This window comes from Eublepharis macularius, chromosome 8 (genome assembly GCF_028583425.1).
Source record: "Eublepharis macularius isolate TG4126 chromosome 8, MPM_Emac_v1.0, whole genome shotgun sequence".
Taxonomy (NCBI): Eukaryota; Metazoa; Chordata; class Lepidosauria; order Squamata; family Eublepharidae; genus Eublepharis; species Eublepharis macularius.
The window spans coordinates 108,792,847-108,864,935 of NC_072797.1; the positions used below are offsets into that span (position 1 = coordinate 108,792,847).

The following is a 72,089-nucleotide window of genomic DNA, read 5'->3' on the forward strand; positions in this document are numbered from 1 at the left end:
TCCAAGCGTAGTCTGTCCACAACTTGTCACCCATCCTTGATGTAAGAGTTTGACTAATTAATTTAGGAGATAAGAATATGTCATTTAAATATGTAATTTAGAAGATAAGAATATGTAATCAATCCTTGTGTATATATTGTGGATAGAAGAGAAGTATGTATAGTCTGTTACCAGTGGGTTTTGAAGATGTCACTAGATCAATAAATAAAGCCTAAGAGCCATTAATTGATCTTAGCAGCTTAGTAACTGTATTGTTAATTTTAATAGCTTTGACACGATAGACAGTAAAATTTAAAAGGTCATTCAGAGAGGAGTGATACAAATGTTTACTGCTGACACATCGATTTACCCATGTTGAACGAAAGCAGAATTGAAAGCCAAGAGAATGAAGCACACTCTGCATGAAGACAGCTCGTCAGGTTGTTTTGATCTACAAGCAGCTCTCCACACTGAAAGCAGTGAAAGCAGCTTTCTCAGTAATCATGCTTTGCGGTTTTATCCAATACAATTTTTAAAGTTTGTATATGTACACTCACACATTATGCAATGCATTTATATTTGGTATCACTTTCATATGTATCAAAATACTTAATTTCACAGGTCAAGGGATGGTGTCATGGAAATATAAATAATAATAATAACCGTGCTTATATACCGCTCTTCTACACATATTAGTGCCTCACCCAGAGCAGTGAACAAGTTAGTGTTATTCTTATCCCCACAATGGAGCTGGGGCTGAGAGGAGTGGCTGACCCAAGGCCACCTACTGAACTCATGTCAGTAGTGGGATTCAAACCAGTAGACTGCTGATTATGGTTTAGAACACATACTTAGTGAAACATATGCATTCTAAATAACACTGTATGAACATCACTGTAGTTCTTTTTCTAGTATGGTGTATAACTGGTGCTTCTTTATCTTTGACAGCCAATTAAAAATAGTGAACAGTATCAGATACATGTTCTGTAATTGTTAGCAGAGACCAAGGATGATCTGGTCATGTAACTTTTCTTGTCACTTTTACTATCCATATCTCTTATCTTACAGCTGGGCATAGTGGTACTTTTGGCTAGGTAAAATGTCACATGATTGGAAATAGTAAAAAAGAATTAAATTATGATTGGTTTGATATTTATCTTTGTTATCATATGAAAAGATCTTAGATTTCTGCATAAGATAATATATAAAAATGGTAATCCAAATAGCAGATCAGGGTTTTGGCCAAAAGAAATCTCATGAAGGAAAACAAAGGCAGGAAACTTACCCTTGTAATATGTGCTACGGTAACTTGAATGCATTTCATCGTTAATCTGACTGAGTTAGATTTCATTAAGAAATGTTAGGAAACTTAATTCTTGTTGCGTTCATCTGTTCTATTTTTCTATGTTTTATTTAAATAAACATTTATATTTTGATACCTCACGTAATGAAAACGACTAGCGTTTGTTAATGAAAGAAGCCATTAAACTCTTAGGAGGAGTCTGTCTCCTGGTTGGGAGAGTGCAACAAAAACATACATCCCGTTTATTTTGTACTGAAAAGCAGTTTCTCTAAAACAGAGAAACATGTTTTCAGTTCTCACTTGAAGGTTTCAAGCTGCTCAGGATTTAAGATAAAACCTTCAACCCATCTCTACCGAGTGTTTAATACTTTTTACTTAATGTTTACAAGTTATGTTTAATATTTATGCCTAATGTGATTATAAAAGCAATACTGTTTGAATTGTCTATAAACTTATTTGAGTTGGATTGTTAGTAGAATTACAATTTTATGAAATTTTTACCATTTTATAACATTACAACTTTGTACCAAAAAAGTTTTGCATGTAGAAGAGGTTGCCAAAAATAAAACACCCCACCCCACCCCACCCCACCCCACCCCACCCCACCCCACCCCACCCCACCCCACCCCACCCCACCCCACCCCACCCCACCCCACCCCACCCCACCCCACCCCACCCCACCCCACCCCACCCCACCCCACCCCACCCCACCCCACCCCACCCCACCCCACCCCACCCCACCCCACCCCACCCCACGACGAAGACGAAGACGAAGACGAAGACGAAGACGAAGACGAAGACGAAGACGAAGACGAAGACGAAGACGAAGACGAAGACGAAGACGAAGACGAAGACGAAGACGAAGACGAAGACGAAGACGAAGACGAAGACGAAGACGAAGACGAAGACGAAGACGAAGACGAAGACGAAGACGAAGACGAAGACGAAGACGAAGACGAAGACGAAGACGAAGACGAAGACGAAGACGAAGACGAAGACGAAGACGAAGACGAAGACGAAGACGAAGACGAAGACGAAGACGAAGACGAAGACGAAGACGAAGACGAAGACGAAGACGAAGACGAAGACGAAGACGAAGACGAAGACGAAGACGAAGACGAAGACGAAGACGAAGACGAAGACGAAGACGAAGACGAAGACGAAGACAAAGACAAAGACAAAGACAAAGACAAAGACAAAGACAAAGACAAAGACAAAGACAAAGACAAAGACAAAGACAAAGACAAAGACAAAGACAAAGACAAAGACAAAGACAAAGACAAAGACAAAGACAAAGACAAAGACAAAGACAAAGACAAAGACAAAGACAAAGACAAAGACAAAGACAAAGACAAAGACAAAGACAAAGACAAAGACAAAGACAAAGACAAAGACAAAGACAAAGACAAAGACAAAGACAAAGACAAAGACAAAGACAAAGACAAAGACAAAGACAAAGACAAAGACAAAGACAAAGACAAAGACAAAGACAAAGACAAAGACAAAGACAAAGACAAAGACAAAGACAAAGACAAAGACAAAGACAAAGACAAAGACAAAGACAAAGACAAAGACAAAGACAAAGACAAAGACAAAGACAAAGACAAAGACAAAGACAAAGACAAAGACAAAGACAAAGACAAAGACAAAGACAAAGACAAAGACAAAGACAAAGACAAAGACAAAGACAAAGACAAAGACAAAGACAAAGACAAAGACAAAGACAAAGACAAAGACAAAGACAAAGACAAAGACAAAGACAAAGACAAAGACAAAGACAAAGACAAAGACAAAGACAAAGACAAAGACAAAGACAAAGACAAAGACAAAGACAAAGACAAAGACAAAGACAAAGACAAAGACAAAGACAAAGACAAAGACAAAGACAAAGACAAAGACAAAGACAAAGACAAAGACAAAGACAAAGACAAAGACAAAGACAAAGACAAAGACAAAGACAAAGACAAAGACAAAGACAAAGACAAAGACAAAGACAAAGACAAAGACAAAGACAAAGACAAAGACAAAGACAAAGACAAAGACAAAGACAAAGACAAAGACAAAGACAAAGACAAAGACAAAGACAAAGACAAAGACAAAGACAAAGACAAAGACAAAGACAAAGACAAAGACAAAGACAAAGACAAAGACAAAGACAAAGACAAAGACAAAGACAAAGACAAAGACAAAGACAAAGACAAAGACAAAGACAAAGACAAAGACAAAGACAAAGACAAAGACAAAGACAAAGACAAAGACAAAGACAAAGACAAAGACAAAGACAAAGACAAAGACAAAGACAAAGACAAAGACAAAGACAAAGACAAAGACAAAGACAAAGACAAAGACAAAGACAAAGACAAAGACAAAGACAAAGACAAAGACAAAGACAAAGACAAAGACAAAGACAAAGACAAAGACAAAGACAAAGACAAAGACAAAGACAAAGACAAAGACAAAGACAAAGACAAAGACAAAGACAAAGACAAAGACAAAGACAAAGACAAAGACAAAGACAAAGACAGCCAGGCCCCCGGGGGTCGCGGCTGCGCCGCTCCCCCCCGACGCCCCCCGCCCCGCCTGCGGCGGGCCGGGGGCCCCCGGGGGTCGCGGCTGCGCCGCTCCCCCCCGACGCCCCCCGCCCCGCCTGCGGCGGGCCGGGGGCCCCCGGGGGTCGCGGCTGCGCCGCTCCCCCCGACGCCCCCCGCCCCGCCTGCGGCGGGCCGGGGGCCCCCGGGGGTCGCGGCTGCGCCGCTCCCCCCGACGCCCCCCCGCCCCGCCTGCGGCGGGCCGGGGGCCCCCGGGGGTCGCGGCTGCGCCGCTCCCCCCGACGCCCCCCCGCCCCGCCTGCGGCGGGCCGGGGGCCCCCGGGGGTCGCGGCTGCGCCGCTCCCCCCGACGCCCCCCCGCCCCGCCTGCGGCGGGCCGGGGGCCCCCGGGGGTCGCGGCTGCGCCGCTCCCCCCGACGCCCCCCGCCCCGCCTGCGGCGGGCCGGGGGCCCCCGGGGGTCGCGGCTGCGCCGCTCCCCCCGACGCCCCCCGCCCCGCCTGCGGCGGGCCGGGGGCCCCCGGGGGTCGCGGCTGCGCCGCTCCCCCCCGACGCCCCCCGCCCCGCCTGCGGCGGGCCGGGGGCCCCCGGGGGTCGCGGCTGCGCCGCTCCCCCCGACGCCCCCCGCCCCGCCTGCGGCGGGCCGGGGGCCCCCGGGGGTCGCGGCTGCCTGTCAATCCAGTCCCCAAGCCCTTCTGTCACACCCAGGGACCGTCATTCCAGTCAGGGGCCTTTCATTCCAGTCCCAGAGCCCTTCTGGCACACCCAGGGGCCGTCATTCCAGTCAGGGGCCTGTCATTCCAGTCCCAGAGCCCTTCTGTCACACCCAGGGCCCGTCATTCCAGTCAGGGGCCTGTCATTCCAGTCCCAGAGCCCTTCCAGCACCCCCAGAGGCCGTCATTCCAGCATGCGGCCTGTCATTCCAGTCCCCGAGCCCTTCTTTCACACCAAGGGCCCGTCATTCCAGTCCCAGAGCCCTTCTGTCACACCCAGGGTCTGTCATTCCAGTATAGAGCCTGTCATTCCAGTCCCAGAGCCCATCTGTCACACCCAGGGATCGTCATTCCAGTCAGGGGCCTGTCATTCCAGTTCCAGAGCCCTTCTGGCCCACCCAGGGGCCGTCATTCCAGTCAGGGGCCTGTCATTCCAGTCCCTGAGCCCTTCTGTCACACCCAGGGCCCGTCATTCCAGCACAGAGCCTGTCGTTCCAGTCCCAGAGCCCTTCTGGCACACCCAGGGGCCGTCATTCCAGTCAGGGGCCTGTCATTCCAGTCCCAGAGCCCTTCTGTCACACCCAGGGCCCGTCATTCCAGTCAGGGGCCTGTCACCCAGGGGCCTTTATTCCAGTCAGGGGCCTGTCATTCCAGTCCCAGAGCCCTTCTGGCACACCCAGGGGCCGTCATTCTAGCATGGGGCCTGTCAATCCAGTCCCCAAGTCCTTCTGTCACACCCACGGACCATCATTCCAGTCAGGGGCCTGTCATTCCAGTCCCAGAGCCCTTCTGGCACACCCTGGGGCCGTCATTCCAGTCAGGGGCCTGTCATTCCAGTCCCAGAGCCCTTCTGTCACACCCAGGGATCGTCATTCCAGTCAGGGTCCTGTCATTCCAGTTCCAGAGCCCTTCTGGCCCACCCAGGGGCCGTCATTCCAGTCAGGGGCCTGTCATTCCAGTCCCTGAGCCCTTCTGTCACACCCAGGGCCCGTCATTCCAGCACAGAGCCTGTCGTTCCAGTCCCAGAGCCCTTCTGGCACACCCAGGGGTTGTCATTCCAGCATGGAGCCTGTCATTCCAGTCCCAGAGCCCTTCTGGCACACCCAGGGCCCGTCATTCCAGTCTGGGACCTGTCATTCCAGTCCCAGAGCCCTTCTGGCACACCCAGGGGCCGTTATTCCAGTCAGGGGCCTGTCATTCCAGTCCCAGAGCCCTTGTGGCACACCCAGGGGCCGTCATTCCAGCATGGGGCCTGTCATTCCAGTCCCAGTGCCCTTCTGGCACACCCAGGGGTTGTCATTCCAGCATGGAGCCTGTCATTCCAGTCCCAGAGCCCTTCTGGCACATCCAGGGCCCGTCATTCCAGTCTGGGACCTGTCATTCCAGTCCCAGAGCCCTTCTGGCACACCCAGGGGCCGTTATTCCAGTCAGGGGCCTGTCATTCCAGTCCCAGAGCCCTTCTGGCACACCCAGGGGTTGTCATTCCAACATGGGGCCTGTCAATCCAGTCCCAGAACAGGTTATCTGAGCCCAGACACTTTCCTTCAAAATCCATTCCACGTTTTCTTTGCACCTCTTTTTTTGCTCTAATGTGTTTCAATGGAGCCCATGCAAGTCAATGGGCATTCCAGTTTCCCATTATTTCCTATGGGCATTCAAGCCTCTCCCATTATTTCCAATGGGCAATCCTGTCATTCGTTTTAGTACATCCCCTCCCACACACATGCAGGAGGGTGGCCGTGCACGCTTTCAGCTTGGGGCAGGTGCAATGGGTGCTTCTGCTGAGCCAAGAGCTGCAGCACTTCCTCTCGGCCCTCTCGGCTCTTTCCCCTGCAGCAAGGCGCCCACCGGCTCCCACACCAGGTGGTTGTCACTGCTCCTAAGCCTGCAGGAGCAGGAGCCTGCAGGACTACATCTCCCAGCATGCTCCTGGCCCAGCTGGCCCTCCAGCCAATGGGAGCAAGCAGCCCCGCAGGGCTTTCAGTGAGGAGGCCGCAGTGAGGAGGAGGAGGGTGGGTGTGCAGTTGTTTGGAGTTGCATAGAGATCTGGAGTGGCTGCTCAAGGAGGGGAGGGGAGATCATTGTGAGAAACAGGTCTCCCTAATAGGTACGAGGGACTTGCCTTGGCTGCCCCGCGGAGGGTATAGAGGGTCTGGAGAAATGTTGTGCCCCTCAGAATTTTGGGCCCGGGCCAAGAGTTGCTGGAACGGCATCCCACTGCTTTCCAGCTGAAAAAAAGCCCTGCAGATTCTGGACACAGTGCCCCCCCCCTCTGTTCTTTATATTTGGAGCTAATGGTACTCGTATATCGAAAGCCTCTGATGCTGCCTTACTGGGTCGGTCAAGGTTATATTGTTTTGTCTGACAGGCAGCAGCTCTTCAAGTGCTTTCACATCAACCCCTGCTGGATCCTTTTAGCTGGAGAGGCCAAGGACTGAATCTGGGTCTACCTGCAGCATGGAATCACTCTCTTTAACAATTGTTTAATAAAATAAATGCCTTGAGACTTCATGGATGACCAGGTAACCTTGCAAAGAAAGCCCAGGATCTTTAAAGGTTACATAAAGGTTTCCCCTGTATGCCTGTTTGTTGGTTTCAGGGCAACTAGTTGGCCATCGTTTAAGAAAAGGATACTAGATGAGATGGACCACTGGTCTGATTTAGTGGGGCTCTTCTTGCATATAGGAACAAGTTCTTCAGCAAATGTAGCATACAGGAGGAGAGAATCCACACCCGAGAAAATTCCCCTATCTAGACATTCATACCCTTTGAAATGCAAGTGATGCCAGGTATCAAGTATCAATATATACTTAATTGATACGGTATAGGATAGCATGCCTTGGACAAGGGATATGATTAGATGAGAACTGTTCTGGCTCTGTACAGCAGTGAATTTGAGGCTTAAAATGGCATGTGATTGCAGCAAAGCCGTTGCTTTGAACTTAGATCTATACTAATCTTGCACAAATAAGGGGTTTCGAATGTTGATTTTATATGCCCAAAATATGCTTGAATGGGAATAGTGTCACCTCTGCTCCCCTTGTCCCCATCTTTCCTACCTCTCCACGGCCTTTCCCTCAGTGTCACTTTTCTCTGACTCCGATATGGAGAATGAGAAAAGGAGCCAGGAGAAGAAAGCTGCAGGCATGGAAGGATTCACCCTCATCCCCTTTTTGTTCTAAAATCTGGACAGATCTTTAAATTTATTTTATTTATAGCCTGCCTTTCTCCCCACTGGAGATCCATAGCAGCTCTCATGGTTCTCCTCTCCTCCATTTTTATCCTCATCACAACCCTGTGAGGTAGGTTAGGCTGAGACTGTGTGACTGGCCCCAGGTCACCCAGCAAGCTTCCATGGCCAAGAGGGGATTCAACCCTGGGCTTCCCAGACACTAGCCTGGCACTCTAACCACTACACCACCCCAGACAGATGCAAAGACACATAGACTACTGGATACATGTTTGGGGCATGCACTGGTTTAAACAAATGGGCCTACTGCCATCACATGTAGTTTGATTCTAAGACTTCAAAAGCTTACTCCTCCCATTTCCAAAAGCATATAATTTGTATAAATGTATATTAGGCTTTATTTTAAAGAGCAATGAATAAAACATATAATTCAGAAGCTTTCAAAGGTAGACTTCAGCTCCTATAATATTACTGAAATTGGTAACGGAAATGATACGTTTTGAGGGTGTAAAATGTTTTCTCCCTCAAGCATCTCTCATAGCACTATAACACTCATTTGGCCTGTTTAGCAACTACAAATAATAGCAGCTTAATACAAGAGTGTATGTCAGAAAGCAAAAACAGGCCAATGGTACAATGCTAGAGAAAGAGACTTTTAGTTAAGTATTACCTGATACTGATCAATCTTCCTTGGCACAGCCTATCCATTGGGTCCATTCCAATGTCCTCCGAGCCCTTTCCAGTTTCTATGATGAAACTGTCACTGATCCAAAAATCTATTTCCTATTAATCAAAGAACAAACACTAGTAACTACACTTCTTTTTTCTTTCCTCACGGTCTGTCCCTGCCCTCCATACAGTTCTTCACACTTCCAGCCAAAGCTAGACGCTGGCTTCACAGCATACCACACTGCAGGGCTATACAAATATAGGAAGTTTTTAAAGGCCCATTTCTACCCAGGGGGCTTTCTATAAAAATCTGCAGGCACCAGACTCCAAGTTGATCCATGATGTAACTCAAACAAGGTCAAAGGACTTTATACCAGAGGGACTGATTTGGCTTGGTATGTTTGGATGTGCACCTGAGAACCTGGGCATTTATCCAAACCAGGACTGGAAAGATACAAATGAGTTTTTGAGTATACAGCATCTACAGTTTTTAATTCACAGTTCCTAAGAGAATCACAATAATATATCAGGTTCATCAACCATCCAAGTGCATTAACTACACACATTTAATTTGCACTTCACATGAGTGCATTTCCTGTACACCACAGACTGCCCTATGATTATCTACATTTTGCAATAACCCTCAAAAATAGGTTTTGACCATCATTAAATCTAACAAGGAAAGGATGCTTCTTGATTCAAGTTTTTTTGGGGGAGAGGGGGATATACTGCCTTTGTGCCTCTGAAAAACTGTATGTACACAGTCAAGACAGCTGAGAGAATGATAATGGATCTAAAAATCGATCCACTTGTGATGTACAACATAATGGCCGGAGGATAATCTGGACATTGCTATTATAGTATGGGAACCACATCCCACGGCTGCAGCATCCGTGTAGGAAAGGACCATGTCTGACCGGAGGTTCCTTCCAGGGCTATAGGGACAAAAAGGGGGAGTGCCTCATAAAAATGTGTCATGCCCCTTCAAATAAACATCGGTCTTTCAAGTGAAAATTACTTATGTAAAGTGAAAAGGAAGGAGCTGGAGTAGAAAGGTGTGAATCTTGTCATAAATTGTCCAAATGTGAATTCCCTATGCAATGAGTGAGGTTGGGGAGTCCTGATTTTTAAAGGCCTGCCGTAGGAAGGGGAAGAGTAAAATGTTGGACTAGAGCACGCAGAGTTGCTGCAGGTTCAGAGCAAAACAAAGAAAAAGAGACAGAAAGACATCAGAATAGTGTTTCTCAATAGTGCAAGGTAACTTGTGATTGCTGTAAGTTTTGGTGCCTCCACTGCTACATGTGAATCAGCATTCTCCCGCCATACTCACATTTTAAACCACAGAGGCTGTCAACATCCCATGTCAGGAAAAACAATCTAATGTTACTCGGTTATGAGAAAGCACTTACAAGTAGCATTAATATGGATATTTTAGGTGGGTAGCCATGTTGGTCTGCAGTAGAACAGCAAGATTTGAGTCCAGTGACACCTTAGAGACCAACAAGGTTTTCAGAGTGTAAGTTTTTGAGAGTCAGAGTTCTTGTCTGCCTGAGGAAGAGAACATTAATATGGATATGTTCCTAAACAAGCTTGTGCATAATCATGTCAACTTCTACTATAATTGTGCATAACAGGCGTCAGAGTAATTTTTGTATAGTATTTTTCATTAGGATGAACACACTTGTGAATTACTTAACCCCTTTGGGGTAGATATTAGCAGCACACTGGCCATAATGGAAGCTCCAGCCTGTAATAGGCTGGAAAGGGTGGATTGGAGAAGGCATGATTCAGACCATATGATGCAAAACAGATTTTGGGTTACACTTTGGGCTATTGAATTAAAACAACTATCCTGTGATGTAGAGGAGGGGCCTCCTAGATCCCTGTCCAGCATTCTAATTATATACATGCTAGCTGCAAGAATAGCTTGTTACCAGCTTTTCTGTTCCAGCAGCTGTTGGTGCAACATGAAATCTGTTTCATGTGGTCTAACACAGTTGAACCTGCATGGAACTGGAATCCCTTTGCATTCTTCTGTTTTATCAGAGTCCAGTAGTCTCTGAAGTCACCAGTGACAATTTCCAGAAAATCATACAGCAAAACATTCAAAGCTGAAAAGACATTGAGTGCTAACACAAAATGGATGCACATATAACCAATGCTAACAATTTGCTACCTCTAAAGATTCACTGTTCAAGTAGGGTTGTACAAGAGAGGATGCAAAACACTTTAGCTTTCACCCCAAACCCAAATGTTGTTGCATTGATCACAATTGGGTTTTTGGGTCTCAAGCAAAATACAGTGTACCAGCCTTACAAGGATTACCCAGTCTAGACATCTTGCTCATGGCTGACAGCAGGTGATAAGAAAATCAACTTTATGCTATCTCTGTAAATCTATCTGCATTTCAGCTGGAGGACAGAAAGGTCAATTGACTATATATTACAAAAATACCACCGTGAAGGACAAATTCAGAGCAATAGCCTTGAGACAGGGATTTGGAGCTTCTTAAAATAAAGTCTGGTACCTGGCCGGGAAGCTGGTTGCTGTTTTTACAATCCAGGTAAGCTCCAGTGCTTATAACTTGATGCAAGTTTGTCATCCATTGAGACCATGAAGGAAAGCCTCACTTGGTGTGCAAATAGACCATCACAGATGAAACAACCCAAGTATAACTTCATAAAACCTGAGTCAGTTTGAACAGTTAACGACTGAGCATAAAATGTGTTTTTGAGAAGCACTGGTTGCAAAGTGAAAGGTAAAAGGATTAAAATTGTTAAAAAGTAATGATATGCAATTCTAATGTTTTATTATGCTAATGGTGAACCTTTCTTCGGGGACAAGGAATCCTTCTCTGGTACAAAGACTGTTCTACTCTTTCTACTTAGTGGTACACATTTCTTCCACCAAAGGAAAGCTTCTTATATCAGAGGCAGGCTCCACTATTAGCTGAATTGAACCTTTGGATCTAATTCATAGTAACTGTATTAATTAAGCCTAAGTTCCATGTATGCTTGTATGCACCAGATCTTGGACTCAAACCAACATCATCTATGATGCCAAATGAGCTAAATTGGCCTGTAAAATGGACCAAATTCTGACATCTTTATGAGGTGCTGTGCAAAACTAAGATACCTCACTCCCTCTGAAATCCACAATGCAATGTCATGTTGGAAGGGCGGGGGGGGGGGGGGTGGCGGCGAGAAAACTGGATTGTTTTGCTAATACCCACAGAGAAAAGCAGAAGAACTGAGAGTCAAGCTTTGTCCTCCAATTTTCTTTCCTGATCAGCTGAAATGGATGACCTTCTTCTTGTTCCAGTTTAGGAAAATATCCCCAGGCTTCTTTATCACCCCTAATGCTTGTATGGCACATAGTGCTATATGTCATTTTATTGATGTTTTTCAAAAGGACATTTCAACTGTTGGTCAGATACCAAGTAGTTAATACTCAGTATTCATTATCAGGTATCTACTGAAGAGCAAGTTACTTCAAATACCCAAAGTGTTGGACTGGGAGGCAAGAAGCCAGAGATATAGAGAAAGGTAAAGTGAGACAGAGATTTATAGACAATGATCCTGTAGATTTACCCAGGGGACGAACACCAATTTGAAGGTCCAAGTGTTTGGGTAGTAAGCAGGGGTCATTTCGTAGAAAAAGAGCTGGAGGAACTCATTAGCACAACTTATTAGCATAACCCATTAGCATATACCACGCCCCTTGACAGCACCGGAAGTGTGTCATTAGCATCACTGATTTGCATATGCCACACCCCCTGATGGCACCTATCCTGGCTGTTTTGGACCCAATCCTGGCCATTTAGGGTTGAAATTGGGCCCAAAATGGCCAAAAGGGGCTGAAAATGGCCAAAAAGGGGGCCAAAATGGTCAGGATTGGGCCGCTGCTGAGTGGGATCCACCACCCATCAGAGGCCCAATCCGGGCCGTTTCGGCACCAATCCAGGCTGAAATGGGCCCAAAATGGCTGAGAGTCAGGTGGGCGGGGCCACCTGACATGTGACCGCTTTGGGGAACTGCCGGAACTGAGTTCCTGTGCATTCCCCCTCAAAATGAGCCCTGGTAGTAAGTAAACCCAAAAGAGCACGGAGCAACGTCCTGTCTCATGTGTCAACAGAACCTTTGCCCCTGTACAAAATGGGTGGTTTGAAACCAACCAAAACTTACTTTGAGAAAGGCACTCAGCAGAGACCCAAAACATTTTGTTTCTTTCCTTCCAGGTTTATAAAGATTGTAGGGGATAGTGCTAGGGACCCTGATTGGATAATCAAGGCCAAACCTTTTCCACTCCCCACCCCATTGGTACCCCCTGCACAAGTATGCTGCCTCCGGACATAGAGATTCCCTGTTTTTCCAGTCACACTCGTTTTCTTTTCAAGCATCAATTGTTTCTAGTAGTGGGTGAAGTACAGCCAATGTTTAGTAAGGACTGTGGTCCAGGAACTGCATGGGTCATCATCATCCCATTAAGGCAAAAATATCACATAGAGCAAAGCAATCTAAATTCTCCTTTAACTGCATTTCTCAGAAGTGGAACTTGCTGATAACCCTTTATTTCACTGAGGCACAACAAATAGACAAGAATCATGAGGAAAATAATGAAATAAGCGACACTGGGAGAAAGGTGGACTTAGAAATATTTTAAAATAAATACATTTAAATTCTTCTCATAGAAGAAGCTCGAGAAATTGTTTCAGTCTTTCTCAGTCTCACTGTCTGTGTCTGCGCAAGCTAGATATTATTTATATGTGTGTGTAATAAACAAATTGCCCAGGAAAGTTAAAGGCTCAGACTGCCCCCTGCCTGTCTTTAATCTGTTCAGTGGGTGTGAGAATTAGTAATCCTCAAACCTCTGTTCCGATTACCGCATGAGTCCCTTTCTGACATTTGCGTTTGAAGCTCCCTCATTGTTCATGGGACGATCCTTCCAATACCTGTGCTGCTGCTGTTGCTTCCTAAGGTGGGTCTACCTCAAATAAAAGGACCCAACTAAGAATAAAACTCTCATTGTCTCTGAACGCGATCCCCTTTTGTTCTCTTTCCGAAGCCTCTGCCACTGGGGCAGGAAACGGATGCGAGCAGTCACTTAGAGAAAGCACTTTTGATGTAATATGTCACAAGTGACAGAAATACAATACTCACTCACAGTCTGTAATGCCGTACAGAGCCGTGGGCTTGGAACAATGCAGTGGGACAGCAATTCAATTATAGCGATGACAGCTATTGTGCAATGGCCACTTGGGTGCCTTTGATTCATCAGCTATGCTCAAAAACATTTGCAATCTATTTCTAATTAGTTGCAAACAGGAGACGACCAGGGCTCAAGAAGCATCTCCCTATGCCTTTCCCTCGGGATGGCACCAGAGTTCGAGACCACCCTCATGTGGCTTGAAACCCATGTCTTTTGGAGTTCTTTTAAGCGGCCATCCTAACAAAGACAATTTCATCTGATTGTTAAAAAAACTAGCAATAATTGTATAATGAACTAGATGCCTGTTTGAAAAGAGCACTGGTTGTATTCTCTGCAACCATTCAGCTTATGTACCTACAAATAAAATCTACTTCTTTATAGAAAAAAAATTCCTTTATTTTCCTCACAACCACCCTCATGTACTGACCAGTCTGTCACACTACCAGCTGGCTCAATTCAAGGCTTTGGCTATTACGTACAAAGCCCTTCATGGCCTTGGTCCTTCATATTTGCAAGACTGCCCCTCTCTCTCTCTCTCTCTCTCTCTCTCTCTCTCTGCTCCGCCATGGCAGTTTTGCTCCTCTAAACAGGGCCTTCTGCAGATGCCAACCTGTAAACGAGCAAAATCAACAAGTGCTCATACGATGAAAGGCTCCCAGTCACTTGGCTTTCTGCAAACTCTGCAAAACTGAATTATTCAGGAGGGCTTTCTTACACGGGTAGGAGGGCTGTAACAAAAGGAAATGGTTGAGAGAGATGCTTCGGAAACAATAGAGGGACTGTAGATTATACTACTGTACACTGTATTTTAGAATGGATTGTCTTTTAAACGATGCTCACAGCTATAACATAATAGCTTGCAGTTGTAATTGGAAACAGGGTTTAAACCAGGTGCCTATGTTAATATGAGGAATCAACCCTAGAACAATAATAAAACAAGAGACTGGTTATGTGCAGAATGTAGTTGCAGGAAGTGCTTTTTTCAGCTACATTCAGTACAGAAACCACTCCCTACTAGATTCTGCTGAGCTGGCTTCACTGATCCATTAAAGGCTGGATTGCTGCACTGTGTTTTACATGGGGCTGTTTCTGAAGGGGATCCAGAAGGTTCAATAGGTACAAAATGCAGCTGATCATCAAGTCACTAAATCTTGGAGGTATGGCCACATTAGTCCTATATTATGGCCTTCTACATTGGTTACCACCAGTTTGCTCCTGGGTCAAATCTTCCCGGGGCCTTCTCCTGAATGCCCCATCACTAAAGTCTATTACATTTGCCATAGTTCAAGCATGTTCCTTCTCGCCCAAGGCACAGCCTTCCACAGAAGAATAGGAGGGTTCCAACTTCGGAGGCATTGTAAACTCTTCTTGAAGGCAACTGCCATAACCTAAGTGAAGCTGACTGCTTGCTGCACAAATGGATCTATGGCAGAGGTTGCGGCTTAGTGGTAGAGCATCTGCTTGGTATGCAGAAGTTCTCAGGTTCAGTTCCCAGTATCTCCAGTTAAAAGGATAAGGTGATGTCAAAGACCTCTACCTAAGACCCTGGAGAGCTGCTATCAGTCTGAGAAGACAATACTGACCTTGATGGACCACTTTAGTAGAAGGCAGCTTCATGTGTTCATGTATAGGTATATCTACACCTATTTGTGTTGGTACAGTGCAGTTGAAACCTATATTTGTACGCCACTTTTATCTATTGTTAGATGTTAGGAAAGGTGGAGCATAAGTATTTTGATACATAAACAAAGCCTTTTCTTTACCAAGACAGTTATAGGAGACTAGGAGATAAGGGATTAGGGAAGATAATCAGCAGCCACCTTTTAAACACTTGGCAAATTATTAACAATCTGGACAATCACTACATCAGCAGGGCAAAACATGTAGGGCCAGTAAGGAGCTTACTGAGAGAAGAGTACAAACATAAACATCTATTCATGTTGTTTTAATTCATTTGATTGGTCTAGATTTGGAACACAAGCCACTTAACAATTATCATTGTAGGTCCTTTTTGCCCTATCCACTTTTTAGTGCTCCCCTTCAGGGGGGGCATTTTCACACTGTTACCGACTGCGGAACACCACACAAAGCTCCCAGAATGACAGTGTCCTCCTGGTGCGATTTCCCCCCAAGAAATGGAGTTATGACGGGAAATCGCACCAGAAAGACGCTGTTGTTCCGGGAGCTTTGCACGATGTTCCGCAGCCGGTAAGCAGTGTGAAAAAGGACCAGGGTTTGATAATGACAAAAAAAGTCTCTCAATAAATTCAAAATCGCTTCCCCTTGTGATTCCAAATGTTGCCTGAGTAGAAGTCAATCTGCTAAGAGGAAAGGGGTATCTTGTCTTGAAATGGCATAATGCAACTTGTTCCCAGCCAGTAGATTTGATCTTAATGATGGGATGGAGCAGCATCACAGATGGTGAAGGTTTTCAGGCTGAATGAGGTCCTTCTCTTAGTAGAACAACTCATGAGTAAGTAATCCAACAGGAATTTCAATGGGCTCAGATTGGAGTAACTCTGTTTAGGATTTCACTGCAAGTCTGCCATCTTAAACTAGAGCAGTTCTGGGCATGAGGAATAGCAGCATCAACATTTCAAGCAATAAACTGGCACTTGCTCATGAATAAACATCACCATCTGGTGTACAGTATTTATTATTCATTCATTTGAAAAATTTATGTGCTGCTGTAACATTTTCAGTTTACTTTAGATACCCACTTGTAATATTTTTGCTTATCTTATATCCACCCTGTAATGGTTTTTTTGTTTTTAAACCTTGTACTTTTGCTTTTGGACAGATTCAGTTCCTCCTTACTTTACCATAAACGTATACCTCAGGAGGGTTCTGGTCCTAATACACACTCCTTATATTTCTACTCACACAGAGCTCTTGTGTTCTCTACTTTCCCCAAACAGTTACCTCAAGAACATTTTCCCTTTTGTGTTTGTGTGATTTGTATATTGCTGCCTCACTGACTCCCACAAATGGTTTTCACTGCCACCAAAGTCTTTCGTCTTAGACCTCCTTGTTGTAACCTGTAATATAGGAAGGCTTTGTCACAGCTGGTAGTGTGACAGACTGGTAAGTACATGAGGGTGGTTGTGAGGAAAATAAAGGAATTTTTTTTCTATAAAGAAGTAGATTTTATTTGTAGGTACATAAGCTGAATGGTTGCAGAGTTTGATAAGTATGTTCTTTTCAGAATAGTTTTTAAGCTTGGTGATTTAAATCGAGTTATTTCTTCTTAGGGTATTTACTTCTTAAGGTGTTTACACAAACACCTTAAGGTGTGTACTTTTCTACACAGGTGTTTACCTACAAAATAAACTCCACACAGACATAGATTCACTCAATAACAACAACAACAGCAACAACAACATTCGATTTATATACTGCCCTTCAGGACAACTTAATGCCACATTCAGAGCGGTTTACAAAGTGTGTTATTATTATCCTTACAACCAGGGCTTTTTTTCTGGGAAAAGAGGTGGCGGAACTCAGTGGGTTGCCCTCGGAGAAAATGGTCACATGGCTGGTGGCCCCGACCCCTGATCTCCAGACAGAGGGGAGTTTAGATTGCCCTCCATGCCGCAGCAGCGCAGAGGGCAATCTAAACTCCCCTCTGTCTGGAGATCAGGGTACGGGGCCACTAGCTATGTGACCATTTTCAAGAGGTTCCGGAACTCCGTTCCCCCGCGTTCCCCCTGAAAAAAAGCCCTGCTTACAACAATCACCGTGTGAGGTGGGTGGGACTGAGAGAGCTCTGAGAGACCTGTGACTGGTCCAAGATCACCCATCTGGCTTCAAGTGGAGGAGTGGGGAATCAAACCTGGCCCTCCAGATTAGAGTCCTGCCGCTTTTAACCATTGCACCAAACTGGCTCAGGCTTTTCCACACAGCTCGCATAATTTAGATAGGTTTATCTCTCACTCAGATATAGTCAGACCGTCCAGTTTGCCTGCCTTAGACAGAATAATTTCTCCAAACACCACAAACACACAGTTTCATTTTACTTGGCAGAATAAATTTCTCTCAGAACCATACAGATACTCTCAGGCTGCACACGGCTTGCCTGTTTTTACCAGACTCACACAGCTTCACGCAGATTGCCTGATTGAATAAAATCCCTTTCAGGTTTCCAAACAGTCTGCTTTGTCCAGAAGGAACATTTTATCTCAACCACACAGACATTCTCAGGCCGCACACAGCTTACCTGTCTAAACCAGAATGAGTATTTACTTCCAGCTTTCCCACTAAAGCTCAGTTCTCTCCACTCCCTAGAGTGCAGCTACTGTCCTATCAGATTTCACTCCAGTCACCCATCCCCCCCCTTCTTTCCTCAGAGGCCTGTATTTTAACTAACAGTAACAACTTTTAAAACTCCGTATGAGCAAGCAGAAATAAAATCTAAGCTATTTAAATGCAAAACATTACAGCTGCCTTTCTGCGACCATAGGGGCATCAAGGGCCACTTATAGTACATAGAAACCAAACAACAGTCTTTAAAAAGGGTAGGCATTCCCTAGCATGTTTACCCAGCCGTGGCTCACCAAACCAATTTCACAGAGCACACACAGGTCTGGTCCTCCACCCAAGGAACTGAAGCAAACCCCTGAGGCACCCACAGCACAATGGAGGCCAAGCTTTCTCCCAGTGTGCCCTGCCAAATACATTCCTCATCTCTCCCCTCCCACCAAACACCTTTTGTTTGCGGGCACGCCAGCATCTTCTCAGGTAGGCATTGTAAAGTTTTTAGCAATGAGGCCAGAAACATCGCCTATCCCTGACGCAAGACCATTTAAAAGCATATTAAATAACAGCAATGAAAAGCAGCAACAATAAAAATAGTAAAGCAGCATAACTCAGGGAATTTTACTGGTTGGACAGTACTATATACAAAGGGCTGGTACTCCAGTGGGCACTTGCCTAATTTCTGACAGTGGTAGACCTGGAGAAGAAAACTTCAGCTGATCGTCTGAAACATACATTGCAAAGTTTTTCTGGTCCCAGATCAGCATCCGTACCTGGAATTGTGCCTGAGCCTGGAAATCAGTGAAGATGGCAAGTCCCTGTTAAAAAGCTGGCCACCATACTGTGGACTAGTTGACATTTTTTCCCAAAAGCAGCCCCGCATATACTGTGCTACAGTAGTCTAGTCTTACTAAAGCATGGATAACCGGGTATTTATTTGGAGCCAATGCTTCAGCTGGTCTATATCTCTGCAAATGGCCCAAAGCAGTACAGGAATATTCCAGTATGAAAAGATAAGAGGAACGATAGTTCGTTTCTCTCCCAGAAAGCATCTGAATAATACGTGGAGGCCCACAACCCGGCAAGAGAAGCATCCGCACGAACTAGCCTTATACTGAATCAGACCATTGTTCTATCAAAAGTTCATATTGTCTACTTAGATGGCAGCAGCTCCCCAGGAAATTCATCAGAGGTCTTTCACTTCACCTGCTACCTGATCCTTACTACTGAAGATGCCAAAGATTGAACCTGGGATCTTCCGCACCTGCCAAGCAGATGCTCCACCACTGAGCCAATGCCCCTCCCTCAAGATGACTAAGGGATGACTCAGAATCTCTCTACACAAGACCTCTTACACAAGGATGCTCAAGTGAAAGATCGTACACTTGTTCTCCCATTGTGGATACACATGCACTGCTAGGGAGACAGAGTACACTTGAATATAAGACCACACAGAAAGTAAGTCATTTGAGCATCCTCGGGTGAGATGTCTTTTGGAGAGACACTCCCGTTCATCATCCTTTTCAAGAGACTTCTGCTTACGTGCTAAATTAGAAGATAAAATTCCTAAGAAATGAAAGCTGTTAAATATTTTTATCAGTGACAAAAATAACGTTGATTACTATAACTCTGAGGAACTAGATCCTATCTCCCAACCATACACAAACACACCCAAGTTCTTCTTTAGAGTGAGCAACGCTTTTGTTAATTTTGGCGAGATGACTCATGGAGATAAGCATTATTTGATATGACTAAAGATGATACAGTGTAGCCCGATAAAGTTGTCTGATCAAGCAAGATGCTATTCCTTAATTAACCGTCGTCCTCTTCAAGTTGTAGGTGTTAGCCTATTTTAGCAAGCGGCAAATCCGTTGTTTCGCATTGCTCCTTTTACAAACTGGCCCCCTTGGACATAAGAATTCTTCCAGCTCTTTATTTAAAAGAAGTGTTGGCGTTTCCATGATTTAAGGGTTATTCATTCAGCTTAGAGGGGCACAGAAGCCAATGTTCTATAGAGCAGCCCTGTCAAAAGACTTGCAAAACAAAAACAGGGCATTTTGTTCCTATGTTTATATTGGGCTACAGAACAATTACTGTGCTATATATTGTCTCAACATCTGAGACATAAAGGGATGGTCTTGTAGTCTAGGGTCCCTGCTAGACATGCATTCTCCAGTCCTCCCGTATATTAACCCAACATTGTTCTCCTACCCAACATGCTTGAGTGTCACCCATTCGGGATGAGGATACACTCCCCTTGCAGGAACAGGTCTATAGTTTAGGAGTGTTCTTGGATCCATGTCATTTCTAGAGATGCAGGTGGCCAGGAATCCCTTTTACTAGCTTTGTCTGGTTAGCCATTTGCAGCCTTTCCTGGGCAAAAAAAAAGATCTGGCCACTGTGGTGCATTCCCTGGTTACATCTAGAATAGATTACTGCAATGTGCCCTTGGAAACTTCTATTGGTGCTAGGGAGCTGACTGTCATGGGTAATAGGAAGCATATCACTCCAGTCCTGGCCCATATACACTGGCTCCCAAAATGTTTCCAGGCACAACTCAAGGTGCTGGTATTGACCTTTAAAGCCCTATATGGTTTGGGACCAACATCGGTAAAGGACTGCTTACTCCCTTACGACCGTACCCAAATACTGCAGTCATTTTTGGAGGCTTTGCTTCAGGCAGCCCAGCTTTCTAGCATTAGACAACGTCAACCCGGGAGACAGTTTTCTTGGTCCAAAACTCTGGAACACTCTTCCCAGGGAGATTTACCTGCCCCCTTCTGTTGCCAACTTCCACCAGAGTGTGCAGATTTTTTTTGTCTCATTTGGCATACCATCAGTGATGCCTCCTTAATGCCCAATGTTTTAATTGTTTTAAGCATTTAAACTTCTGTCTCTTGAGCACCAATGAAACTTCCCTATCCCAGTTGTACAGTTCTGCCACCTGAATAGCTACACCCTATGCTCTTTATTCTTCATACACACACACACGCTTCAAACACACACACATTTCTGAGGTCTTCAAAGAGGTAGGAAAAGAAACAGTACAGGTTATATTTGTGCCCCACTTCTCAGCAATATATGAACTGATAACAAGCAATTGTTATCAGTCCCTGGATCCAAGGAGGCCCACCTGGCCTCAACTAGAGCCAGATCTTTCTCAGTCCTGGCTCCTACCTGGTGGAACGGTCTATCTACCGAGACCAGGGCCTGGCAGGATCAGCGCCGGATCTAGGGTTGCCCACACCCGGGGCAACCTTCGCTGGGCTGCTTTGTGTGTGCGCACAGCGCGCGCATGCTGCCGCACTGCGTGATGACGTCACTTCGGTGACGTCATCATGTGGGGAAGAGCAGAGGCAGCGTGTGGGGCTGGGAAGCCGCCGCGCCATACGCCTCCCTGTAGACGAATGGCACGGGCGGCCTCGCAGCTCTCCACGCTGCTTTTGCCTGCCGTGCAGGGCAGGGGGTGACTGGCTTGCCGTGCACCCCCTGCCCTACAGGGCAGGCAAAAGCAACGCAGGGGGCTGCGAGGCCGCCCGTGCCATTCGCCGGCCCTGCAGGACAGGGCGGCCGGCTTGCCGGGCACCCCCTGCCCTGCAGGGCAGGCAAAAGGCAGTGCGGGTGGCCCCACAGCCCCCCGCGCTGCCTTTTGCCTGCCCTACAGGACAGGGGGTGCACGGCAAGCTGGCCGCCCCATCCTGCGGGGCAGGCGAAAGGCAGCGCAGGGGGCTGCAAGGCTGCCCGTGTTGCTGCCTGCGCCCTCTGGCAGCCGGCCCCTGCTCCCGGTGCCCCCTCCCAGGTGGCGCTGGGGGCAGACTACCCCCCCTGCCCCCCCCCCCGTTGATCTGGCCCAGGGCAGGATCTACTATCATTCCACCAGGCCTGTAAGGCAGAGTTCTGCCAGACATATGGCTGAGGCTGGGCCTCAGCTGGCTGGAGGATACAACATCTACCCCCCTCCCTGTGAGATCTGCCCACCACTGTTCTTAAGCTGCTGCTATGTTCAATTGTACTGTTGCATTATTTGTTATTAACTGTATTGCTGCAATCAGGAAAAAGAGTGCAGCTATTTTTTATGATATTTTTGTATGATGCTTTTAAATGTTTTAATATGGAATGTTTAAAATGTTCTTAATGTTGTTATCCACCCTGAGCCTGCTCGCGGGGAGTGCAGAATACAAATACGATATAAATTTAAAAAAAAAAAAAACTACTTCACTATCTAGCTGACCAGTATAGTCCTGAACTCTACTCCTGCTACTCACATCTACAGAAGTGAGATCAGTGGTAACTACAGGGCCTTTTCAGTAGTGGCTCTTATAGACTGCCCTCCCCACTCAAAGCCCGTTTAGTACCCACATTACTTAGACACCATGCCAAAATGTATTTGTTCACCAAGCTTTTTAATTTAAATTTATCTCCTTGCCCTGTTCTGTCCTTGCCTTTATTTTGTTTGCTTTTATGTCTAATTTTATACCACTGTCTGCTGTTACTGTTGCTGTTTTAACCTTAAAGAGTTATTTTGCTATCAACTCTAGGTTATGCTCATATCGGGCAGATCCTGGACAGTGTATGATATAAACACAGAAGCTAAGCTACAGAACCTGGGAAGGAAGTCCTCATCAGAGATTACTAAACGCAGCAAAAGCCAAGATGTGATTGGCATCTCCACTATTAAAAAATCTTGTATTTCAAATTACTTGCTTGTCAGATTCCACAAACAAGAACCTTTGAAAGCTACCTTCACTAAAGCAGTTGTTGGCTTCCCTTTATGAAGGACTTTCCCATGCGGCTTTTGCAGCACAGCTCAACCCTTAGCCTGAATTTCTCTTTAAGCATGGTTGGATTTTAGCCTACCATTTTTACAAAGTGTAGACTTACATAATTACAAACTACACAAAGCAAAGCTATTGGGTTACATCACAAAAGAAGAACAGAATAACAGAGGCTGACTCCAGAAAATGAACAAGTTTTTTCCCCCTAACCCGTATCTGTTTCAACATGATGTAATACCAGGCTAAATATCAACTCAGCCATTCTCTGAGGAAACCTTTGACTCAAAAGTAGTAAGAATTGGTCTGAAAACAGACAACAAAAGAAAATTCTCCATAGCATTGCATATCTGTTAACCTATGTTAAGTAATGATTCTAGAATACATGCTCATGCCTACATTCATTCTTTATCTCCAAGAACCATCCAGAGTTTATTTTAAAATGGACAAAGGTCAACAGAAGCAAGCATACAAAACAAGGTCAGATAAGGAGGTAGCTCGGGCTTCCGGCTAAGATTCTTGAATTATTCTCATTGGATAAGACTAGACTGAGGGCAAAACTAGATGTAACTCAGAGTCTCTCTACACAAGACATCTGGCACGTGCTCTTTAAGTGCCGGGTGACGCAATGTTTCCTGGGAACGGTAGTTTTAAAAGAGTTGTTTGGAATTGCTGTGGAGAGAGTTGAAAATGTAAGCAAAATTAGGTCAGAAGCACTTTTCTAGTGTCGTTTATGAGCGCAAGCCCGCAGTCTCCTCTCCCCTTTCACTCTGGATGTAATCTGCCAGGTCTTAAAATAAAAGTTTTCAAAGACAGAGCAGGGCAAGATGGCTGGGGGAGAGGAACTTTGCAATTCTCTCCCCTCGCCCCGCATTCTGCATGGAATTGCAAAGTTCTTCTCCCCCAGTGATCTCACACTGCTCTTTGAAAACTATTATTTTAAGACCTCGCAGATTCCACTCAGAGTGGAGGGGACTAAAGGCTTGTGCCCATAAACTACACTAGAAAAATGCTTCTAACCTAATTTTGCTTGTATTTTCAACTTTCCTCTCCTCACCAATCCCAAATGACTCTTTTAAGTTCCCAAGAAACGTTGCATCACATGACACTTGAAGAATGCGTGCTAGATATCTTGCATACAGCGACTCTCAGTCATGACGCCCAGCCAACCTCTGGGTTGTGAGGAGGAGGAGAGAGTCATGTATACCCCACTGAGCTTCTTGGGGAAAGTGTGAGATAAAAAAGTAGCCAATAGGTAGATGGCAAAGAGATTGTCATATATCCACAGATGAATCTTCCTGAAAGGATCTTAAACACAAATAAGAAGTCAGGTTCCTAATTCCTGTTAGTGGCCAAGGCCTGATTTTTACTGAAATGATGTGGGAGCTCTTTCCCCTTGGCCTAGTCCAATGCCACTCTGGTAATGTGTGTGTGGAAGACGTATAGGGGAAAGGTAGTTTATTAATCTTCCCCACCCACACAACAAATGACATGATTCCTTCCAACACCACTGTTATCCTTTCAGCTGGATGTTTATATGGAAAGGAAACTCATCAGTCATTCTACCCAATATGGTTTCTCCATATCAGTGCCTCTTTAAACTGCATGTCATGAGGGAAGATGGAGCCATCGTATTGGATGCAAGCCGTGTGAAAAATTAGCCATCCTATTGGATGCATCCATGACTATGTCCCCGTTAGTGCCAGGAGGGTCCAGACAGCATTGGCACACACACGCACCCTGCCACCAATATAGAAGGAACAAGAAATCATTCTGAGGAAGAGAGTAAAGGGTGATCTAGGATTCCTTGACAGACCGCTTTTTACAGGGGTTCCGACAGGCATGGTGGAATCCTAGAAGCATCATCATTGCCCAGAAAGCGTCATCCTGTTTCTTAGAGGAGGGCACAAATTCAGGGGATATTAACTGGGTTATTCCACAGTTGCAAAGAAGATGTTGTCTATCGGCTTGGGAGCAGACAGAGACACCGAGTTGGATGTAGAAATGCAATAAATAGAGGTAAAGAAGTTTTACTTAAATGCAGTTCTGTTTGCGCAAGGACTAAGAGTGAGCACTGGTTTTCCATTTCCAATCACTGTTGCTGTGTACCAAATGAAATGGCAAAAATGTATTCGATGCAGTCACTACAGTCCAGTTTGGTGCTGCGATATGATTTGGTTGAAAACGGTCGTTATGGGGGTGAGGTTTGCTGAAATATACACCTGGTGCAAGCAGAAATGGAATAGTCAAGTTTGCTTAGCACATAAGCTTTGATTACTTTCTGGTGTTTCCACTTATACAAAAGTGCAACAAACCCTGCCTCTTTCCCCCTCATCTCTGTGAGGGACGGAATGCCAGAATGGCCTTCTTGTGTTTCAGCTTGCACAAGAATTCTGTAGGATCCAACCCAATATATAGGGTTTTTAATAATAACAGTAACAGTAACAACATTTGATTTACATACCGCCCTTCAGGACAACTTCATGCCCACTCAGAGTGTTTTACAAAGTATGTCATTATTATCCCCACAACAATCACCCTGTGAGGTGGGTGAGGCTGAGAGAGCTCCAGAGAGTTCTGACTAGTCCAAGGTCACCCAGCTGGCTTCAAGCGGAGGAGTGGGGACTCAAACCCGGCTCTCCAGATTAGAGTCCCATGCTCTTAACCATTACACCAAACTGAGTGTAGGTGAGCTTCCAGTGAGGCAAGCTTCCAATTTAAATTAAAAACAAAACCCTCTGTTACTCAGGTATCAAAAGAAGGAGTGCTTTTCTGGTGATATGCCGTTTGGGAATCACTGCAGTAGAGGAACCAAGTGGGAAGGATGAATGACGACTTTGCTTCCCACACAGATTTTCTGTCGGGAACATACATGCATTACTGAAGCAATGTGGAGGCAGACCACAGGGAAGCCATTCACATATTGCTGCTGTAATAAATTGAGCCTGAATAACAGAGCATTTTCCTGAGCAAAGATATATTGCACAAGTCTATTAGGTTTGCAGCCTCCGAATGCAGGCCCAAAGGAATGATAACGGAAGTCCTCTGTGACTGGAATCAATAAAAGTGCAGCCATTATCTTAAAATGAGAGCAGGATTATGGGCCTAATAAGGCCACCGATTTTGCTTGCTGTTATCCTACTCAGGCAGAGGCATGAGGGATTCCTTGAATTCACTGCATTATTGCTGGAATCTAGGGAACAGGCTAAACAACTTTAACTGGTTTTTTATTTGTTTTTTCTTCTCGCATGTTCTGTTCTGCTGCCATTTAAAAGGATAGTAGCTGATCCCTTGAGACTTTATAACGTGGACAAATGGAACACAATACTGGATGGAGGGTCTAAACCTTTTTATTTAGCTATTTATATCCTGCTTTTCTCCCCAGACCCAAAGCAGTTTACAACATTGTTCTCCACTCCTTCTATGACATAGTTTAGGCTGAGACAAAGTACCCAGTAAGTTTTCACGGTCAAACGCTTTTTCCCAGCCTGTGGCTTACCTCTGTGTCGCCTGTTTTTCTCATACACTTTTCCCTCTCACTGAGCTCAGATATGAGAAGTGAGTTTGGCAGAAAAGAGCTTGAGGCGAGAGGCTGTAGGAAGGTAACAGTTGGGTGCAGGAATGGTTCATCTCCTTCCGCTGTCTACTTCGTCTGCAATTCTCCCCCCTCGCCCCCACACTCTGAGTGGAATTGCAAAGTTCCTCTCCCCCACTGATCTCGCCCTGCTTTGTCTTCGAAAACTTTTTATTTTAAGACCTGGCAGACCTAGAGCGAGCAGGGGAGGGGCAGACTGAAGGCTCGCACTCATAAACTATACTTGAAAAAAGCTTCGAACCTAATTTTGCTTGTATTTTCCACCTTCCTCTCCACAGCGATCCCAAGCACCTCTTTTAAAACTACAGTTCCCAGGAAACATTGTGTCACCCAACACTTGAAGAACACGTGCTACATGTCTTGTGTAGAGAGACTCTGAGTTGGGATTTCCACTTGGGTCTCTTTAGTCTTAGTCCCGCGCTCTAAGCAGGACACCGAACGGGCCTTCTGTACTGCCCTCCCCACCGCCAGGGAGATGAGCTTTGTCCTCCTCTGCAAATCAAGGGCCCTCCTCTGTTCCTCCATCAAGATCCAGCCATGGATCTTCCATGCAACAAGTAGTTTTTCATCCAGAAGCTCTGCCAGACCCTTCAGCAGCACCATGATCAATGCCAGCACACCCCTGAATCCTCCACAATGTGTGAGCCAACACCCACTGTCAGAGCTGCTGGCCTGGTGTGACCTGCGTGGCTGCTGGCTTGGCTTGCTCCTGGGCCATTTTTACTCTCCTTGTAAATATCCCTCCCTAGCAAATAAGCCTGCATACATTCTTAAGGATCGTGTATGATCCGTAGGCAAACAACACAATTGCAGAAGGGATCCCACCCAAAGCTGCACTTCGCCCACGCCCTGGGACAGATGCTGGATCAGGACTAGACAGGTTCAGTGCTAAAGATAAACCACGGTGGGAGGGGGGCTCCTGGTTTGAAGGCGAAGGAAGGGCGTTTCCTGTCAAGGCATTACGGTAGCGGGCGGGCCCTCTTCGGGTCCACCTGCCATCACGGCGTAAAGTTTCAGCTTTTAAAAAAAGAAGAAGAAAAGAAACTGGTTTGGAGCGAACTGGCTACAGACGAGTAGGATGAGGCATCGTTGCATAATTCCTGGGGAATGTAGAGGGAGCTCTATCCACACGCGCACGACGCCTGGTCAGCAGCATTCGCGTCTGTCCATCCAGGGCACTCTAAGGAGAGCGACATACAGGAGCGAGTGTGTGCGTGTGCTGTGCAATCAGTCCCCTTTGCTGATCTTCCCGGAGGGTCGCCTGCTGCTGCCCCGCCAAAGCCCCGGGCGACGGTCCAGCCAGCGACTCCGCGCGCTCGTTCGCCCGCTTCCTGCAACAACACCCCGCCCGCCCGGCCGCCACCCCAAGGGCTGGAGTTTGCCATCCAAATAATGCAGCTGCCGGAAAGAGGCAGCCACTCCGGTCGTCTCCTGCGGCGGGTCACCTGGCCGAGCGGCTGCCCTGCCCTCCCTTCCACCCCCGCCTCTGCGCGGCGCTGCTCGGGCCGAGTACTTAAACGGGTCTGACATGGAGCAGTCCGCGAGCGGCGGCCGGCGCGGCTGAAAGGGCTCGGGGCGCCTCCGCCTCCTCCTCCTCGCGGCTCCCCTCATCCGAAAAGCAGCCTTCCCGCCCCAAAGCCATGGACGAGAGCTGCCTGCCAGACCTGCGCGACATCGAGCTCAAGCTGGGGCGCAAAGTCCCCGAGAGCCTCGTCCGCTCCTTGCGGGGGGAGGAGCCGGCAGCCGGCGACAAGGACCGCGAGCCAGCTGCCCGAGGACCCGCGCCCGCCGCCTTCTGCGCCTCCTTGGCCTCCAGAGCCGCCGCCATCCTCCGCGGCAGCAGCTCCAGCTCCCTAGAACGACTGGAGACCAAACTTCACCTCCTCCGGCAAAAAATGGTGAGTGCGACTGGGAAACGCCCGCGGGATCTGACCGCTAGGGACCACTGCTTATTTACGCCGGCTGGGTGCAAGCCCGTGGGAAACGGGCTTGCATGGTCTCTAGCAGCCCTCCCCCCCGCCGCTTGACAGGCGGCAAACTTTCCGGCTGCCCCATTTGCAGTAGGTAGCCAAACTAGAGATAATGACGCCGCGCCAGGCCCTGCAGCCTGTTTCTTTGAAGTCCCGTGAACTAAAAAGAACCGTGCCCCTGAGCATGTGAAGAGCGCATTTCACCGCCTCCGAGTGTCACCGTCGGCTTCCTGCACACCTGGCATTACAGGCGCGGTGTTCCGGTCGCAGGATCGGCTGCCCAGGCAAGCTTCGGGCTGGAACTCTGTTCAGAAGTGAAGCATATATTGTAGCATTTCTCCCCCCGTGTTCTGCATTATCGTTTGGACTTGGGGATAGGGGCGGGCTCTGGCGGTGGGTTAGTTTACTAAGCTGGTTCCCCCATCAGGCATAGCAGCTTCCTGATTTCAGAGCGTTTGTGGACAGGTTAGCCCTAGTGGTACCTTTTCCCCGAAAACTACCACATTTCCGATTTTTCCCGGAACTGGGAGCAGTACAGGAAGTTCTCTGGCAGCCACGCCCTTTCCAAAGAGCTAGATGCTAATTTGTTCCGGATTTGTACCTTTTGCTAAAGGCTCTCTGTCTGTTCCGGGACCTCTCAGTACTGTCTCAGACTTAGTATTATACTCGGAGCCCTGGGTGCTGTGAAATCCTGCCCTTTTTCCTATTTTGAAATAGGAGCTGTTCCCTAACTACAGGCTTGACACACTTTTTTAAAAAAAAAATCGTACTTCAATCCGACTGCTGCCTATTCCAAAATGGAAAAATAAAATATTAACAGAGGGAGATTGTTTCCATAAGTCAAATACTTTCCAACAAAGGGAGCGGCCAATAGAATGTTTTGAAATAGTTTGGAATTCATTTGTCGTTTAACCTGGAAATGGACCCGGGCTCACTTCTTTTTTTAAAATCAAGGTCTTAATTTGTACCAAGGCTGAATCCTGGAAAGTTTTCAAATAATAATGAAGAGTGCCAGTGAGCATGTGCAGAGTTTGTAACTGTCATACAGTGAGACTGGGTTTAAAAGGGATGTTGTCTTAATTAGTATGCCAGCACAATATTCAGAAAGACTGCAGTTCTCTGAGGTTCAAACTGAGCACTCATAGCTTGTTTTGAACAGGTTGCAATACAGTTTAAATGAGATTCTGAGCTGGTGTGAAGTTCCCTAATCAAGCTCTTTTGCCTTACCAACATCACCTTTAAATCAAGCCTTAGCTTGAGCTCCAGGACTTTTTTTTTTAGAAATTAAGTATTGTCACTGAGGGGGACCAAGTTGTTATTGCATTACCCTTGGGGTTAAATGATGTGTGTGAGATAAGCATGTTTTTTTTTAAAAAAAGGGGGGGGGAGTTGTGACTGCTTGCCCTCATTTAATAAGACAAAAGCAAAAAACATCTCTCTCAAAGTATTCATGTCTATTCTTTGCAACAGCACCATAACTTTCTTGGCCAGGCTGGGAAAATGACACATTAGCCCCTTCTGCACTGGGGACGTAACTCCTCACTTTCCCTGAAGTCAAGCCGAAAAGCTTGCATGTGGCCATTCACACCTTCCATTGGAGCAGAGAGGGGAGGAGAAAAAAGAGGAAGGAGGGGAGGGGGGAAGAATGGAAAGGAGGGGAGAGGGAGTGGCTGGTTAGACAACAGTAGCCAATCACAATGCAGGGGGCAGGAGCGGGGGTGGGGGGAGAGGGAAGAACACCAAAAACGGAATAAAGCGTATACACGGGGGAAACAGACTGTCACAAAGTGGATTTATTAAAAAAAAAGTCATGGTACAAGTACTCTTAGGAAAGCCTGGGGAAAGCCGCATAGTGGCTGGAGTGACTACTTATGGCAGCAAATCTAGTGCAGACGGTCACGAAAAAACACTGAACTATGGGAACTGAACTAGCAAAACAAACCCATGCAGACTCGGCTATAGTTCTATCAGTGTAAGCATAGTGTATGTTCCTTTTGAGGAAAGTTGTATATTTATTAGTAACTGAGAGTCATTGTGGTATAGTGGTTAGAGTGCTGAACTAGGCCTTTGAAAGTATTGGTTCAAAGCCCTGCTTGCCATGAAATTTACTGGGTGACCTGGGCCACTCGTCTTTTCTAAGCCTAACCTACCTGACAGGGTAGCAGTGATGATGAAATGGCACGTGAACCCTATGTATGCAGCCCCGGGCTGAGGATAAAAAGATAGTATGTACAACCATCACCTTCCCCCTTCTATTCCCCGTGAACTGTTACCCACCAGGTTTCATCAGGGCTTGCTTAGTATTCCTTCTGTGCTGTGGCAAGAGGGTATTGGGCCAGAGGGAAAAGAGGAGTGTGGAGAGAACAGTGGCTATTGAAACTGGACTGGCCAACAGGCTCCTTGGGCAACATGGGAGGACTGGCTCTGAACATAATCCTGGATTACAAAAATGTTTACAACCTACCAGGTCCTGAAAGGTGAGTATCTGTGCATGTTGCTTTTTTCATGAGATTATTGTTGTTGCAAGCCTCCCTGAGTCCCATCTTACTTGCCCCATTCAGAACAATTGGGTTGGTCAATCCCATGTTGTGTTTGCTTGTGAAAAAAGCATGTCAGGAGCATGGACCAGGCAGTGGCTGTAATGAGAACCCAGACTAGGCTCAGGCTGGTCTTTGCCTTGGGCTGAGATCACGGTGGCAAAGTGTCACCTAGGCAGCACTTGGTAAATTGCTCTTCTGTGCCATTAAGCTGTTTCAAGCAGTTCCCATATGTGTGATTTTCTCTTCTCCAGTTCAGTAACACAACATGAGAAAAGAAGAAGCAGGTGCGATAACTAAATTATGAACTTAATTACCAACATATGTATTTTGTCACTGTCATAGATGTGTGGAGAGCTAGTGTGCATAGTGGTTAGAGCTGGAGTGCCCCTACCATGTTGAATCTGTGGGCACTTTTCTGTTTTTGAAAACAGATAGTGGGCACCATGGTAGAAAACACAGCAGTTCACAAAATGATTGCCATAAGGACTGGGCAGATTAAAAGATACTCAGAGGCTCCAAGCCAGGTGTCCTACTGTAAGGAATATGGTTGTTTCTGAATGGATGCATCAAGCAGATACAAAAATGATGCCCCGGGGCTTTTCTCAAGCACCTTCAGCTCCAGTAAGATGGTGAAATACCAGGATTGGCTGTTTGCTTTGAAGTAGAAGGATGTGGGTACCAGGAAACCCGCCAACAGGTATGGGCGATTCCACGCATCCCAGCATGGCGCTATGCTCACGGACTGAGAGCGTCTTCCTGGTGCGATTTCTGATGTCATTGCATCTCATTATTGGGGATCAGATGGTTGCCAAGAGAGAGCCAGGCCAAATCCCTAGCTGATAGCAAAGCAAACTGGGTGACTTCAGCCAGTCATTGTCTGTTTCTTGGCCTAATCTACCTCACAGTGTTGGGGGGATAAAATAAGGGAAGGGAGAGCCATGTATGTCATCCCGAGCCACTCATATTAAGTGTGAAATAACGTAGTAGATACATTGGCCACTACAGTGGACTCTCTGTGTTCAGCAGCAATTCATAGTTTCAATTACTGTATAGATTCGATGTATAGATCACTTGTAAATGGCAAGCTACAGAGTGAGGACATGCTTTTCATGCATGGTGGTGAGCTCTTAGAAGTATTAAGCTGCCCACTCTACTGAGATTATGCACTGGTTAAGCAAAGCAACTCATATTCTTATGGGCTGTATGAGTGCTTATGTTCTCATGAATCTCTAACCTGGACCCTTGTTTCCTTCTTTACCAGCATTATTCCAAGGTTATTATTCTGAAATTACACCTCTCCCCCCCCATCTGTCAGAATAAGGAATCTCAAGATGCTTCAGTCACACACCCTTGCTAGATACTCTACTTAGAATATACCAGGATGTCATTATTTTCTCTGTGACACTCCATCAGGAAAAGCAGTCCTCCTGTTGTTTGCATAACTGCTCTCGCCCTGAGATGAAGGGAGTTCTCTTACCTAACTTGCAGTTCACCAGTTATACACCTTCCTGAACTTAAGAAATCAAAGGCTGAAGTGATTAATAAGTTGCTCATTATGCAAATGAGCCGTGTGTTACTCAACCATCCTTCCTTCCTTGAGCAGTCTTTACAGGAGTTGTTATGGGGAAAGGACATTGCATCGCAACCCCTAATTGTGAGGAAATGCAATATGAGGAATTACAAAGTGGTTCTTACTTTGGAAGAGCAGCAGAATTTCTCCTTTGCAATAATGAGGCCTGATTATCAGAGCAAATATTTCCTTAAAATACTACAGGAAATTAAAAAACAATAAATGAAGGAATCCTGAGTCTCAACTGTGCCAAAACCAACCCTAGTTCTCCCTTGGGAACAGAAGTGCATCAGAATGTAAACACTTGGCTGCTTTTGGACTATGTAAAGTATTCCAAGTCTTTTATCAGTGACTTGGTGTTTGCATTCTGATAGTGTATACAGTGTGTGGCTTTATGTTCTTTCACATTACTTTTCCTAACCAATATTCTATAAGGCCTTACAAGAATCCAGAAATGATTGAAGTGATGCTGAGCCACAAGACTTAGAAGTGGATTGGATCCACTTGTAGTGGGTGTAGTGGAGTTGGAATTTGCAGAGCATGTCAAGAGCTTAAGAGGGGGGGGCGCTCATGGACCCAACCTTGCTGTTTGGTGTAATGTTAGTATACTGGCCAATAGGGTTGCCAGCTCCAGGTTGGGAAATTCCTGGACATTTGGGAGGCGGAGCCTGGAGGGGGTGAGGTTTGGAGAAGGAAGGGACCTCAGCAAGTTATAATGCCATAGAGTCCACCCTCTAAGGCAGCCATTTTCTCCAGGGGAACTGATCTCTGTCACCTAGAGATCAGTTGAAATTCTGGGAGATATCCAGCCCCTACCTGGAGCCTGGCAACCCTAGTGGCCAAGAGTGCCTTCAGTCATCTACATCTGGATCACCTACTCTCACCCTTCAACTCATCTAGCCATGCTGATTCACGGTTTTGAAACTTTGTAATTGGGAATGCAGTAATGTGTCTTCCTTGGAAGACAATCCAGAAACTTCGCCAGTTCAGAATGTGGCAGCCTGATTGTTGTTGGACTACCTGGCAGGCACATAGCTTGCCTATCTTAAAACAGCAATATTGGTGGCCAGTTAGTTTCTGAGTTCAGTCCAAGAAACTGACCTTTAAATCCCTTCACAACCTGAGACCCATGTATTTGAAGGACTGTCTCCTCCCGATGTGCCAACTACACTTTTCACGCTGCCATCTACTGAAGGTTTCCCCACTTAAGGTCCCCCATCTGGCGTCAGCTAGAGCCCAAATCTTCTCCGTTGTAGCTGCCAGTTTGTAGAATGGGCTATTTGAAGAGGTGATTGGAGGGCTTTGGGGCAATCTTCAGGAGGCGCTGCAAGGCCATTTTATTTGCCAGGATTTTAATGAGGGTAAAAACTGCAGGGATCTCTTGCGGAGAAGGGGGTTATTTGACATAAGGGCTGTTTCCACACTACTCACCTTCATCCAGAACGGGGCGGAACGTCGCGAAAAAAACATGGAAGATAACGATTTCTCGTGCAAGTTTTGCGCGATGTGGCGCAAAACTCACGCAAGAAGATGATATCTTCCGCGTTTTTTTCGCGACATTGCGCCCCGTTCCGGATGAAGGTGAGTAGTGTGGAAACGGCCTTTATTGATTTAAACGTTGACATTATAAATTATGATTTGTGATCATACTTATGCTACAGAGTAAGGCAGGATAAAAATATTTTAATTAATACAATTAATTTATTAATTAAAAATTAACGTAGAACTATAAATCATTAAGACATATATCCTCAATGCCTACCAGGAAAAAATGTGCATTAAAATGATAACATTCTTATAGCTCTTCAAGTTTTTCCCACGTGCTTCATATGCATCTTTTTATTGTACTTCTTAAAACAGCCCTGTACAGTAAGCCAGTAAAATTATCCCCCATTGCAGATAAAGGGGTAGGGCCTGAGAAGCAGTGGCTTGCCTAGTGAGTTTGTGGAAATCAAGAGATGAAACAGGGACATTCCAGGCCAAATCTCATTCTCTTAGAAGACCTGGTTCAGCAGGTCTTGTCACTTTTGAAGGAAAATATGGATTTCCTACATCTATGATACCAGAAGAGGAGTTTGGCTCACAAAACAGATGACGACGACGATAGGAACTCTGGTTCAGCAAGTCTTGTCAATTTCCTAGATCTATGATACCACAAGAAGAGTTTGGCTCATGAAACAGATTTTCCACATCACTCGTCTTCTGCAGCTGTCTCTACCTCCTGGAAAAAAATGTTACTGAGTTAGGGGACCCTTGGGGTCAGAATGTGAAGAGGGTGGGGGGGGCTGTATTTCAAATGAGAATTGCCTTCTGTTCAAGCAAGGGCACCTTGGGATCCAACACTCTTGTCTTTAGACATTTGTTAACATGCTTTAATCATATTTGTTTTGTGTTGGCCCTTTCATCAGATATGATAATATGGATGCTGCCAAGCCAAATCATGTATATACAATTGTGTTTTGCATACAGAGATAGACTGATAATGGGAGATGGCCTCATTACATTTCCAGAACACTGATACTTAGAGGAATGATTTCCCCAGCAGTCTGCTGAAGTGTTCTAGGTCAACCAGCTTCCTTAATTGAATAATTAAGTATTCTCACAAGAGAAGTTATGGACTCAGCATCCTAAAGATTCCCACAGGTGGAGGGGAAAGGCAGATGAAAGCTACCTTTTTAGTTGCATGGTAAAGAGAGTGAAGTATGTTCAACTATGGAATGATGTGGCGGGGAGTTTGTAGCCAGGGGTAAGGAGGGGGGAGATGGATTTGCAAATTGCTGAAACAAACTGGGAAGAGTTACCTTCCATCAGCTCCCAGAGCCCTTCAGTCTCCTTCTCCAGTAGTGAATGGAATTAAAGATATGCCATCAATTTTCACTCATTATGAATGTGAAAGAGTCTTTCCTCATTCTCTAAAGGCCTGTCCTGTCGATTCTTGAAAACAAGAGACCATTACTGTAATGTTGTTTGTTTAAACTCATGGTTTGCACAACAAACTGTGGTTAGTCTACTAGATGTAAGTCCTGATCCTGATTTGTGTGTAAACTTCAGCCTGTCTATATCTTGCCTCCTTCACATCTTCCAGGAGGAAGATTTCCTCCCAGTGTTGCCCTGTCTGTGGCCAGGCTAGCTATAGCTCTGGAATAGTACTGATCTTCAGAACTGTGGTTTATGGATTCATATGGTGCAGCATCCTACAGTGAGTAACAACTGTTTTTGACAAACTCTGCTATAGATCCCAGTTTCATGCAACCAACTAAATCTGGTTTGTCTGCATTCAGACATCATAAATAACTAAGGTTTGTTCAAACTATGGTTTACAAACCTCAGTTTATCATGATGCCAAGAGTTTAAATGTTTCCCTTTCAAAATCATGAGAACAAAGACATAACTGTCCTCTTATTTCAAGCCTTTGAAGCAGACTGTTCTACAGTCAAATTTATTTCTACAATCAGAATACAAAATTCCTACAACAAAAGTAGAGTTTGGGGAACTTATTGAAAAAAATAACAACGGCAGTTATTTAAATCAAGCCACAGCCCTGTCACAAAGCTTCCCAGCTCACAACCCATATCTTATCAACCTTTATCATAGAGTAGTTGAAATGGTTTGTAGCTAGTGAGTACTCTGAGGTATGCATAAAGTCATTTGTTCCAATGATGTAAAGCCATACCATACCATACACCTACTTCAGGAGGATCCTTGACAGCAGCCAAAAATGTTTCATATTGATGTTACTGCCAAGGATTTTTTTTTTCATCTAAACCATTTTAAAAATCCATTACATCATATTGAAATGGAAAACCCACTTTGGGAAAGAGCAATATATGAATGATAGCACATAATTACCCTTTTGGTTAACAGATGGAAATTCCTTGTGAACATGTTTAATTGCTGTTTATAGAAAGAAAGAGAGAGAGAGAGAGAGAGAGAGAGGGTAGGTTTGGTATTCATGTAAGTTCAAAACTATGTTATCAGCAAGTTGATATACCAATTCCTGAGGTGAGCTGTTGTCTGTTCATTATTGTTAAGATAGCCATTCTGAATAGAAACTCAGCAAAACGTTTAAATGTGTTTGGGAGTAGAAGTTTACAGTGATCATTAATTATTATTTACAGGGCTTTTTTCTGGAAAAAGAGGTGGTGGAACTCAGTGGTGGAATTCAGGACCGCACAATGATGTCACTTTGGGTCAGCTGGAACAAGGGGGGAGTTTTTTAAAGTTTAAATCGCCCTTGGTGAAAATGGTCACATGGCCGGTAGCCCCGCCCCTTGATCTCCAGACAGAGGGGAGTTTAGATTGCCCTCCATGCTGCTGCGCGGAGAGGGGCAATCTCAACTCCCCTCTGTCTGGAGATCAGGGGGTGGGGCCACCAGCCATGTGACCATTTTCAAGTGGTGCCGGAACTCCGTTCCACTGCGTTCCTGCTGAAAAAAAGCCCTGATTATTTATCAGATAGCTGAGAATGAGCTAAGTGCCTGAGAGACCTCTCATGAAGCTGTCAGTGTAGCCAAACATTTCTCAATGTATTCAAGAAAGAAGGATCTAAACAGAGACACATGAAACCAAGCGGCAAAGTAGCTAACTTTGATGTAATTACTGGGATGGAGAATTTTGGATGATTCTGTCCTTCTGAAGCTGGTGGAAGGGGTGGGTCTTTGCTGCCCCTCCCCCAAACTTGGATTCTGTGCCGGGTTTTATGATAGCTTTCTTATAGGCTCATAGATTTTATTTGGACTGCTGTGGATTTTGATTAATAGTTGCTGTTTTATTGATGCTGCCAGTTTAATCATTATTGAGTCTAAAATGTGTGCTAAGGGACAAGATATGAATAAAGAAGGATGAATGTGGGCTGCTTCACAGTCTCAGTTCTACATATGCTCTATGTGCCGGCTGGCATTCTCCAACTGGACATATGATATCTCCTCCCCATAAGGAACATTCCAGCAAACCACACACACACCCAAGAAGTGAAAGGGCTGTGGAAATCCAGAACATGATGCATACTGTTGGCAACACATGCAAATTGTATACCTGATCTGGCAGGTCCATCCAGACTCACTGCCCTATTTCATGTACAGACATTCCTAATCTGACACTGTGTGAACCAGGATTGTAAGATGCTGTTTGATTCACCCCGTAACATACTGAGCATCTTTTCAGATGACCAAAGTATGATTTTATTCACAATTAATTAATATGAGCAAGTAAAATAAGGTCCACCAAAATCTTTCATATGCAAGTCACCTACCCTATAAGAGAGGGGAGGGGGCAGGTAGCAAGAGAAGGAACTGCTACAGATTCTGGCACTCTGAAACTATAACAAAATGGAGTCGATTTCTGAACATTACAGTACCCGCTGAATGTTAGGGTCAGGTCTTTCTGTGCATTGCCTGGTAATTGAGAAATAGCTATATTGAACAGTATACCGTAGAGGATTTTGAATAGTAGTGTTGTGCCCTATTCAATATTTTTGGAGCATGGAAGAAACAGAGGAGGAGGCAGAGCAAACCACTGCATTGAGCATCCATCATTTTTCTACTTAGTATATTTCCCATACACACATGCAGTGCCAATGCAGTTTTGGGTTTGGGTGGTAGAGGCAGGCGATCCAGGTGACCACTTGAGTTGCTGGGCTTGGGGGCTGCCCGTCATAATCTGTCCGCTCAGCTATCACCGTGACAGCTGTAACAAATGGTCCAAATCAAAGGACTTGTGCTAGCGTTCTGTCACCTTCCATAAGAATATTTAATACTAGTCTTTCCACTGGTGATGTACAATTAACTCTCTTCCTGTTAACATAGTAAAGAGTCTAGTAGCACCTTTAAGACTAACCAACTTTATTGTAGCATAAGCTTTCGAGAACCACAGTTCTCTTCGTCAGATGCATCTGACAAAGAGAACTGCGGTTCTCGAAAGCTTATGCTACAATAAAGTTGGTTGGTCTTAAAGGTGCTACTGGACTCTTTACTATTTTGTGACTACAGACTAACACAGCTAACGCCTCCGATTCTTAAAACTAAAAAGAAACGTAGAGGAAATAAAATTGTTTTTATTTGCCAGTATAAGGCAAGAATAAATATAGACTTACAGACGCTAGCATGCTGTTTTTGTTGACGTCCATAACACGGCTGAATCATGAAAGCAAACTGCTTATCACTCGTGAAATTGGATAAAAACAATGAAAAATAAGGTATTTGAAAAACTGAACCAGCAGAGGAGAGAGAGTAGCACAGAGACACTTTGCCTGGAACACCATTTCATCCGGGGCTGGCTCTGTGTGAGAAGATATGTAGGTGTCTGCAGTCCCCGCTTTCCCATGACAAAAGGCGGGTGGGTTTTCCCTCAATAAAAGTCTCTGCTTGCACAGCAGCAGCTGAACTAGGAACAGATCGCTGGGTTGTTAGGCTCTCGCCAAATGAGTATTCCCCACACACAAAGTTGTGAACTGTTTTGTCAGCCTGGGCTTTCCCAAGTATTCAGTGGTGGCTTTGGCTATATAATTCTCCCGTGCAGGGAACAACAATTTTTTTTAAGAAAACTCTCCAAGTAAGATAAGTATATATACACCCACTTCTATTTTTAAACCTTAATTCGACAGTTTTTCATGACCCAACTGTGTGCCCTTTGGATCATAAGTCTGTAGCGCCAGGCTCTAAACCAATTAGATTAAGGGGCTTAGCAGCTCAGGATCCTTGCTAACCTACCCAAATTCAGGCATGAGCAAGAGTTGGCTAACGTATGTCTCACATGTTGTATTGCCTCATCTCTGCCATGACTGTGAGGAACCAGCGACAGGAAAGGTTTATGTCAAGACAGGCATAGATAATGTGGAGATTTCAGGGCTGTCCTCTGAATGTTTATATTCCTTAGTCTTAATTTGGGTACTGCTGCTCAGGACAGATGCTCCAAATGCATCCTAATGAATCTGTCACGTACCATCTGCTCTTACATTTTCTGACACCAGCAGCTGCTCCTTATCACTGGGCATTGGCCTAAATGTTTACACTTGTATTATCATGTCTGACTACATCGCTAAGTTTGTATTAGGGATTTTCTGAGCTCTTCTCTCTGTTTCTTGAAATGAGAAATCTGTGCCACATGAAATCCCAACTTTTCCCTTTTCTTAAAACGCAGCCTAAGCTGTACTGACTCAGGACACCTTTGAAGATCTCCAGCTCTACATGCCACTGTCTCTCCCTGTTTCCTAAGGACACTAAAGAAAAAAAAGGGTTTTGAGCTTCAATAGCTCTTTTTCAGTCCTGGGGACCCTACTAGTGCTATACGTTGGCTATCAGTCTTTTATTACATGCAGCTCAGGATCCTTCAGCATAGTGATGCAATGGCCCCGGTTGATGTGTAACTCATCTTTTATACATATTTTAAAAAGTGAATTACTTAGACCATAACCTTGACTTTACTTGGTGATGGAAGAAAGTGCCATCAAGTCGTAGATGACTTATGGCAACACCTGCTGTTGTTTTCCAGGTAAGAGATTAACAGAGATGGTTTGCCGTTGCCTGCCTCTGCTTAGCAGCCCTGATCTTCCTTGGAGGTCTACCATCGAATTACTAACCAAGGCTGACCCTGCTTAGCTTCCAGGTTCTGATGAGAGCAGGCATGCCTGGGCTATCCAGATCAGAGCTGACTTTACTTATACGTTCTCAAAACATGGCTTTAACTAGATCATTTGGCTGCTCCCATTTTGCTCAGCCAAGATTCTCTCATCTACATACACAGTGTTTTTACATGTTCACACATGTATAGTCTCCACACTTTATCCAGTAATGGGGTCAGGTGATTTTAGACTCTGGATTTAATGACTTTAGTCTCCCCCACTCCCATCATTAATGGAAGTTCTAGGAACTCCAAACAAAGTGGAGAACTAAGGTTGGAAATTAGCTGGGTGAAGCTCATCCCTCTATCCCTACAAGCTGCTTTCCCCTTAAGTTTGCCAATTTCAGCATGGGAAATTTGGGGGCAGTCCCTTGATAGGGTAGAGTTTGGAGACAAAAAGCAAACTCAGTGGGGATATAATGCCATAACGTCCACTCTCCAAATATATTTCCTCCGGAGGAACTGATATTTAATCTATTCCAGGAGAACTCCAGGCTCCAAGTTGAGGTTGGTAACCTTGTTCTCCCCAGTTGAACGGGGATACTGGGGCTTCAGACATTGGCCCTGATAGTTCCATTCCGTTCATCTGAAAATCCCACATCGGTACACATGCAACAGTGGCATTTGCTGCATAAAATGTCAAACTGCCTTAAGCGCTTTCAGGTTTGGTCACTCAAGTGTATGCGCTCCTAATTGGACAGAGGTTGGTTTAGCATTACAGCTTGTAGTTTGATGCTTGCAGGAGAATGGGACATACTGCCACTACACTTTAAGTGATATCCAGTAGTGCTTACATCAGGCCTGCACAGCATGGGGTTCAGGCCTTCCTTGTCTTTTGCAGCCCTGAATTCCAGATAGTCTTTGCTGAAACACATAAAGCACACCTGAACCCATCAAAAGGGCAGGCGGGGATGAGAAAATACCATCTGCATTGCTCCTCTTCTCCCTGGATTCAGACTTATGGATGGAATCCCCATCAGTTCTTCTAGCCTTTACCATTCTGTGTAGTTCCCATAGCACAATGTGAATTGCTGGATCAGTAGTAGCTTCAGCAAGAAGTGGAGATATACAAGGTTGGGGCAGAAAACCAAAAAAAAAGCCTGAAAAAAAATAAGCAAGAGAATTGAGCGACGCAGAAGGACTGTGGAACTGGGACAGAGAAAAGGCGGTAATAGAGGTAGATGGAGATAGAATCATAGGGATGAGAGAACAGCACTGTGGGAGATGGAGATACAGAGAATTCTGAAGGAGGAGGAGAAGAAGGAGCAGCTGAGAAATTAAGCTGTTACGAGCTCTGTGGCTGAGAAAGCAAAAAGAGGTCATTGAGGTGCAGACCTCTTGCAGTTTGGAGAAGAGACAGCTTGACACAGGATGGAGAGACAAAGATGAAGGGTTGACAGAGACAGACAGTGAGAGACCCATAGAGGTGCAGAGAAAGAAGATCTCTATGCCATGGAGTGCAGAAAAGGGCATTCACTGACAATGCGTAAGAAAGAAACCATGCTGTTAAAACAGGAATGGATTATTTTCTGTTGGTCAATGCAGAAAAGCATCCATTTTGAGTTAGGAAAAATATAACAGTGATCCTCAGAGTGACTCATATTATGCACTCCTGCTTTATAGCATGGCAACGTTTCAGAGCTCCTCCAATTGTATATACTTTTGCGTTTACAGTATGCCGTCAGCAAAATTCATTGCTATACACACACACACACACACATATCATAGACTGGGCCAGACCTAGAGACCTGGCATGTAGTTTTAAGAGAACCAGGGCAGCAATGTTATTTGCAACAGTTATGTCTCTAGCCCTGGTGCTTGAATCACTAATTTCCCTACCCTTCTCTCCCATCTGTTATAACTAAGAGAAGAGCAGGAAAAAGGAGCATCTGGACTCTTGTAGCACAGTGGTTAAGTGGTTTGGCTGCAAATCAGCACTCTTCTGGTTTGAATCCCACTACTGCCATGAGCTCAGTAGATGGCTTTGGGTAAGCCACTTCTCTCAGCCCCAGCTCCCCACCTGTTCACCACTCTGAATGGGACACTGTCTAGAAGAATGGTATATAAGCAGTATATACGCGCAGTTGTTGTTGTTGTTGTTGTTGTTAAAGCTGCAGGCAGGATATAATTGTTGAAAAGGATTGTATTGAACTGTTAAGGCTAGGCTTGCCAGCCTCCAGGTGATAGCTGGAGATCTCCCGGAATTACAACTGATCTCCATTTTCCCCTGGAGAAAATGGCTGCTTTGAAGAGTGAACTCTATGGAATTATACCCCACTGAGGCCCCTCCCCTCTCCAAACCCCGCCCTCTTCAGACTCCACCCCCAAAATCTCCAGGAATTTCCCGACCTGGACCTGGCAACCCTAGTAAAGGCATGGCACAATTTTGTTCAGGAACTATGTGAACATCTTAAATGTACGTTGGCTAACATAACAGGATCTCAGAGTGTGATCATGGATAGTGTCCTTTCACAGATCAGACACACTAGTGCAGAAGACAGGCCCGAGAATACACAGAGAGCCTTCTTCGAGAAATTATTTTACTTACACCCAGACAGGGATGGCAGTTTGTTAATTTTTGTCCAACCTTTCCTCTTTGTATGGTTGGATCTGTAGTAAGATAGTTTGATGGGACTATCACTAGGTACCGTGCAAATATGGGGAGGGGGTGGCATTGAATTTTATGTGCCTGGCACAAACATCCTACCATATAAAAGGCAAGCTGTATTGGCAACAGCTCACTTTTTATCCCAGCCCAAGTGCACTCGCACTTTTATCCCCTCCGCGGGGATGAAAAACAAGTTGTGGGCAACACGACTTGGCTTCCCACCACCACAGCAGCCTCCTTGGGGCCTCTGGAGGCCCAGGAAGGCCTGGTATGGCAGTGGGAAGGCCCATCGCAGCAGTGCGGCCCTCTGGAGGCCTAGCATGGCAGCAGGAAGGCCTGACGCAGCAGCCCGGCCTTCCAGAGGCAGTTTTCTAGCGCCTGTTGGTTGCTAGTTGCTAAATGTTTAGCAGACAATAAAAGCTCAACATTATGCAATGTTTCTGAATAAATCTATTAGTTTAGTATAGACATGTGAGTTTGGGATTATAGCATCCATATCTTGTTTGATGAAGTGAGATCTGACTCATGAAAGCTGATACTGGAATAATTTTTGTTAGTCTTTAAGGTGCCGCTGGAATCTGTTTTATTTAGCCTTATTCTAGGTGACCTTAAAATAAATTCCATGCTGAACAATCAGAATTACTGCCAAGTAAGGCTGTAATCTAAACACACTCAGTATGAAGAAAGTTCCATTGAATTAATTGAACTTACTTTTAAACATGTTATAATTGCACTGCACATGCATTTAGCATCCAAATACAAGTTTGATGGTTTTAATATAGATTAATGAAGCTGAACAAGCATTACTCTGTGTATCTGTGTGTTCAGTTGTATTTTATTAATACCAATACCCATGTTTATGCAAGTGCCATCAGAAGAGCAGAACATTATTAACCTTTCCAAACATCAATAGGTAGCTATCTCACCAGCAAAGGACAGGCAAAATATGTAGACTATCTTGCAAGTACCCAATGCTAAATATGGCAGGTATACACTCGTCTTATTTTTGTGGATTAAAATCTGGCAAAAGAACTGAACTATAAAAAAAGAAGAACCAAGGCTGGAGGAATGAGTACTTCATGAATGTAGGCAAAAGCTAAAGGAACTGAATATCTAATATACATCTCAGAAGCTTATACCTTGAAAATTTTGTTGTCTTCAAGTCACTGAACTTGAATCTTATTGTAAGGTGTCTTTGTATTTATCCTAGCAATCAGTGGATTCTGCTTGTTTTGAAAAACAATTTTCAAAACAGGTAAAATATATATTTTCAGACAAGTAGAATATATATTTATTGTCCTCTCCAGTCCACTGACCCGCATGGCTGTTCCTCTGCATGGATTCTGCAAGGAATCATCTTTCAGGAGATCAAAAGTGACTGCAGGAATGAACATGACAAAATTCCATGCGGCTTTTGTGCATGGATTGTGGGAAACACACTAGTAATGGTAACAGCTGGTTTGCAGTTACTTACATGGAATCCCGTGTTCTGAATTTGGCATGCATGTAGCAGAGCAAGCACATCTTTAGCCATTCATTTATTTGGGTTCTATGTGGCTTTCTCAGCAAAAAGCAGCTGTACTCCTCCAATCACTAGTGCTTCAAACCAGAAACTACAGATTAAATATTGCTGCTGGCAAAAAAATGATATGCGCAATCTAAATATGCTTAATAGGTAATGCCAGGGCTTTTTTTCTGGGAAAAGAGGTGGTGGAATTCAGTGGTGGAACTCAGGACCGCACAATGATGTCACTTTGGGTCAGCTGGAACAAGGGAGGAGTTTTTTAAAGTTTAAATCACCCTCAGTAAAAATGGTTACATGGCCAGTGGCCCTGCCCCTGACCTCCAGACAGAGGGGAGTTTGGACAATCTAAACTCCCCTCTGTCTGGAGGTCAGGGGGCGGGGCCACCGGCCATGTGACCATTTTCATGAGGTGCTGGAACTCCGTTCCACCGCGTTCCCGCTGAAAAAAAGCTCTGGGTAATGCAGGCTTCCCCTGGTTGCTGATGCATTATAATGTTGTAGTCAATTTCTACAATCCCTCCTCATAAGGAAACCAAGGAAAGTGTTGATCCTTTTGGCAGAAAATCACCTTCTGTAATGAGAAACAATGTTTACTTTTAATAATGAGTACTTCTGAGATAACAAAGGCAGATTATGGTTATGGTTCACGTGCTGTGTTTTAAGGATTCGTTTTCTTTGTAAGAATTGAACACTGGAAACTGTATGCAAAACTGGCCTAACTCAGCCATAAAAATAGAATTATATGTTATGTGAGGCCAGAAATGTTATTCGGTATAGATAACAGAAATAATGAAAACATTTGAAAAGGAAAATAAAGTGTTACCTTCTGGACTTCCTGCGTGTGGCAAATGTAATGGGAGATGATCCTGCCAGTTTATAAACCCCATTGATTTTAATGAAGTCTAAATCACTCCCATTGAAAACAAAAGGACTTTCCCAAACAGACATGCAATGAAACCCTGTACGACTGTACTCAGCAGTGAATATTTTGTTCAGAGGGGTTTACTGCCAGGTAAGAGTACACAGAACTTCAGCCTTAAACTTGCTTAACTTTGGTAGGATCATGTTCATAGCTTATCATCACGTAAAACAGTAGGTATTTGAGCATTCACACGGGATAGACAGAGATTGCTGCTTATGGCTCTAATTCATAAATAAGAACACTGTAGACATTATATATTCATTGTATACAAATCAATTCTAGTCTGGTTCCTGCTGTACAAACACATCTGCTGAGCTATGATGTATGTGATTGTCAAGTGGAATAAGATGATATTTTTGTTGATTCATATTAATAGAATTTATTTGGGCATAACTGTTTACTGCTCTGGTTACAATTTCAACAATTCAGCAACTGGGTCCATACCAACTGTGTTTCGAATGAAATACCAAGAATGCCCACTTTATCACTTTCTTTTCATATCATAAATCACCCACAGGGGCATTAATCCTGTCTGAAATAAGCAACTTTTATTTGACAGGCGAGTGCCAAGCAGCACGTAGGAGGGGAGAACAAGAGTTTTGCTGGACTGGTGTTTCCCACACAGTATGCAGTAAGTTAGCCAGGCTAAATCCTGTTGAAGTGGATGCATGTTCAGAATTTGACAGGACATTGAGGTCTTCTTGATTTCAGTGAGAACTGAGTGCATGTTAGCCGTCTTCTTCACTTGTGGTAATAATGACTTAGGGCCAGGTTGTACAGCATTGTCATGAGTCCCCAGGTAATACAAGAAATTCCAGGTCACATGACAGAGTCACAGCGGCTGGAAACTGGGCCATTGCCGAGGTGGAGACAGGCTGTTGCATCGGCTCATCTTGAGTAGCTGGGACTACTCATGTTGCATGAACAGCATGGGAAGCAGCTCCTGTCACCAGCCTAAGAAGAGGTTGCAGGTTGCTTTAGGCTGTGCTTCTTTGCTTTGATGTAGCCGCATATGGTTTTCTGGAAGTGAAGCCCTGAATCCAGTTTGCTATAAATGGAAGCCTTTTCAGGACACAGAACTGAGGGCCAAAAAACATATGACACTGGAGATCAGTGGTCAAATCTGGCAACATCTCCTTTAGGCTCAAAGGAGCTGGGCTTTGGATCAGGACTCTGAGGGACAGATCTAACACCCCCACCCCCGTGCTAGTTCCCTGAGAGAAATCAGCAAAGCCTTCTCGTGCAATTACACTTGGTGGAGAGCACCTTTTTTCTTTACAGAGTTAACAACAACTTGGGGGAGGTCCATTTTTGTCAGGGAAGCAGGCATGGGGTGGGGATGGGCCATGGCTCCATGGTAGAGCATCTGCTTTCCATACAGAAAGTCCCAGTTTCAATCCCAGCCATCTCCAGCAAAAAGTATCCGATGATGGCAAATACCTCTGCCTGAGACTAGGGTTGCCAGCCTCCAGGTGGGGGCTGGAGATCTGGAATTACAACTGATCTCCAGCTGACAGAAATTAGTTTCCCGTGAGAAATGGCTGTTTTGGAGAGTGGGCTTTTGGGCATTATAACTTGCTGAGCTCCAGCCCTATTTCCCAAGTGTGAGATGGAAACCCCTCCTGTGTCCCAGAAGAAACGCTGCCAGTCTGAGATGATACTGACCATAGTATATGACTCAATAGAAAGCAGCCTCGTGTGTTCAGGTAGTTTCTCCTCCCTGCTGCTTTAGCACTGAAGCACTAACCCTTTTTTCTTTTTGCATTTACATGATTGGACCTCCCAATCTGTAACGTATCATGGCACTTTGGCCAGTTGTGAGCATTCTGAAATTCCAACATTCACAAAAGATTGCTGATTCCAGAAGCATTTTGATCAAATCTTATATTTGCATTTAGAAACAGAGCAAAGATATTCCCAATCATCTGGTTAGAAACATACTATAAGAGGTTTACCATACCATACCATACCATACCATACCATACCATACCATGTAAGTACTGTACATACTAGAAGCATACTGTAAACTAGGGAAAGTGGAAGGCAGTAGAAGATAAAGATCCAAAAATGAGATAGCTTGACTCAATAAAAGAAGCCACATTCTCCAGTTTGCAAGATGTGAGCAAGTCTGTTAATGACAGGGCATTTCATTCATAGGGTCGCCATAAGTCGGAAGTGACTTGATGGCGCGCGCGCGCACGCGCGCGCACGCACGCACGCACGCACGCACGCACACACACCAGAAACACAGGATGGCTAGGAAAAACATTATCAGGCACAACATTAAGGTTCACAAGAAACTTAGCTTTCATTTTAAGGGGGGGGGGAATTATTTCTACCACCACCACCCCTTCATTGGGAATCTTAAAGGTGTGCAGGCATCGAATGGTGACATTTCACAAGCTAGAGGAGTTGATGAAAACGATTTCCAGGAAAGGGAGCGTCAATGCCCTTTTTTTGTCCCTTCCTGTGGCTAGTAGAAACAAAATAAAGTATGCAAAATTGCTAAAACCCCAGAATAAATTATGCAAAACATAAACCTGTATTTCAGCAGTTAATTTATATAATGTTCTGATTTTTTTTTCCCTTGACACAAGATTTTCAAAAAAATTTCTTGGCACAGGCCGCAATATTCCTTAACGTAAGGTGCATCCCTTTCTAATGTGCATCATCCCATGATTAGTCTTGGCACTACTGTTTTGGGTGCTGGACTTGCCTTTTGGGAAACTATTAACTTTGTTCACCTACAACAAGCTACCAAAATATGTCATTACAAATGGAAGGAAATTTGATAGTGTTGTAATGACAGCCCTTGAGGCTTGGGTGGCTGTCTTTAATTATTATTGCATTTGCTAGGTATTAATGTTCAGCACATAGAAGGCCGTTTAGACCAGATGAGTACAGAAGGTGTATCTTTAATTACTGAAGTATTGCATATCTAACATAATAATAGGTTGGAAATGTAATTAGTGTTACATTTGGCACCACTACTAGTATATTTCAAGATCCATTAGCTCCTGGTGCTTGGGATGCTGCATGGCTGATAATTTAAAATTGATGTTCAGAGAAAAAAGGGCTCCATGAAAATTAGCAAGAGAGCTTGAAGATCAGAAAGGATGGCAGTGACTGTTCTGAATTCCAAGGATTCCGTATTTTAGGTGACTGTCACTGCAATCTTAAACAGAGTTACAGTTTTCTAAGTCCATTGAGCTTAAAAGAGTACAGTTATGTTTAAGAGCTAGTGGTTGGAAATATTTTGCAACTGTGGCTGTATTTGTTGCCTATGTTTCTGGACATTTGCACTCTGGGATTCAGCTATCTGATCTAAAATTAGTAATGGTGATAAACATTGGCCTGAACGAAGCCATAGGAAGAGGCCATGGTCCCCCACCCATAGATATCCTCCCTAAAGAGCTACTTTCCAGTTCTTGACTCTCCCACAGCTCTATATCAGTCAAGGGACCTTAATTATTTGGCTGATGTAATACATATTGCAAACATGGAATGATTAGGGATGGGTCTGTTGAAAGAGCAGAGAGCTATACAGGACAACCAGGATCCTGAGGAAGGAGGCTGGGTGATAGAGAGGCCAAAGGTGGGCCTTGGATATCATAAAGAAGAACTGTTGTGATGAATGTGACTGGCATGTAAGCAGAGGTGTAGCGGAACAGATATGGGAATTGTGGAGGAAGAGGAAGAATGCAGCAGTCCTTGGCCCGCGGACAGAAGCCATTGCTCTAAACCACCAGAGCAGTATTTCTGAAAAGAAAGCAGAATGTGATTCTGAGTAGTTTGTCAGACTTGAGATTTTGAAGAATCCGTGGAAAGAATTATATGCAAACAAAAAAAGGAGGCTTGCCAAAACAAGATAAAGGGCTCACTTCCTAAGAGTCTGATTTTTTCCCTCAGCTCATTGTGAGTGAACAATGCAGATGTTATATTCATATATAGAAAACCAAGGGCTTGGAGCACAGTATAAAAGGCTATACTACACAATAGGTTGTATTCATTTTTGTAGGAAAAAAATCCCTTCCTCAGCTAAAACCAAGTCTGACCATCATCATGTCTCCAACAGTTTTCTATTCAGACGTAATTGCTAAAACTACTGTATGATATTTTTCATTAATAAAAATATGAATTATCTAGCACAAACACTCCCAACTATTTTTGTATGGTGACCCACAAGTCCAAATTTACTTCGTACGGTGACCCACTTTTAAAAACAGAGCATGCATAAATCAATAAAACTGCAAACCTACTTTCACAGGCTTTGTGACCCACTTTTCGGTCTGGACCCACAGGTTAGGAAACATTGAACTAGTAGCTTTAATGTTGGGTTGCATCCTGTTACTTCACTCAAATAATTGTGGCGCTTTCCTCCCACACCAGATCTCTTAAACCACAGGAAGATCCTCTTCCATCAGAGAAAGTATTGGGCTGAGGGAAGACATCACACTTAGTTGAGCAGAGTGGTGGGATACAACCTAACTTTTTAAAAATAAGATAACATAAAAGAACTTCTATACCAAATATAAGCACCAGTAAATGTAAATCTTCCATCATGATATCTTAAGAGTCTGCCTCTCCACTTTTAACAGCCAGCTTGGTGTAGTGGATAAGAGCGCGGGACTCTAATCTGGAGAACCAGGTTCAGTTCCCCAGTCCTCTTCTTGAAGCCAGCTGGGTGATCTTGGGTCAGTCACAGCTCTTCGCAGCTCTCTCAGCCCCACTCACCTCACAGGGTGATTATCGTTGTGGGGATAATAATAACATACTTTGTAGACTGCTCTGAGTGGACATTAAGTTGTCCTGAAGGGCGGTATATAAATCAAAAGTTGTTGTTGTTTTCTTCTTCTTCTGAATTTCTTTGATAGCTCAAGTAAGGAAAATAATACCCCCCAAAAAGAGAAGATAATTTGGGGGGAGGGGCTTTTTACCTATGAGAGAGTCTCACAAATGTCCTCCTTCAAAAAAAACCCCGCAATACAAAAAACACAGTATGCTTACTGACAGGGATGACAGTTACAGCCAGTAAAACTCCTCCACCTGATTTCCATATTTGCTCTCACCGATTAGGATTGAGGACTTGAGGCCCTCTGTTCAAAGGCATGAAGGACAGAGTTCAGCGTACTTATGAAAGGAACCAGACAGTCTGGGTAGAGAGGAGGAGAAAGCCAGTCAGAGAAACGGCTATGACAAGGGGAGGGCAGGCTGTACAGGAAGCAGGAGGTAACAGAAAGAATGGAGGTGGCCAAATGTTCAGGGGGCAGAATGAACAGAGGCAAGGGGGACCAAGGAAAGAGGGGACAGTGGAACAGGTTAAGGAAAGGAAAAGGTAAGGAAAGCAGTGTGGAAACTCAGAAGTTTGGGTTGGGCATTTGGGTCTTTCACTAATCTTTATTGGCCACCTTTTCAAAGAAGGGTTGCCATCTCTGTCTTAAGAAATCCTTGGAGATTTATGGACAGTGCCTGTAGAGGGTGGAGTTTGGAGACAGAGCTCAGTGGGGATTTAATGCCGTAAGAGTCTGCCCTGTGAAGTGACCATTTCCTCCAAAGGAACTGATCCCTGCAGTCTGGAGATTATTTGTAATTCCAGGAGACCTCCAGGGTTCACCTTGAAGTTGGTAACCCTATAAAGCTATTAGCAACGTTCAGTGAGTATCTTACAAGTTATGAGTACATTGTTCAAGAAGTTACCCTTGAGTGCTTAGCTGATGGTATATTGGCCCAATAGAATTAAGTTATGTGTGTAATGTTAATTTCAGCTTTGGCCTAATTCTGCCTCTCTTTATGCTAATGAGAATTTAACAGATAATATCCCAAAGAAACAGAGTTGATTAGCCATGTCCTGTAGGACTTTGAAAATCCTACTCTGCCTCATTCCTGACACATTGTAAGTATTCATGATGTTCTCACAGCATGGGCAGAGCCACTGTTTATTTTGCTGAAACTATTTTAAGTGACTTGTTCAGCCTGTTATTGCAATCTAGCATACAGCAAAATCTAACTAACCCATTTGTTGAATCCCATTATCAATAATATTTAGACATCAGATTAACACAATCCATAGATAAAAGGCTTAATGTTTATTTTGAAATAAGTTGTTTTCATGTTATTTGTATACTGCTTTATCTGTTTTTAACTGTATTTATGTAATTTGAAATGTTGTACTCTGCCCTGAGCCCACCTGGCGGGGAGGGCGGACTAAAAATCTGATATAATAATAATAAAACTGAATTATTTATTTGGTTATTTATTCAAAATAGTTACAGTCCTTCTTTTTAGAAATTTTCAAGATGCCCCCATCAAATAGAAATGTGAACTAAAACAGCCACAACAAAATCATTACAAAACAATCTTTTTAATAGCAGCAATGGCAACAAACACTTTGGTTGTTAAAGGTTCAGGCCAATAAGATTAATTTTTCCAGGCACCTGAAGGATGGACGGCAAAGAAGGCACCAGGCAGTTGTCTCTGGGAAGAGTATTCCCAACTAAGGTGCCCTAACCCAAAATTATTATAACCCAGGGTATGTTTCTGCATGTATCTTTTTAATCAGTGCACTGAGGGGTTTTTGTTTGTTTTTTGCGTGCAGATTGACCTCCGAGCCACCGATGTCAAACTCATGCGCCAACTGTTGGTCATCAACGAAAGCATCGAATCCATCAAGTGGATGATGGAAGAGAAAGGCGCCACTGCCAGCAGAGGCAGCAGCTTGAGTGGCAGCCTTTGCAGCCTGCTGGAGAGTCAAGAGACCTCTTTGAGGGGCAGCTACAACAGTTTGCAAGACGGAAGTGACGGGCTGGATGGAATCTCTGTGGGGAGTTATCTGGACACTCTGGCAGATGATATTCCTGGGCGTCACACGCCTTCAGACATGGACCAGTTCAGTGACTCTTCTTTTATAGACGACTCACAGTCCCTACATAAACACCCCAAGATTGAGTCTGACGAGTACTACTGCTTTGGTTAATGGAAGAAGAAGCTTGGTGAGGGACAAATGTGCACTTGTATTTATGACTCTTCCATGCTGCTATTTGTGTTAAGCATTCTAAAAGCACCTTTATAAAGGACAACTTGTTAAAAATCTGCTTTAGTTTCTCTTTCTATGTTGCTCCTAGATTCTTTTTCCCCCTCCTGAATGTTTTTTTTTCACCCTCTTAATTTATTGCTGTGATTCCTTCTCTTTTTTAATATCACTTTTTACCAATTTTTACAAAAATGAAGGCGAGGGAAATTAACTTGATCTTGAGCACAAACTGTGGGAATGTAATTTTATTGATTTGTACATCTGACAATAAAATATTTCCTCTTATCTGTAGTTTGCAGTTAAAGATGCTTGGTTAATTTATTTAAAGTTTCACTGTAATTAAAAATGCAACCTTTTTGAAAGTAAAGAAATCCCCTCACTGTAGTGGCTGATAGATTATGGTGCTCAGGGGTCAGAAGGAAAAACCATAGGATCCTCCAAACCCACTTAAAGCCACTGCATTCATTTTGCCTTGGGGATCTTATTTGTGTGGAAAGATGGCATATAAATGCTTTAAATAAATAAATAATCATATTTTTCAGGAGGAGTGATCTTGGGAATGTAGCTGTCAAGGACTGCCAATTTAGATCTCAGTAACTTCACTGCCCGAGACCATGGAGACACGTGTTAAAGCTTTATTGAGAATCTAATAGTACAGCACCGCAGACATTTCTTGTCAGGAATAACCTTTCCCTCCCGCTACTAGGCATATTAAACCCTTCAAGCACAACCCACTCTACCCCCCCACACACAGACAGCTATGTTCCCATCTATACAGCAAAAGAAAGTAAAGTGAAAGAATTGTTATGACTAGGAATCCAGTCCTTCTCAAGCCACGTCTCCTTGGCAACGCTGATAACTGCATTCCTTCTCAGTTTCACACAGCTTCTCAAGCCACTTTCCCAGCAAGTTTAATACACAGGGGCCTAATAGCACTCTCAAACTATGTCACAGCAGATCAGGTCTGCAGCCCCACGGTGAACCCCAAACCCCCAGAGTATGGCAGGGGTCACAACCCTGTCAGTATGACTTCAGGAAAAAAACCCTCCTAGCTTGTAGAAATGTAACGCATCAGAAAAAAGGCTAAGCTCGAACTATTTTTCCTGCCATGCTTTCTACACAAATGGATTTTAATATTCAAAAATGCCGTGCCCCACTTGAAATCTAAACCAAAACTGTACAACATACAAGTGTTTAAATGTGTACATTGCTCTAACATCCAAGTACTCCCTTCCTTCCAGGAAGTACAGCCTTGCCCTGCTGCAGAAAACCAGTTGCCCTTACCTAGCTCCACTAACAGACCACTCAAGGGCATGGAGGCCTATCTGCCCTTGCTTCTTTTGGCCTTGTTTCTGCATAGACTGTGCAGTTCTTAGGTGGCGTAACTGGCTTTCAGTTATCTTCATCTCCTATGTAGAATTATACATTCAACCAGATTTACAGGAAACCTTAAAATGTTTGTCTCAGGACTTAAATATAAGAAAACATTATTTCTCTCTTCTGCTTCCTTGAGGTGTTTATACTTTAACTGTTAACTTGCTCAGGTCTTTGGGATGGAGAGACCTAATTTTTTTAAGAAGTAATATACTGAAAGTTTTTCTTCCTAATATCAAAACCTGGACTGTGCTAAAAGATCTCATTTTAAACATTTCAAAGATGGCTGATCAACCAGAACATCTATAGCCTTTTCAGAATTTAGAGCCTGAACAATGTGTCTTATGATCTGAACCCGAAGACTGCTTGTGAAGGTCTCCGTTACAAGATATAAGGGGTTAACTTATGCTGAGTTACTCTCATCAAAGCTCATTGGAAATCAAAGGGATTAGACTTGAGTAACTCTGTACAGGGCTTCACTGTTAGTCTATCACAGTTAATTTTTTTCTTTAAAAAATCTGACTACTCTGTCCAATATATGTGGAATGATGCGCACCTAGTAGCACAAGTTTTCTACTTCTTAATCAGGACAGAAGTAAGTCCTGGTGCCCTTACAGAGTGTGTGCATGCGCATGTGTGCGCACAGTCTGAAGGGTCCTTCCTAAAGCCTCACATTCCTTTGTCTATTGGGAGAGTACAGTTGGATCAAAACAGTACCTGGTAGGATATGGGGGATATGTAGAAAGACTCCAAACTCTATCCTCTATTTGTTTATTCATTAAAGTCTTTATATCCTGCTCTTTATAGCCTCGATCAACTGTGGTTCCTGTTCAGCAAAGGAATGCTTTTGCTATCCTATTTTCATTTATTATTTATCATATTTGATAGCCTCTACAGAAGTCAGGGCAGTGGTACTGGGGGAGGGGCTCCTAGTTTATCTTTTCAACAAGCAATTAGATTGAGAAAAAAATCACTCGCCCAATGTGATCCAGTGAGCTTTGCGGCCGAGTGGAGATTTAAATCCACATCTTCCAGTCTTCACTCCAATGCTGTTTCTGCTGCACTAAACTGGTTCCTTCTTTCCCTCTTGCCTTGTAACAGAGATCTTAAATGGCAAAATTGTGCTCACCAATGCTGCATGTTCTTGCATACTACATCTTAAATCTTCCAGTCTAGAAACTTCATTGAGTAAAAATCACTAGCACTTCACAGCTGCTTTTTCACTACTACCTGGTAGATGCACAGAAAACCTGAGCTGGCTCCTTCAGCTTTCAGGCTATTTCTCCCTCATAGCTCTCATAAGCTCTCCCAATGTCACCATTTGGGGTTGGGAAGCCCACCCCTGCCTTTACCAAGGCTGGTGGACGATGGAGGGACAACTGTGGGCTGCCTAGCAGGTAGGGTTGCTAGGTCCAGGTTGGGAAATTCCTGGAGATTTTGTGGGTGGAGCCTGGAAAGGGTGGTGTTTGGGGAGGAGAGGACCTCAGTGGGGTATAATGCCATAGAGTTCACCCTTCAGAGCAGCCATTTTCTCCAGGGGAATTGATCTATGTGACCTGGAGATCAGTTGTAAATCCGGAAGATCTGGAGGCTGGCAACCTTAGCAAACGGTCAGGGAGGATGTGTCCAGGTTCTCTGATCTAGGCCCAGTGTGACAAGGAAAGGAGAGAGAGTGAGTTTCCCCTCTCCTCTCTGAGTGCTGGGCCACAAAAACTTCCTACAAAGGACACTGGAGATTGCCCAATTTCAGGGGTCCAGCTCAGCAGCCTCAGCTTCTGACAGTTACCCTGTACCACCACCACCACCACCACCACCACCACCACCACCTAAGGTAACTCAATATTCAGTAAGCCAGGGATTTATAGGGTTGCCAGGTCCAGGCTGAGAAATTCCTGGAGATTTGGGGAGTGGAGCCTGGAGAGGGCGGGGTTTGGGTAGGGATGGGGCCTCAGAATGGTATAATGCCATAGAGTCCACCATCCAAAGCAGCCATTTTCTCCAGGTGAATGGATCTCTGTCACCTGGAGATCAGTTGTAATTCCGGGAGATCTCCAGCCACCACCTGGAGGCTGGCAATCCTAGGGACTTGTGACCCATCTTCTTTGGGGATCACCGTTTTAGGCAATTGGCAGGTTGATAACTTACAGGTCTATATTACTGAAATGGATTTGGTATACAAACACTGAAATTCTAGACAGAGTTAATCCAGTCTAAGACCATTGAAATCAATGGTCTTAGATTGGAGTAACTCTGTTTAGGATTTCACTGACAGCTGTTTCCATTCTGTTTTTGTTAATGCCCCAGGCCTTCCCCTACAGTGGTTTGAGAAGCTCTAGCTTACTATAAAATTTCCTCAAAATCTAATTGTCAGAACCTCTGTATCCTTTGCAACATCTGGCTGACAACAAAAGCAAAATAAAAGTCTTGTGCATTTATTTTGTTTAAGAGAACCATCTAGTTCCTGGAAGATCTCCAGTTTCACAAATAATGTATGCAGGCACAAATCCACTTAATGATGGTTAACCTTGCCTTTAAAATTAGGTACTGTTGAGAATCGACCAAACCAAGCCCAAATATACTGATGGATGTTTAAATAGTAGATCTTTAAAAAGGGGAAAACAAGACAAGCATAAATAGCATCTGAAAATGATTGTCAAATGAAAAGCTTTAAATAGCATCTGAAAATGATTGTCTCTTTGGGATTTGAAAGGTCGGGGATTTGGCACCACAGCATTGGCAACACAAAATTTTCAAACCCCTATTACATTATTTTTTTTGCTTTTTAGAAAGCTAAGCTTCATGCATTGAAAAGTCTGCAAGTGAAAAATAAGAAGGCATGTTCACTCAGTTCCCATGTCTCTTTATTCTGAGACAGACTGTAAATCATACACAACTGACACAGAGGCCTCTACTTCTACTCATATAGACACCTGTCAATCTTTACCTTCCTAAGATGAGGTCCAATTTGCATCCTAATGTTTGGTCCAGTAAAGTCATCATTCACTTATCTGATCATCTATTTTCTGTATAGAGCTGTCCCTGACTTTGAACATCTTTACACAACATCATAGACAACAACATAGGCTATGAATAAACATGAAATGGTGACGGGCAGACATGTATCACCCAACAGACTGTGGCTATATGCTAGGAAGCCTCATCAGTGACGAGTACTCCCTGGCATCTTGTCAATGTGTTCCTAAGGATGTTCTTTTTCATTTCACATTTTGTATACTTACTGTGGCCAACAGAGCCACCATATCCACTAAATGCAAAGCAGCTCAGACAGTCCTGTGGCTCTAAGGAGGCATATTTGTGCACCAGCACTTCTATAGGACTTTATATGGAGTCAAGTCTCTTTAAGGTTTCATAGCAGAACATAAAGAAAGTGCATGTTACCCTAGAAAATACTCCCCTAAAGTAAACCTCTGAGTATCTTTTGGAGCCAACACTTTGTTTTATAGAAAATATTCTTCCTGTTAATGAGGACTGTGGAATAATATTGTGAATAGGTTAGCCATGCAATAGTTCCATGTTTTCTATATCCACAATGAACTGAAGAATATTCTGCCCCCAACAAAATATTGTTTTTCACCAGTACACTTAGCCTTTGCCTTAGGCTTGATTTTCAGTACCACTTACATATTTAAGTAATCCCAGCATGTGTGTTTCCCTGTAAAGTGGGGGGGGGGGCTCTTTCTCAATTTTCAATGCTACAAATTAACTGGAGTGGGACTTTGTTTCGGGTATTTTTGCAACAGTTATAAACAAGCAGAGTTTGGGGTTGACCTTTCCATTGTGTTTTCTTTTGAAAGGAATCTGTCCAGCAGGAAAATCTATTTCAATTTCTGCAGCAGCAATGCAGAGCATGAATAACTGAACAAGGAACCCTGCGAAATCCGAGTAATGGATTAAAATTAAATTCTCCAAGGCTGCCTTTATCACTCTTAAAATTTTCCATCTTCCCAACAAATGACCAGATTTAACAGGCAAAGTAGTGTGGCCTAAAGGATACACAACTTACCCAGGTCTGTCAATGTACTGCAACCAAAGGTGAAATGTAACAGCTGTAGTTTAAAGTGCTTTCCTTTATCACATTGAAAAACCTCACTACTAGAATTCTTTTTTTCCTTCTGTCTCAGAGATGAATTACACAAGGAGGAGCATGTGAAGGGAGTCACAATGTTAGCTGGGAAGCTGAGTTTTAAAAGATATCAGAAGGCTTTGTTAATTTCCCGTCTCCACAGAGCCAGGGAGATGCTGCTCAGATGATTTGTGAATTTCCTCTTTGCATCCCAAAGGCTACGTCAATTTCACCTCCCCCTCTACCAGACCAAGAGGAAATAAACAAACCTAAGCTGACTCTGTAGTGAGGGTAAATTGACAAAGCCGATCTCTTTTAAAACTCATCTTCCCGGCTAACATTGTGATTCCCTTCATGTGCTCCTCCTCATGTAATTCATCTCTTGTAGCTTAGCTCTCAGTTGACATATAGTGACACTAGCTATCATCGAAGCACCAGTGGTAATCTTAGCCCAGTAGTGAATTATTCTGCCCAGCCACCGAGTATCCTGTGTGCCATGGGAGAGGCCAGTCTGCCCTCCTGCCCACCCAGCATTCTGTGCACCCAGTGATCAGGCCAGCCAGGCAGACTTCCTGGCCTCTTGCGCCACAGTGATGACAGCACTCCTGGAAGTGACATCATCAAGCTAGGACAATGAGCACCATTTTAAAAAAGTAAGCCCACCATCCAGTTTTGGCGGGGAAACCATCTAGCAACCCTACCTACAGGCCGAATTAGATCGTCTTCCTTCTTGGATGCACAGTTCCCAACCTCTAGGTTGTACCTAAAACTCTCCCAGAATTACAACAGATCTCCAGACTCCAGACTACATTGGTTGCCCTGGAGAAAATGGCCACTTTGGAGGGTTGGCTCTATGGCATTACATCACATGCTGAGGATTGTCCCACAAACCCCACCCTCCCTGGCTCCATCTCCAAATCTCCAGGAATTTCTCAACCCAGAATTGGCAACACTCGCAAGATCTCAGCATGGCTTTATTCCAAGTCGCACCTATCAATACACACTATTATGTATCACAGCTGCTTTATCTCAACCTGAAGCACAGCTAAAGGGCTTTTTAGCATCCTCCTCCGTCATGTAACGACTAACAGTGATACTGCAAGTGTTGTCCCCATACGTTCATTGAATGCCTACTCCAAGACATGGGGAAATAGTACTGAATGATTAAAGTACCTAACTGAAAGGTAATGCCCAGAGGGTTGTATCAATTTGTCATGGGATAATGTGTAATAGCATTTTCATGGATCCAGGAAACTTTAGTTACAAATTATGGCTGTAGCACAATGATAGGACAATATCCAGTGATGTGTGGATGGTGCCACCAAGAATTTTAAATTGCCATTTTCAGTGGCTCATATGGGAATGAGTGGGTAGACTGCTCTTCAACCTTTGCTCCATGATAAAGTGTTGTTAAACATCTAAGAATTTTCATACATATACAAGATTCCAGTGGGCAGCACAGTAGCAGTCCCTGGAATGCCTAGCAAAGCTCAAGGAAGTGCACGAGTGGGAGAATGTGCTGAATGGCTGGGGAGCAGATATGCCACTGTTGTGGTCCAAAAGAAGAGTAATGCAGAATGGAGACTTTATTCTGTTTCAGGTCATCCATTTGTCATTTTCCCACATTGCACTGAATGCACATACAATCTATGTAAAGTGTAAACTAGATTTTTCCTTGCAAATGCATCAAGTAATTCTTACATTATATTCAGCCCATGTACAGCTGAACATGTGATTTAAATCCTCCATTTATCAAGGTCCCAGGTTTCATTTTGAAAGGGTAGTGTACATGTGTTAGGTTTTTCTTACAAAGAGTGTTCACTGTAACATGTGAGCAGGATTTGCAGCTTGTGGCCCTGTTAGATGCTATACCAGTGGAATGAGGGGTGTATCTTTCTTTCATCTGAGTAGATCATGGGTTGCTTCCCTCTGGCAGCTCCACTGGAAAATAGAGTGAAAATGGCTACCCTTTTTTTCAAGAGAAGAGAAGGAAACATTTGCAATGAGAATTCTGAACAAATTTAGGATGTGAGGTTCAGGGATAAAATTCCAGACTGGCAATCTTTCAAATAATGACCGTAGTCAGTTGGGTTGCCAAATCTGTGCTGGGAAATTCCTGGTGATTTGGGGGGTGAAGCCTGGGAGGGCAGAACTGGGAGGGGGGATGGAAGGATCCTATAGATCCCATCGTCTAAAATTTCAATTTTCTCCAGGGGAACTGATCTCCGTATTCTGGAGATCAGTTATAAATCTAAGAGATCTCCATGCCACACTTGGAGGATGGCTACCCGACTACTCAGAATTAGTTAGTGATAAAGCCTTAGACTGAAATGGTGTGAAAGAACAATTCTCAGAGCTCCATTTTAGTAGTCTTGAGGTAATATTTTAATAGGTGAACCGGCTTTACGTTACATTGTAGTGTACGGTCAGATTTTATTGGATGTTTTGTGTGGAATTTTTAAACAAGCCTAAGCCTAGGAAGTGATGGTAATTGAAATAAATAAACAATACTGTACTCAGTACCTTGCAGCCACTGAGTAAATATTTATTGATTACAATTTGGACAGAGGATCGATCCACTTCCGTGGAAGTGGATCTGTGTTTAACTTGGACTTGACCTGAACTCTTTCGCAGAAACTCAGTCAAATTTTTAGATAAAGCTTTCAGTGCAATCTCTATTGCTGATGTTGAGACTGAGTGTTGTTTTAGGGAAGAAGCTAAAGCTTAAAATGTTTACTGTATAGCTAAATAACTGAAGTCTGGTTTGCTTCACATTCATCATTAAAGAACCACAGAACAAAAATTTTAGCTATCCACTGGCAGAGCTGAGTTTTCCGTCTCTAGAGATTTTGAATTGTGAGGGAATCTGTTGCTAGCAGAAGCATGTTTCCTACCATGACAGTTTTTGTAGGTATATAAGCCTACCCCTATCCTAGCGCTAGTCCTAACATATTTCAACGTGTGCTCCTGCTGTGGACCAGCATGACTTGATCTGATCTTAGTTTTGTTGAACTTGTGCTGAACTATAATCCAAATGTGTGCTGAACCATTCACAACTGCAGAAGCTGCAGAAGCCTCAATTTTAAGGTAAGTTCAAACTGGCTGTGCGGATTCAGTATGGGTTACTTACAACTCTGTAAAACAATCATTGTATGCTAAAGCCAATGTCTATCTATCTATTAAACATTTTATCCCAGTTTTCTTCCAAGGGGTTTGGGGCTGCTCATTTTTTCCCTCACAACAGTCCTGTGAGGTAGGTGAGGCTGAGTGACTGGCTCAAAGTGACCCAGTGAGTTTTGTGACTTGTGAAGTTTTGAGCACTCCTTAAGCACACAGGCTAGTTCACAAACTACATTCCTGTTGTTGTATGCTAATTAAGAGTAGTTTCAGCTGGAAATTGTATAGAACTTTGTTATGCAATTTTTAGCTGCAGCATAAATGACTTAGTAACATAGGGTTTTATTTTAATTTTATTTTTTCCTCACCACAACCCTGTGAAGTAGGTTAAACAAGAATGTGTGACTGGCCCAAGATCACCCAGAGAGCTTCCATGGCAAAGTGGGGGATCAAACCTGGATCATCCAGATCCTAGTTCAACACTCTAGCCACTACATCATACTGGCTTGCCAGCTTCAGGCTGCGAAATTCCTGGGGATTGGGGATGTGGGGGTGTAATGCCTAGGGAAGGCAGAGTTTGGGAAAGACAGGGCTTTTTTTCAGCAGGAACGCGGTGGAACGGAGTTCCGGAACCTCTTGAAAATGGTCACATGGCTGGTGGCCCCACCCCCTGATCTCCAGACAGAGGGGAGTTTAGATTGCTGAGCGGCGCGGAGGGCAATCTAAACTCCCCTCTGTCTGGAGATCAGGGGGCGGGGCCATCAGCCATGTGACCATTTTCTCCAAGGGCAACCCACTGAGTTCCACCACCTCTTTTCCCAGAAAAGAAGCCCTGGGGAAAGGTATACCCCTCAGCAGGGTGTAATGCCATAGAGTCCACCCTCCGAAGCAACCATTTTCTCCAAGAGAACTGATCATTGAATTTTGGAGGTCAGTTGTAATTGCGGGAGATCTCCAAAGACAGCGATCCTATGCCGGTCTATTTGGAATCGTACTCAGGTCTGTTCAGTTGGGCTTACTCTCAGGACAGAATTCATAGGATTGCACTGTCAATCCCTCACAGACAAGAAAAGATATATCAAGAGCAGTGGAGTTGTTGATGGGTTCCTAGCCAAGAGGCTCCACAGCTTACCTCTTTTTCACACAGAGATGTTTGTAGCCTAATCTTTGGACCAATGAGCCTATGACTGCCTCGGTTTTTTCTTCAGCCTATATTGACCGTGAGCCAATTAAAAACAGTCTGGTGGCAATCATGTGACCACCTCACCTCATGACGACACAGCTGAAAGAAACACAGGCTGATAACAAACAAGAAATATAACAAGGGTAGACTTGTGAGCTCAGCCGGACAATCTTCCATTTGTCTATGGGTATAAAGCTTTATATCTGAACACTAACCAACCAAATCCTGCATTGCTCTTGAATCCTAACTCCTAAATGTAACAGCACTAAAACAAAGTAAACAGTGACAAGCTCACAAAGCATTTCTGATAACTATCAGAGGAATGTGAAGAACGTGGTGTACTCTGATGTCTCTTACTTTTGTGTTTATTTACCCAGATAGGCTTGCTATGCAGGACCAAGAATAAGCTTGGAATCCCAGCATTGTCAGCTTTGTGAGAATATGCTTCAAGAAAACGCTATCAAACAATATAATTTCTTGCCACATTATTATTTCCAACTGTATGGACTCAAGAGCTGCTTAGTAGCCACCTCTCCTCTTAAGGTTACCAAACTCCAGATGGGGCCTGGAGATCTCTGAGAATTACAACTGATCTCCCGATGACAGAGATCAGTTCCCCTGGCCTCGAGCAAATGGTTGCACAGGAGGGTGGACTTTATGGCATTAGATCCTACTGAGGTCCCTCCCTTCCCCAAACCCCTCCCTCTCCAGGCTCCACCTTCCACCCTAAATTTGTGCCGCATGTCACTAATCATTGACATCACACAACAGTGTTCATGCTGCAGTAGCTAACTGGTTATATGCTAAGCAGTTGCCATTTTTAACCAACAATCAGTTTAATTGGACTATGTAAACTTCTTTAAGGACACAAAAATCTTTGTCATAAAACCTGAGGAAAAAATATACTAAAAATTTGTGTGTGAGTCAGGAGAGACTCCAGAAAAATCATTTATCCACAACCTGCGTAGGCTTTAGAAACAATTCCTTTGAACAATTCCTTCTAAAGCTTATTTTTGATAGATTTTATGCTGTTTTAAAATTTTGAATTTAAATTCTAGCTCATTTAGTTAAACAGAGATGAGGAAAACTGTGTACGCTATTCAGAGCTCCTTTGAGGAAGGACATGATAAAAATATAATACATTTATTTAAAGGATTTTTAGAGATAAGACAATTTAAACAGTTTAACAATGGTGTGGTAAAGTTGTTTAGCAAGTGGCCAGTTAATATAAGGAACACAGCATCCAGGCATTACTTTGACATGCTGGGATGAATGGTCTTCACTGAATAATCACTTAATTTGTATATCTTACTGTTGTCAGGGCTTGTACTGTAATTCTGCTTGTGAAATCCTGTTACCAAGTTTCGTGAGCTTCTTTAGACCATGTGAAATGAGACCTCAGAGCCTATAGCCAACACAGAAAGAAACATGGATTTTGACATCACGCCTTGTAATTGGCTAGGCAGTATAAAGCTTCTGGATTGGCCAGGCCTGGAATACATACAAAGAGCCTGGTCTTCTACCCATTACTTGGCCATAGATTGCATGCTGCACTTCAGTATCACATTGTTCCATAACCTCTAGGTCTAGATTGTCATATTTATTTATTTATTTATTTATTTATTTATTTATTTATTTATTTCTGTCTGTCATTTATGGTCTGCCTTTCTCACTGAGACTCATGGCGGATTACACAGTGTGAGAGTAGTATAGTCAGTATCAAAGACAATTTAATAAACAATGCCATAGGGTAAATAAACACAAGTTTACAAAGACATAACATTAGCAAGAATCCAATACAGAGTTGAAGAAATGCTGAAACAGAACATAAGCAATTCTAGGGCTGACATAGGAGCACATATTTAAAGCAACAGATAGTATATAAGGCAACACAGTGGTGAAGTCTATGGTTCCTAAATCATTAGCAGAGCATCTGAGACCCCTCACTACAATACAAAAGACTTTTTGAATAATTCAGTTTTGCATTGTTTGCAGAAAGCTAGGAGAGTGGGGTCTCTCCTGACCTCCTCAGGCAGGCTGTTCCACAGGGAAGGGGCCACTACAGAGAAAGCCCATGTACGGGCTGCTGTTGACTTTGTCTATGTGCAGGGTGGCACCTGCAGGAGACCCTGCTCAGATGAGTGAAGTTGCCATTGAGGAACATAGGGAGGGAGGTGGTCCTGAAGGTATGCCAGGCCAAGACCATGAAAAGCTTTGTATGTGATAACTGATACCATGAACTGAGCATGGTAACTGATAGGTAGCCAATGGAGTGACTACAGAACGGGGGTGACATTCATGATCCTGCTTGCTCCTAACAACAGTCATGTGCGCACCCCCGGACTGCATGATGACATCATCACATGACGATGCCATCACGCAGCAAAGCCGGGCCCATTGGCCGGCGGGGTGGCTGGGGTGGCGTGAGGATGCTGCCCGCACTCCGCACACCGCCCCGGCCACCTGCCTTGACTGGCCCGCGGCTGCTGCACCCGGCTGGTGGCATGTGGCAGCGGCGGCGGCAGTGTGGGGCTGGCCAGCTGCAGCAGCTGTTGCAGGCCAGGCACGCCAGCTCCGTGGCACGTGCCTCTGCCCCCGGCACCTCCTCAGGCCCCACAGAGCCTGCCTCACCATCTCAATGGTGGTGCCGGCCCTGGTCATGCCACAGTGTTTTGCACCAATTGGAGTCTTCTAGTTAACTTAGATGGGAGACCTATGTATAGTGCATTACAGTAGTCAAGTCTTAATGTTACCATAGGCTGAATCCCGGTGGCCAGGTAGGCCACATCAATGTAAGAAGCCATCTTCCAGGCTAGAGAGAGGTTTTAGAAAGGATTTTTTGTGGTTCTAGTAGTAGCACTAGATACAGTATAACCCCTAGGCTCTTAACTGAACTCCATCAAAAGTGGGGAGTACAATGTCTTTCAGAATATCTGACTTCCCAACAAGCATCACTTCGGTATTGTCTGGGTTTAATTTCAATTTATTTTTCAGCTATTTCTCCATGGCTGTCAGGCAGTGCTCTAAGATTTCTACTGCATCCTGCAGGGACTTGGTAGCGAGATATAGAGTTGGGTGTTGTCCACATATTGATGACACCCATCTCCATAGCTGCAGATGAGTTCTCCTAAAGGTTTTATGTAGAGGTTGAATAACATGGGAGATAGGATTGCACCCTGCGGAACCCCATAAGAGAGTTCCCATTCTGGAGACAGCTGATCTCCAATGGCAACCCTTTGAGTCCATTCCATGAGAAATGATTTAAACCAGTCCAAGGCACTTCCTTTGATGCCCACTTCTGTTTCTAGATGCCTCAACAGGATGGCATGGTCTACTGTGTCAAAGGCTGCAGAGAGATCCAGGAGGAGCAATAAGGAGGCATGGTCTTTGTTTCTATTCAGATGGAGATCATCTACTAATGCTGCTAGTGCTGTCCCTGGTCTGAAACCTGACTGGAAAGGGTCCAGAGCGCTAGAGTTATCCAAGAAGGACTGGAGTTGGTCAACTACTGCCCTCTCAATCACTTTGCCCAGAAAGGGCAGATTAGAGACTGAGCAATAATTGGCCACATCATTTTTGTCTAGGGAAGGTTTTTAAATTAGTGGATGGATAACTGCCTGTTTGAGTGTCTGGGGGAAGATGCCCTGAGTTAGTGATGGGTTTAAAATAGCCCTCAGTGGTTTGCTTATGTGGTCTTTACTTGTTTTTAGCAGCCAAGATGGGCAAGGATCAAGTGCACAAGTAGTGGCTTTCATAGAGATCAGGATCCTGTTAAGATCTGTCATTGTAATTGGTTCAAGGCAGTCCAGATGGCAGTCCAGATGTAAGTCAGATGGTTCATTAAGCATTTCTTCCATCTCATCTGCATTGCAGCTAATATCTAGATCAGAGCATATTTGTGCTAGTTTATCAATGAAAAACTTAGCAAAGGCCTCGCAGCTGATTGTCTGTTCTTGGGACTGTAAAGTTTCAGATTTAGAGGTTAGGAGGTGTCTGGATATCTTAAACAATTTGGATGGTCATGAACTAGCCAACGCAATGGTTGCCAAGAAATAACGTTTCTTTGCTGCTTTCATTTCTGCTTCATAGGTCCTTCTGTAGCATGCTCTGTTTCCATTTGAGTTTTTCGCCAGCATCTTTCTAAACGTCTTCCAACCCTCTTTAAGTCAGCCAGCTCCATGGTAAACCATGGGACTGGCTTCCACCCCTGTGCAGTCCTGATAAATATGTTATAGTATTTACCTCATAAACTTCAACTTCTTTCATCTCTCTCATATCTCATTCCTTTTCCTGATATTGTAGCCTTGTTGTAGTCTGGGGTAGTGAGTTATGTTTGGTGTATTCTCTCTGTGTATGTTACTCTCTCGCTTTATTCAGCACTGCTACAACTTTTGTGGTTCTCTGAATTTATTCAGTTGCTTAATGTTCCTGAATCCTGTGGGATCAGTACAGTTAACAGCACTTGAAATAAAACCAAATGTAATGAAATGCTTGTGGAAAAATAGATTACAATATTTTCTATTACAAGGAAAAGAAGAAAAGAGCCATAATTAAATGATGGGCATTACTATTAACCCAAGTTAGAATATTTCAGTGTCTATCTGGAGGCACCTTGTTCCAGAGCAGTTTAAGGAGTGTTTCACTGCCATCCTCCCAGTGCAGTTGTTTTGATTTAATGTTAAGATGACTTCTGGTAACAGTATTAACAAAACTCCATGGTCTTGTAAGGGTATCATATGCATATTTTTAGTTGAAAATAAGAACTCTTGCAAGTGTTCTAAAATTCTGTTCAGTCATCTGTTTCTGTTAGGAGGAAACACATATTTTGAATGGGAGGCCAGAACTTTATTGATTATAGATTCCGTTAGTCTTGGTGTGGCATAGGTGTGAGTTATGACAGGGGCTAACAGTTTGGCTGCTGAAAGTAAACACCCCATCAATAAGATGATCATTGAATGATGGAAAATGGGCATAAGGCAGCAGAGGCAGCTAACATGCTAACCACGGTAGTGATTGCTGGGTGTCTTGCTCCCAGAGCACTGATCAGCCTGTTTCTACTTAACCCTGTCCTACGGTCCCAGCCCAATGTCCTCCAGCCAATTGTGATGATAGGCATGTGCAATTTGCTAACGAAAACAGGTTGTTCACCATGAGGAAGGCAAAAACCCAATCATGTCTCTGCATCAAATCGTTGTCTGGCCCAATTAAATCGTGTCTGCCCTCTGGCCTTAGCAAACAAAGACAGTGTCAAACACTGAATGGGAAGACAGGTAGCAAAAAGGAAGGCTCTAGAATGCCAGGTCTACCCTGGGCTACCCTAGGGCCTGGAATGCCTAGGCAACCATTCATTTTATTATGACAGACCAGAGGCAAGAGGTCTCTCGTCTCATCTGATATTTTGGAAAAAATAGTATACAATTATGAATATTATGCCACCCAAAAGTAATTGTGGGGCTATTTCTCAATTAAAAGAAGCTGTAAATATATTATTTCAAAAGCCTCCTTCTGGTGCAGAACACCAGGCTTACAGGAACCCCTGTACTGAGGCTTTCAAATACACCCAAGATGTGTCAGTAAAGTTGCCAGCCCCCAGGTGGAGATCTCCTGAAGTCACAACATCTCTAGGTGACAGAGATCAGTTTTCCTGGAGAAAATGGCTGCTTTGGAAGGGGAACTCTATGGCTTCACAAATCACATCCCTGCTCTGGTCCCTCTCCTCTCCAACCCCACCCTCCCCAATGATCTTCCCCCAAATCTTCAGGAATTTCCTAACTTGAAGTTGGCAGCCATAGCCATTACCCCACACCTTAAAAATAGCACCCCATTCACAGGACAATAGCAGCTTTTTCCACACCATTTCTGATGTCACCGGGATGCAGGCCGTGATTATTCCATTTTTGTGGCACTACAAAAACGGAATCATCACTGCCTACAACTGGGTGATGTTAGAAATCATGCAAAGAAGCCGCCAGTGTTCCGTGACTGGGGCGCTATATTTAAGACATGGGGAAATGGCCCATAAGTGGCAGTGTGTGTTATTACACCACAACACATACATCGTTAGAGGAAAGTACAAGTAGCAGAGACTTCATCTGGCATAGGCTGGTCTCTGAAAACCATTTGTCAGCACACTGTACATATTACAAATTCCAGAATTCAAAGAGTGCATAGAGTTTTTAAAAAAGCTGTAAAACTCATTGAATCCCTATTATTCTTTAGTTAAATAATTTTAATGTGTAGACATTAACAATCTGATGTCTGTCTGTCTGTCTCTGTCTCTGTCTCTGTCTCTGTCTCTGTCTCTGTCTCTGTCTCTGTCTATCTATCTATCTATCTATCTATCTATCTATCTATCTATCTATCTATCTATCTATCTATCTATCTATCTATCTATCTATCTATCTATCTATCTATCTATCTATCTATCTATCTATCTATCTATCTATCTATCTATCTGAAACATTTATTAGCCACCTTTCTAGTTTGTGGAAACTGAAGGCAGCTTACATATTGGAAAGACATTCCATTGACTATGCCAGTATGCAGGTTGGTGATTTCCAGTGTATGTAACTACCAGCATCATTCATTTCCTATAGAATTTCTAAAGAAGTGCTCACTGTTCATTTGCTTGATCTAATAATGTAATTATTGACCAGGTAATAAAGTCTGAATGGATGTTGGAATGTACAAAGCACAGAAGAACAGTATGAAGCACAGTCGTCTAAGAACAAAGAACAATTCATCTCTTTTATTAATGATTCATTTCCCTTCCGGGCAAATTATTTCAGCAGCATACGATAATAGAGGGCTTCAGTTAGACATACTTGACAAATTCGACACATTGTTGGATGGACGCCATGTCCTTAGAAAGAGATGCATAGCTTTTTTTGTCATTGAGATTTCTCACAACCAGTCTGGAAAAGCAGAGTGTGCATTCTTCCATCAGTGGCCCATTATGTAATGTAAAGTTTCAAGGTACCTTGGCACGCGCTCTGAGAAAAGAGAAATTTATTTGAAGAGAGTGGGGAAAGGTTTGAAGAAAAAAACATTTCAAAAGATGAATGAAATATTTTGGCCTCTTTGAACATTAGTTTCAGGAGTCCTATTTTGTCCTATTCTGAGTAACTTTGGATAGTTTTTCTATACTGGTATACGTTTGTTTTTTACGCTTGTTTACGCTTGTTTTTTAACATCAATTTTTAGATGCCGGGTTTAAGACATCATTTTAAAAATATATGATTCAAATGCATTCCTTTATGAGAAGTTCTAAATAATATTTTCTGCTTCCCAGAATTGTAAACAGATTTGGTCATTATCCTTTTTTCTTTTTGGAGTTTCTCTACACAAGGCATCTTACATGAACAAGGTCAAGTGAAAGATCTTATACTTGTTCTCCCATTGTAAATGTACATGCACTGCTAAGGAGACAGCATACACTTGAATATAAGACCACACAGAAGGTAAGTCAAGTTCAAGTTAGCCTTTATTGGCATATAGCAGCAATTCAATTTATCCACTTACAAAAAAGAAACAACAAGGTAAAAAGAATACTGCATTACAAATACATAAATACATTTAGAGCTTATTTCCGTGATATCCTTTGACGCAACTTCAAAGCAGAATGGAGAAACTTAGCCACCTTCTCGGTGACATCAGGAAAGGAATCGTTCAACAGTCTATAGACTTTGAGCGAGTCAGAACAATCCATCATACTAGCTAAAACAGATTTTAAGTATGTTTGACGTATACCAGTGTACAAATGACAGTGCAAAAGAACATGTGTAATTGACTCAACACATTTTTGTTCACATAAACAGCATCTAGCTGAATAGTCTATCCTGTTAAATCTACCATGTAGAATGGCTGAAGGCATAGCATTGCACCTGGCCAAAGAAAATGCTCTACGAAGTTGTGGCACCCGCAGGGAAGATAAATATGGAGCCATCCTCCCTACAGTGAGAGGGACTTCAAAGCTCAGGGGAGAGCAGGTTTTAGTAGCCAGGCTATATAACTTCTGGCGCTCGATATCTAGCAACCTACTCTTAATTTGATGAAATGCCGCGTTTGATGTTAACATAGACAATGAGTCCACAGATATACCCATGCCTTTCATTTTTTCCATGATATACGCTGACCAGTTTGACACATTGGACTCTGAAAACATTTGATATATAAAGCTCCCAGGGTCAGAATTATAATGTAACCGTAGCCAGTATTTAAATGTCATAAGCCATGCCCTCGTTTCCACTAAAGTTAAACCAGTTTCTAAGCAAATAACTGCATATGGAACACACTTCAGTAGGCCCAGGATTTTTCACAGAAATTTAGATTGAACACGTTCGATGACCCGGTCAAAGGCCCTAATCCAGATCAGAATACCATACAACAATTGTGGAATCACTTTGGACTTAAAAATTTTGGAAGCAGCTGGTACAAATTGATTACCTCTGGAGAAAAAAAAAACGTGCTATAGCTGAAGTACTAATGTCAGCTGTCTTCACTGCAGACTTGCGGTGGGTGGACCAAGTCACATTATATTGATAATAGATACCTAGGTATTTGTAATATTTAACTTGTTCTATCTCCTTCCCGTCCATGGCCCATTTGTATGGTCTCCAAGTTTTAGAAAAGACTATGACTTTTGACTTGTCATAGTTCAGCTGAAGCTTGTTTTTAGCAAAAAAGTCGATACAGCTAGTCAGCAAGCATCTTAAGCCAATTCTAGAGCAAGACAGCAAAACTGTGTCATCAGCGTATAGAAGCAGAAGCACATGGATCACACCAAGCTTTGGGCTATGACAGTCAGCACCAGATAGGTGATCAGCAAGGTCACTGAGAAAAAGAAAAAGATTAAATAAAAAGGGAGCTAAGATACAACTCTGTTTGACGCCCTTGTCAACGGGAATCTTTGAAGTTAGTGTGCCTGCTAATGAGCACTTAATCTGGCAGGTATTAGAAGTATATAATTTCTTAATAAGCATGAGAAGTCTTTTGTCCATATTTAACTGATCTAATTTAGTCCAAAGAAGATCCCTGTTAAACGTTCCCTTTAAGTCCAGGAAGGCCACAAATAATTTCAGATTAGTTCTCATGGTGTATTTATTAATTAAATAGGATAGGGTGATACAGTGGTCAAACGTGGTCTTCCCTTTACAAAAGCCCAGCTGTTCAGGGCCTAAAATACGCTTCTGTGTCATCCAGAAATTAAGCTTAGCCAATAAGTGCTTAGTGTATAGCTTACCCATTATGGAGAGTAGGCTAATTGGCCTATAATTGGCAGGGTTAGTATGGTTGCCCTTTTTATATAACGGAACCACTATTGTGTTCAGCCACACCGAAGGGATTATGCCTGTTCTATCTACTATTGTAAACAGAGATGCAAGGGGAGCAGCCCACCAGTCCGGGTCTAATTTTAAAATTTCAGAGGGGATGGCACCAGGGCCAGGTGCCTTTCCTGATTTCAGTTGCAGGATAAATTCTTTGATTTCCTCTGGTGCCACCAGTGGCCAGTCAGGTAAATCAATTAAAGAAGACTCAGCTGGATCAGCAACACAAATTTGCTCTTGAAAGAATAAGGTTGAGAAATACTGGAACCAGGCCAAAGCATAATATAATTCATCCCATTGAGTCTTAATGTATTCATACCTCTTTTTTTTTGGTAAGCTGATGCAGTTGATTCTTAAGGTTAAAATATTCAGGTGGCAGAGTTGAGGCCTTTGAGTCATAATAATGATTATAAACAATACGTAACAGAGTTTTTACTTCCCTGCATTCTCTGTCAAACCATGAGTTTACAGGATTTACCTGTTTAATCATCCCCCTGTTCAGGCTACCATGTCTCACACATAATGATTCAGATATATGAGATATTAGGGAGTTGTAGGCTGACATGGATACTATAGGATCAGTTGCACTTATTAGAGAAGACCTATACTCCAGGAGAGGACCAGATTTAAAAAGTTGCTGAGTTTTCCATTCTACACGGCCATTCCAGAATATTCTAGGAAGTAAATCTGTCTCAGGAAGTTCTAGAACAGGGCTGTTTCCACACGGCTTACCTCTGCCCGTAACGACCCGGTAGATCACGCAAAAAACATGGAAGATCACGTTTTCTCATGCAAGATTTGCGCGACGTCACATGACATCACGCAAATCTCGCACGAGAAAACGCGATCTTCCACGTTTTTTGCGTGATCTACCGGGTCGTTACAGGCAGAGGTAAGCCGTGTGGAAACGGCCCAGAATTACAGAAAGAATTTGTAAAAGAGCTAGCTTGAAGAGTCAAAATAAGAGGAAGATGATCACTAATAATAAAATCAC

At 43.8% G+C, this 72,089-nt stretch overlaps 1 protein-coding gene across 1 annotated transcript; it reads left to right on the forward strand.

The window, feature by feature from the left end:
* Positions 1-25,976: 25,976 nt before the first annotated feature.
* On the forward strand, positions 25,977-52,296 carry LURAP1L (leucine rich adaptor protein 1 like). The gene is made up of 2 exons (XM_054986170.1): positions 25,977-28,127; positions 51,577-52,296. Exons 1-2 carry the CDS (start codon positions 27,870-27,872, stop codon positions 51,952-51,954), a joined length of 636 nt encoding a protein of 211 aa, XP_054842145.1. The 5' UTR covers positions 25,977-27,869; the 3' UTR covers positions 51,955-52,296.
* The last annotated feature ends 19,793 nt before the right edge of the window (positions 52,297-72,089 follow it).

What these genes read in the sequence shown, in the direction of transcription:
- LURAP1L (XM_054986170.1), top strand. Translation starts at nt 27,870, where the DNA reads ATGGACGAGAGCTGCCTGCCAGACCTGCGCGACATCGAGCTCAAGCTG. An exon ending in ACCTCCTCCGGCAAAAAATG is followed by an intron (nt 28,128 to 51,576) that starts GTGAGTGCGACT and finishes TTTTGCGTGCAG; the next exon opens with ATTGACCTCCGAGCCACCGA.